Source organism: Sus scrofa, chromosome X (genome assembly GCF_000003025.6).
Source record: "Sus scrofa isolate TJ Tabasco breed Duroc chromosome X, Sscrofa11.1, whole genome shotgun sequence".
In the NCBI taxonomy this organism is placed as follows: domain Eukaryota; kingdom Metazoa; phylum Chordata; class Mammalia; order Artiodactyla; family Suidae; genus Sus; species Sus scrofa.
The window spans coordinates 82249035-82321123 of NC_010461.5; the positions used below are offsets into that span (position 1 = coordinate 82249035).

Below are 72089 nucleotides of genomic sequence, written 5' to 3' on the forward strand. Positions count from 1 at the left end.
ATTACATCTCCTAAAAGATTGATTATGCATAGTAAAGATATTGATTGATTCTTATAAATTAACTTTGTATTCTACCATTTTACTGAATTCTCATTGTTTCTCTCTCTCTCCCCCACCCCCATATTTGGACAGTTTTCAAAGTGATTCTCTTCCACTAAGAAAGAGTCTTTTTAAAACCTACAATTAATATCCCCAGAGAATTAAGAATTATTGTATCCATAGTACAAGAACAGAATTCTATGGGAAAAGAATATATTACAAGAAGATACATTTGAAATTTAAAAAGACCAAATAAAAAGTTTAATCAAAATATTAGAAGAAATAGTCAATTTGAATAGCCATATACCTATTAAAGAAGTCAATTCAATAATTAATAACTTTCCAACCAGAGAGTACTAGACCTAGAATTCACAGTTGATGTCTACCAGACATTAAAGGAAGAAATTATACTAATTTTCTGTGGTATCTCCAGAAGACAGAAGCAGAAGGAATATTTCTTAACTCATTCTATGAGAGCAGCAACATCCTAATACAAACACCAGACAAAGATATCACAAGAAAAGAAAACTACACCCCAATATCTCCCATGAACATTGATGCAAAAATCATCAACAAAATAACAGCAAATTGAATTCAATAATGTATAGAAAGGATTTTATATTATGGCCAAGTAGGATTTATCCCAGGTATGCAAGGCAGGTTCAGCATTTGAAAATCAAAATAATGTAATCCATCACATCAATAGGCTAAAAAGAGAAAATCAAATCATATCAATAGATGCCAAAAAAAAAACCATTTAACAAAATCCAACAAATATTCATGATGAAAACTCTTAGTAAACTAAGAGTAGAGGGTAACAATAAAGAACATCTACAAAAAGCCTATAGCTAATATCCTATTTAATGGTAAGAAACTAGAATCTTTTCTGCTAAGATCAGGAGCAAGACAAGGATGTTTTCTCACCACTCCTTTTCGACATTGTATTGGAAATTCTAGTTAGTGCAATAAGACAAGAAAAGGATATAAAAGGAAAACTGATAAGGAAGAAAGGAGTAAAATTGGCATCATTTTCAGATTACTTGACTATTTATGTAGAAAATCCAAAAAATTGACCCAAAACTCCTAGAATTAATAAACAATAATCAGAAGAATATAGGATACAAGCTTAATATATAATAGCAAATTGCTTTTCTGGAGTGCCTCCTGTGGCATTAAGAATCTGACTAGAGTGGCTCAAGTAGCTGCAGAGGTACACGGGTTCAATCCCCAGTCCAGTGCAGTGGGTTAGTAATCAGTGTTGCAGCAGCTGTGGTGTAGATCACAGCTGCGGCTCAAATTCAGTCCCTGGCCTGGGAATATCCACATGCTGTGGGTGAGGCCATTAAAAAAACTCAATAACTTTCCTATATACCATCAATGGACAAGTGGAATTTGAAATTAAAAACACAATACCATTTAAATTAGCAGCCAAATAATGAAATATGTAAACATAAATCTAACAAACTATGTACGAGATATATATGATGAAAACTAGAAATCTTTCTGATGATATAAATCAATCAAGGACTAAATAAGTAAATATTTTGTGTTTATGGATAGGGAGACTCAACATTGTCAAGATAACAGTTCTTCTCAGCTTGATCTGTAGATTCAATGCATTCTCAATCAAAATCCCAGGACGTTATTTAGTGGATATTGACAAACTGACTCTAAAGTTTTACAAAGGCACGAAAGACTCAGAAGGGCCAACACAATATTGAAGAAGAACAAAGCTGTACAACTGACACTATCCAACTTCAAGATTTACTATTAAGCTGCAGTAATTAAGACAGTGCAGTATTAGCAAAGTAATAGACGAATAGATCAATGGAACAAAATAGAAAGCCCATAAATAGTCTACATAAATATGATCAACTGATCTTTGACAAAAGAGCAAAGAGAATACAATGGAGCAAAGAGAGTCTCTTCAACAAATGGTGCTGGAATAACCAGACATCCACAAAATTGCAATAATTATAATAATAATGTCTAGACATAGATCTTATGCTCTTCACAAAAAGTAACTCAAAATGGATCATAGACCTAAATGTAAAATATAAAACTATAAAACTCTTAGAAGATAACACAGGAAGAAACCTGAATTACTTTTGGTATGGTGATACCTTTTTAGATACAATCCCAAAGGTATAATCCATGAAAGAAATAGTTGATAACCTCAACTTCACTAAAATGTAAAACTTCTGCTCTGCGGAAGACACTACCAAGAAATTGAGAAGACAAACTACAGACTGCGACTAAATATTTGCAAAATAAATATATGATAAACTTCTCTTATCCAAAATACACAAAGACTCTGAAAACACAAGAATAAGAAAACAAACAACAAGATTTAAAAATGGACTAAAGACCTTAACAGACTCCTTACCAAAGAAGAGTCTCCTTACCAAAGATGGGAAGTAAGCAGATGAAAAAATACTCCATATCATATGTCACCAGGGAAATGCAAATTAAAACAGCAATGAAATACCACTACACACCTATTAGAATGGCTCAAATTCAGAACCCTGACAACACCAAATGCTGACCAGGATGTGGAGCAACAGGAACTGTCATCCATTTTTGGTGGGAATGCAAGATGGCACAGTCATTTTGGAAGACAATTTGGCAGTTTCTCACAAAACCGAATATACTCTTACTGTATAGTCCAGCAACTGCACTCCTTGGTATTTATTCAAATGAGTTGAAAACAACACTAAATAGAAATGAGCCATAGAGCCATGAAGAGACATGGAGGAAACTTAAATGCATATTATTACATGAAATAAGCCAATCTGAAAATGCTACATATTACATGATTTCAACTATACAACATCCTGGAAAAAGCAAAATAGAGATAGTGAAAGATGGTTGCCAGGAGTTAGTGAGGGGGAAGAGATGAGTAGGCACAGCAGAGAAAATTTTTAGGGTAGTGAAACTAGTCTGTGTGATACTATAATAGTGGATGCATGTCACTTTACACTTGTCAGAACCATAGTATGTATAACACCAAGTATGAACCCTAATGTAAAGTATGGACTTCAGGTTATTACCATGTGTCCATGTTGGTTCATCAATTGTAACAAATGTACCTCTCTGGTGGGGGATGTTGAGAATGGGAGAGGCTATGCATATGTAAGGTCTGGGGTATATGGGTAATCTCTGTGCCTTCCATTCACTTACACTGTAAATCTATAACTGCTCTAAAAAGTAAATTTTACTTTTTAAAGCAAAACAAAAACATAAAAATATTTTAAAATGAGAGAAAAAAGATAGTAAAATTTGAGGGTCAATCTGGGGGGGGTCTAATAGCCACATAATTAGAGCTCAGAGGGAGAGAAAATGAAGGGGGTGAAATTATCTAATAGTGCAAGAAAAATTTCCAGCATTGAGGGATACAAATTCTACAGTACCTGGAGAGTACTTGCTGAGTCCACCAAGTGCCCAGCAACATGCACTAAAGGAACCTGACCATTCTGAAGTGATTTATTTACCATCAACTGGAGCTGGTTTGTAGTAAGATAATGTTATAAAAAATAATTGTTCTTTTTCAGTAGCTCTAATTTAAGACTTGTGAATCCATTACAGCCACTTTGGTAGAGTTTTCATTAGAATCAGTTGGCTGAGCCACGGTGCTAATGAGACCCCAGTCATGGGCCCAAGCCGTGGGTGAGCCATTCAATTTTTTCTGTTCCATGGCCAGCCTTTTAGCATTGAATATGAGGGAAGCAGAGTTAGAAAGTACAGATGGGTTGATTCAAAACCACCCCTGATATGAGAAGAAAATACTCCAACTACTCATCCTAGTGGAAGTTATGTATCTTTATGTAAAGGCATTCTTCATTTTGGATAACCAAAATCTACTAATTGTTTTACATAGTCAAAGACTATCCACATACTAGTCTGGATCTGAGCCTTGAAATATTCTCTGGAGGAGGAAATAGTTGGGTTCTCTGTGTGGTTTTGGTGGTTTCTTCATTTTCTTTATTCACATAAAAATTCAAGTGCGAGCCCAAAAGTAATTTTTCAGGCTAGTATTTCCAGGCACACGAATTTTATATGCCAGTCAGATTTATTGTAATAGGGATAGAATGAATTAAGTCAGCTGCTTCTAGATTATGTTTGTGATTGATTTTCCAGAGCACATTGGAGACTGCCCATTTATCTCTCACAGTTCTCAGTTTTTAAAAAAATTTAAATTAGCTCTTTGGTCAGGCACATGCTATTTTCCATCTATCCTCCTTGGCACCTACTACTACACAGCACATGTTCTTTTCACGCCAATTGCTTGACTTTACCACGTCTCTCTGAGGTATTTTTTTTTCTCCCTATGGTTGCTGCTCTTTTGTCAAATTCTCTTTAAATGATCTCTTTCTTTTCCTGTCTCTCTACTTCATGCTCACTTTCTAATGACTCTTTTGGTTATCCAAAAGGCTTATTTAAAAAGAAAAAAGATCAGGAGGAAGAAAAACAACTTCTATTACTCCAGATTTTTGTCCCATTTTAAAATGTGATATCCTATTCATCTTGGAGATTTTTTAAGTTTTCAAAAGTGAATATTAATCAAACCACAGTATGAGGCAGTGAGGAGTCCATTTACCTTTCTATGCCTCAATCTTATCCTTTGTAAAAATCAGTCAGTAAGTTGCCCAGAGCTGATGATACCCCTTGAATATAAGTAACGTTTTTTTTTTCCTATTACTGCTTTCTCATTGGTCTCTGCCTAAGCACTCTGAATAGAGTCCTCCCTGTGAAATGAAGAAACTGAGGGACAGAGACTTGTGATTTGATGAAGGTCACATGGCTTGTCTGTGGCATTCAGAAAGAGCCTGGTAAACCCAGTACACCAGACAAATCTTCCCACTCAATTGTAAATCATTTAAACTCAGATGTAAGTATAATACCTTGTCTTGGTTTCAGTGCCACAGAAGTCATTTTATTGTTTCTGGCAGAGAAGGGGGGAAAAATGAAAACTAATATAGTGGTTGAAAGTTAAATCTCTTTAACAGACTAAGCTTAAAAAGAAGCTCACTATTTTCCTTCAGTTCTTCCTTTTGCACCCCAGACTTGGTCCTTCTTAAAAAACATATGAAAAATGATTGTTTGTTTATCCCTGCTATAGTGAGAAGTGCCCTGGAAAAGGAATCAGGAGACCCAGTCAGGTCTTGATGGATCGCTAAGTAGCTGTGTTACTTTGGGCAAGTCGTTTCATGATTCTGGCCTTCGGTTTTCCTATCTGTAAACATAAAAGTTGGAGCAGAAAATTGCTAAAGTCGTTTTAGTCTCAACTTTCTTTGATGCTATAATCAATAAAAGAGGACGTTTCCCTGTGGTGCAGCAGGTTAAGGATCTGGCATTGCTGCAGCTATGGTGCTGGTTGCTACTGTGACATGGGTTTGAACCCTGGCCTGGGAACTTCCACATGCCATAGGTGTGTCTTTAAAAAAAAAAAAAGCCCAGTAATCAATAAAAGAAAACACACTGTGAGCACACAAAATAAATACAGAAAAAAAGAGATTAACTTGTTGGTCAGAACAGAAAACAAAGCACAAAGAAAAATCCAAAGAGCTATGAAGCTCAAAAGTATGAGATGCTATTAGCAACTAGAAATGGATTTAGATATTGTTTGATATAGTTCAGTCATTTTACAGAGAACCCGAAGTGTCTCTTGGGTAAATGGATCTCTTCTCTGTTACACTGGAGTAAATGAGTCAGTGTAACTAACTGAAAGAAGGTGATTCTTCCAGAGCCATCCTTCTCAAATTTAGGTATGCTTGAGAATGATCTGAGGGAATCTGTTAAAATACAGAGTCCAGGGATTGTGATTCAGTAGATCTGTAATTACACCCAACAATCTGTATCTTTAAAAAAGTATTGGTGGTGATTCTAATGAAAGTCAGAGCATACTTTGAGAAGCTCTAGGTTAGAGAGACTAGATCAGGTCACTTCCACCTGGACCTGCTCATGCATGGCCCATTAGAACTAGGTCTTCCAAGCAAAGAGTTCTCTACAGTGAGTTTTCCACCACATCAAAAAGACATAAGCAGGAGTTCCCATCATGGCTCAGTGGTTAACGAATCTGACTAGGAACCATGAGGTTGTAGGTTCGATCCCTGGCCTCGCTCAGTGGGTTAAGAATCCGGCATTGCTGTGAGCTGTGGTGTAGGTTGCAGACATGGCTCGGATCCCGTGTTGCTGGGGCTATGGTGTAAGCCGGCAGCTACAGCTCTGATTAGACCCCTAGCCTGGGAACCTCCATATGCCACAGGTGCGGCACTAGAAAAGACAAAATAATAACAATAATAATAATAATAATAAAGACATAAACAATACACAGAAAATTCAGACATAATACAAATCCAAGAATAGTATTTACTGATTGAAATAAATATAGGTTGCTGATTATTACCCCTGTCCTTAGCATCTTCACCATCACCTTTTGTTCCTGGAGCATTTCAACATGTTCTAATCTTAGACATTATTTTACTAAAGTTTTCAGCAGCATTGGAAATGTTTTATATCCCCCAAAGTAATAACCACTCCCACTTTTTTGAAACTTTTTCTTCCCTTGATATCTATGACACCAGGTTCTCAAGATTTAACTCTTAATTTTCTGGCAGTGACTACTTAGTTTTCTTTGTGACATCTTCTTCCTATCCTCATTCCTTACAGGATATTGTTCTCTGTTCCAGGCTGTCTTCTCTTTCTAAACATTCTTCTTGGGCAATGTTACCTTTTCAAGGGGCTTCAATTAACATCTCTAAGTTAACATCTATTAAATCTGAATCTCTAAACCAGATCTCTCTTCTGACCTGAATTGTCAATCATCTTCTTAACTTCTTTACCTGAGTGATGTCCAAGCACTTCTAACTTGGCATGTCCAAAACTGAATTTGTAAAACAAATAGCTCCACTGGAGGAGCTAGCCAATAAAATTAGAAAAAGAAAAGAAATAAAAGACATCAGAATTGGAAAGGAAGAATTAAAACTACCTATTTGCAGATGACATGATCTTATAATTGAAAAAAACTAAATACACTGAAAAACTATTGGAGCTAATAAACAAGTTCAATAACATTTCAGGATACAAGATCAATATACAAAAATAACTTGGTATTTCTATAAACTAGCAATGAATGATCCAAATTAAATTAAGAAAACAATTCCATTTACAATAGCATCAAAAAGAATAAAATCTTAGGATGAAATTTAACCTAAGAAGTGTAAGACTTGGAGTTCCCGTCGTGGCACAGTGGTTAACGAACCCGACTAGGAACCATGAGGTTGCGGGTTCAGTCCCTGCCCTTGCTCAGTGGGTTAACGATCCGGCGTTGCCGTGAGCTGTGGTGTAGGCTGCAGACACGGCTCGGATCCCGCGTTGCTGTGGCTCTGGCGTAGGCCAGTGGCTACAGCTCCGATTAGACCCCTAGCCTGGGAACCTCCATATGCCGCGGGAGCGGCCCAAAGAAATGGCAAAAACACAAAAAAAAAAAAAAAAAAAAAAAAAAGAGAAGTGTAAGACTTGTACAATGGAAACTAGAAAATATAATTGAAAGCCACTAAAGAAGACCTAAATAAATGAAAAGACATCATCCTATGTTCATGGATTGGAAGACTTAATTTTTTAAGAAAGCAATACTCACCACATTTGTCTATAGAGTCAAAGAAATCCTCATCAAAGTTCTAACTGCCTCTTTTGCAGAAATTGAAAGGCTGATATTAAAATTTATATGGAAATGCAAGAGACCCATAATAGCCAAAACAGTATTGAAAAACAAAAACAAAAAAGTTACACTTCCTGACTTAAAAACTTATTACAAAAACTACAGTAATCAAATCAATGGGATACTAGGATAAGGATACATATATAGACCAATGAAATAGACTTAGGGCCCAGCAATTAACCCAAACCTCTATGGTCAATTGATTTTTGCCAAGGATGCCAAGACCAATCAATGGGAAAGGACAATCTTTTCAACAAATGGTGCTGTAAAACTGAATATCCACATGTAAAAGAACGAATTGAGATCTCTATCTCATACCACATACAAAATAACTCAAAATGGATCAGAGGTCTAAATGGAGCTAAAACTACAAAACTCTCAGGAAAAAAAACATAGGGATAAATTTTCATGACCTTGTATTTGGCAATGGAGTCTTAAATATGACACCGAAAGTACAAGCAATAATATGTAAGTTGGAATTCATCAAAATTAAAATTTTTGTGCATCAAAGGACATTATCAATAAATAATAAAGCCACCAATGGAATGAAAGAAAGTATTTGCAAATCATATGCCTAACAAGGGATTTGTGTCTAGAATGTATTTTAAAATCTCATAATAACTCAAAAACAAGACAAATAACCCAATTTAAAAATGGCAAAAGTTGAGTTCCCACCATGGCTCAGTGGTAACAAATCCTACTAGTATCCATGAGGGTGAGGGTTCGATCCCTGGCCTAACTCAGTGGGTTAACAATCCAGTATTGCTACAAACTACAGCATAGGCCACAGACACCGCTCAGATGTGGCATTGCTATGGCTATGGTGCATGCTATATGCCGGTGGCTACAGCTCCGACTCGGCCCCTAGAATAGGAACTTCTGTATGCCATGGTTGTGGCCCTAAAGAGCAATAAATAAATAAGTAAATAAATAAATAAATAAATAAATAAAATGACAAAGGATTTGAATATACATTTTAAAAGATATACAAATGGCTAATAAGCACATGAAAAAATGCTCAATGTTATTAGCGATTAGGAAAATGCAAATGAAAACCACAATGAAATACCACTCCACACCCACTAGGATAGCTGTAATTTTTTAAAAAGGACAATAACAATTCTTAACAAGAATGTGGAGAAGTTGGAACCCTCAAATGTTGGTGGAATGTAGACTGGTATAGCCACTGCCAAAAACAGTTTGGTGGTTCCTCAAAGAGTTAAACATAGAGTTACCAGACGATCCAGCAATTCTATTCCTAGGTATACACTCAAGAGAATTTAAAAACATACGTTCGCACAAAAACTTGTACAAGAATATTTATAGCAATAATATTCATAATAACCAAAAAAAATGGAAACAAACCAAAAGTCCATTTACTGACAAAAAATGTAGTATGTTCATGCAATGGACTATTGTTAGGCAATGAAGAATGAAATGCTTATACATGTTACAATATAGATGAACCTTGAAAACATTATACTAAATGAAAGAAGTCAAACAAAAGGCCACATATATATAATCCCATTTAGATGAAATATCCATAATAGGTAGACTTATAGAGACAAAATATAAGTTAGTGATTGTCAGGAGCTAGAGAAGGGATGAATGGAAAATGATTGGTAATGGATACAGGGGTTTTTTTAAGGGTGATGAAGATGTTCTGGAATTGGGTAGTGATAATGGTTGCACAAATCTTGAATATACTAAAATAACTTGAATTGTATAATTTTAAATGGTGTATTTGTGTGGTACGTGAATTATATCTTTATAAAAAGATCAATTTTTTTTAAATAATGGAATTGAGCAAGAGATATTAACAAGAAATTTACAGAAGGAATGCTGGCAGGACTACAATTAAAACGAGATGTAATATTTTCAGCCTAAAACTAACAACTTCCATCCTTATGAGGAAAGGAAGATTTGGAGATACACAGATCCAGACACAAAAGGAAAAATGTCATGTGAAGACAGAAGCAGAGATTGTAGCAATACAGCTACTAGCCAAGGAAAGCAAGGATTGCCCAGAACCATGAAAAGCTAGGAAAAGGCAAGATTTGTGAGAGAATAAATTTCTGTTTTTTTAAGCCACCAAATTTGTGGTTATTTAGGGCAGCCCTAGGAAACTAAATCACCCTACCAAGAATCTATCCTACAGAAATGCTTGTAGAAGTGGGCAAACATATTTGTCATGTACTAGTGGGCTTATTGGGGCATTCTTAATACCAGAGGTAACCTAAATGCCTATCAATGGGCAATCATTAAATAAATTAAAATACATTCCATTGTATATAGAATGTTATTCAGCTATTAATAGTTCTTATATTGACAAGGAAAGATGTCAATGTTATATTTCTAAGTGGCAAAATCAAGTAGCAGACAATGTTTTTGTAAGATGATATATTATAAAAAGCTATTAATACTGTATACATACATACATACATACATGTATATGTGGGTGTGAATTTTTACTTGAAGAGTAGAGGACATGAAATAATACTTATTAAACGGTTAGTGGTCAATTCTGAGGACTTGTGCAGGTGGGAGAAAATTTTGATTTTTTTTTACATACTACCTTTGATAGATAATTTGCCTGTGAAGGTGTACTTCTTTTGTAATGAAAAAAAATTGAAACACTCATTCCACACTAAAATTCTTTCAGTTGCTTGAAGATTCCATTCTCTTTCACATTTTCAAAATTTGTCCATGATTTCCCTCTGCCTGCAACACTGTCTTTGTCGACATCTTCGCCTGGCTATTCATCTTGCAAGTTTTGATTTCTTTCTTTCTTTCTCCTGGAAGCCTGCCCTGAGTATCCTTCCCCTCCCTGTAACCTTGCAAAGCTGGGTTAGAGGCTCCTCTGTGTTCCCAAGCACTCTTTACTGATCTAAGATAGCACTTAGCACACGCCAAGCTGTTATAGTTGGTTTACCTGTATCTCCCATTACACTGTTTTGTGTATTGCAGTATTCCTAACTGATAGATATTTATTTAATTTATTAATTGATTTATGGACAGATCATTACTAAACATCAAATTTCTTTTATTCTGAAGAAAAAAATAAAGAAATATGGAAGACATTAAAGAAGGGAGCAAAAGATAGATAACTCAGATTTTTCTTTTTTTCTTTTTTTTTTTTTTTGCCTTTTTAGAGCAGTACCCAAGGCATGTGGAGGTTCCCAACTAGAGGTTGAATCAGAGCTGCAGCCGCCGGCCTACACCACAGCCACAGCCACACCAGATCTGAGCCGCGTCTGCGACCTACACCACAGCTCACAGCAATGCCAGATCCCTAACCCACTGAGCAAGGCCAGGGATTGAATCTGCGTCCTCATGGATGCTAGTCAGATTCATTTCCGCTGAGCCACGGTGGGAACTCCAAGATTTTTCTTTAATCCAGATGAAGAGCTGGGTGGAGAGGCAGAAGGAAATAACAAGGCAGCCCAAGAGAAAAAGACTGAGTAACATGAACTGTCATAATTTCATCTCTCCCCTGAAATCACCATTCCACCCAAAATGGACTACTCAGTTCTCCTATACCCCAAACATATACATCTATAACTTCTATTGCAGCCTAAAATGTTCTTCCACATTCCCCCACCTACCCCAATCCTATTCTTAACAGCCTTTTGACCTTGCAGAAGCTTTTGACAGATTTCACCGGTGTCATCTTCGTTAAACAGACCCTTCTCTTGTCTTTTGTGACACTTCAGTGTTTTCCTCCCATTTTTGGGGGGGGGGCACTCTATTTCAATCTCATTTGCCATCTCCTCTTCCTCTATCATTTGACTTCTAATGCTGGAATTTCTACAATGAAATCCATCTAGCCAAAGGATGAATGGAAGAGGCCATGATGAAAAGACCAGTATAACCCACAATGCCATAAACAATGGACAAATATCAACAAACTCCTGAGAAAACCAAAGTGTGACCCAAGAATTTTCTAGCCTATGGTTTTGCTCTTCAACAGTCTCAAGCATACAAAGTGCAAAAAATGCAACACACATGAAAGCTGCCTTAAAAAAAACAACAAATAGCTGATAAAATCTAGGTAACCAAGAGATAGATCAAAACAAAGAACTCAGGAATAAAGAAGCTATGATAAAAGGACTAGTGAACTCATTTAAACATAGAACTAAGAACAAAAATAACTTAAAGAATTCTAGATGGAGAATAAAATGTAAATGTTAAAAATCATGAGAAGGTAAAAAAATAATATAGCTTACAAAAATCGAAAGATGGAAGGGGAAGTGAATTTTATCATATTTCATAATTATAACTCATTTCTCATATTTATAATAATAGTTTATTATATACCAGACACTGTGCCAAGTATTTTATATGTATTAACTCTTTTATTCCTCACAACCCAATGAAGTAGGCACTTTTTAATCCCCATTATAAAAATGAGAAAACTGAGGCACATGGAGATTAAATAATTTGCCTGCCTTGTCGCTAGTAAGTGGCACACCTGATTTGAACCCAAGCAATTTGTCTCCAGAACCCACCTTCTTAACCAACTGGCCAGGGGATCAGTCTAACACTATCAAAAATTGAAACATGGAGATAAAAGTATCATGGCTATAACCTCTTTCCATTTTCCAAATCTTTGATCTCAAGTTTATTTTTTTTATTTTTTGTTTTTTAGGGCCACACCCACTGCATATGGAAGTTCCCAGACTAGGGGTCAAATCAGAGCTACAGCTGCCAGCCTATGCCAAAGCCGAAGCAATGCAGCATCTGAGCTGCGTTGTGACATACACCACAGCTCTCAGCAATGCCGGATCTTTAACCCACTGAGCAAGACCCTGGATCAAACCTAAATCCTCATGGATCCTAGTTGGATTTGTTACCGCTGAGCCACAATGGGAACTCCTGATCTTAAATTTATTTTTTTTTAATTTTCCCACTGTACAGCAAGGGGATCAAGTTATCCTTACATGTATATATTACAATTACATTTTTTCCCCTCCCTTTGTTCTGTTGCAACATGAGTATCTAGACGAAGTTCTCAATGCTATTCAGCAGGATCTCCTTGTAAATCTATTCTAAGTTGTGTCTGATAAGCCCAAGCTCCCGATCCCTCCCACTCCCTCCTCCTCCCCTCAGGCAGCCACAAGTCTCTTCTCCAAGTCCATGATTTTCTTTTCTGAGGAGAAGTTCATTTGTGCTGGCTATTAGATTCCAGTTATAAGTGATATCATATGGTATTTGTCTTTGTCTTTCTGGCTCATTTCACTCAGGATGAGACTCTCTAGTTCCATCCATGTTGCTGCAAATGGCATTATGTCATTCTTTTTTTATGACTGAGTAGTATTTCATTGTGTATATATACCACTTCTTCCTAATCCAATCATCTGTTGATGGACATTTGGGTTGTTTCCATGTCCTGGCTATTGTGAATAGTGCTGCAATGAACATGTGGGTGCATGTGTCTCTTTTAAGTAGAGTTTTGTCTGGATAGATGCCCAAGAGTGGGATTGTGGGGTCATATGGAAGTTCTATGTGTAGATTTCTAAGGTATCTCCAAACTGTTCTCCATAGTGGTTGTACTAGCTTACATTCCCACCAACAGTTCAGGAGGGTTCCCTTTTGTCCACAGCCCCTCCAGCATTTGTTATTTGTGGATTTATTAATGATGGCCATTCTGACTGGTGTGAGGTGGTATCTCATGGTAGTTTTGATTTGCATTTCTCTTATAACCAGTGATGTTGAGCATTTTTTCATGTGTTTGCTGGCCATCTGTATATCTTCTTTGGAGAAATGTCTATTCAGGTCTTTTGCCCATTTTTCCATTGATTGATTGGTTTTTTTGCTGTTGGGTTGTATAAGTTGTTTATATATTCTAGAGATTAAGCCCTTGTTGGTTGCATAATTTGAAACTGTTTTCTCCCATTCTGAAAGTTGTCTTTTTGTTTTCTTTTGGGTTTCCTTTGCTGTGCAAAAGCTTTTCAGTTTGATTAGGTCCCCTGGGTTTATTCTGATCTTAAATTTAAAATAGCCTTGGAGGTCCCGTTTTGGTACAGTGGGTTAAGAATCCAACTGAAGGAGTTCCCATTGTGCCTCAATGGGTTAAGAACACAACATTGTGTTCATGAGGATGAGGGTTTGATTCCTGGCCTCGCTTAATGGGTTAATGGGTTAAGGATCTGGACTTGTCACAAGCTACAGCATAGGTCACAGGTACAGGTGGGATCCAGTGTTGCCATCACTGTGGCGTAGACCTGCAGGTGCAGCTCCAATTCAACCCCTAGTCCAGGAACTTCCATGTGCCTCAGGTGTGGCCATAAAAAGAAAAAAGTGAAAGAAAAAGAATCTGACTGCAGCAGCTTGGGTTGCTTCAGAGGTTCTGGTTCAATCCCCAGCCCAGGCTCAGTGGGTTAAATGATCCAATGTTGCCACAGCTGTAGTGTAGATTCAGTACCTAGCCTGGGAACCTCTACATGCCACAGGTGCAGCCACAAAAAAAAAAAAAAGAAAGAAAGAAAGAAAGAAATTAAAATTGCCTTTTGGAGACTACTAGTTCTTGAGGGGAAAGAAATATTTACCTGAAGTTTCTCAATTTCTTTACTTTCACTTTGATTTATCTTTCTTTTGTTCATTTCAATCATTTTTTAAAGTTTTGTACTTTATAAAAAAACATGTATATTATTTCTATTGAAATTTTCTATCCATTTCTTAACCCTTTGTAATAAAAGCAATGCTCAGAATAATGTTCATTAATCTTAGTAATTAATGTTTATGAACTGTTTACTACCTGTCAGATAACAAAGTAAGCACTTTAAATGGATTGTCTCATTAACTTATCACTACAATCCTATAGTTACTATTTTTTTGTTTTGCTTCACCCACAGTATGCAGAAGTTCCAAGGCCAGGGATCAAACCTGCACCACAGCAGCAACCTCAGGCACATCAGTGACAACACCAGATCCTTAACCCACTGAGCCACTGGGGAATTCCAAATAGTTACTATTTTTATCCCCCTTTATTCAGATAAGGAAACTGAAACACAATAATGATTATTTCTAGTTAGTGCTGATTTGGAGATATCTTCCCCTCCTTTTTTGCTTCTCTAAATTGCTTGCTTACTTTATAATGAGTATTTTTTTCATAAAAATGTGGAAGCCATTCTAAAAGTATATTTTTAAATAAATAACTCTTGATGTTTCTCCAGTGGTCAGTCTTGAGCCTTCTCTTCTGGACTCTCTAGACCATGTCATCAGCTCCCATAGCTTTGAATACCATCACAGGCAAATGACTTCCAAATCTCTATTCAACTCCAGGGGCTGTCTTCTGAGCTCCAGACACTTAGGTTCAACTGCCAGGAAGACATCTCCTCTTGTATGCTTCATAAACACTGAATTCAACATGTCCAAAACCATACCCCTCATTCCCAACTGGTCCTCCATGTTTCCTAATCACAGTGAATGGCACCACTCTCCACCTGAACACACAAACCAGAAATACATGCATCATTTTTTTATTCCTCCCTTTCTCTCACCATGTGTACACAATTTGTCACCAAGTACATGCCACCTCTAAGTATATCCTAAATCTGTCTAGCTCTGTCCATCTCTGCTACCATTTCCTTAGCCCTAACCACCATCATCTCTGGCAATTACCTTCTAACTGTTCAACCTTTAAAAATTCTTGTAACCATAAGTTCCCATTGTGACTCAGTCTTAACAAACCCAAGTAAGTATCCATAAGGACATGGGTTTGATCTCTGGCCTCACTCAGTTGCGTTAAGGATCCAGCATTGCCATGAGCTGTGGTGTAGGTCGCAGAGTTGCTGTGGCTGTGGCATAGGCCAACAGCTACAGCTTCAATTCGACCCCTAGCCTGGGAACTTCCATATGCCACAAGTGGAGCCCTAAAAAGAAAAAAAGAGAAAGAAAAAGAAAAATTCTCGCCCCCTTACAATTCATCTTCTTAACAGCAGCTAATAAACATAAAAGGAATTGTGTATCTCCCCTGTTTTAAAAAACTCTTCAATGAATTCCCATTGTTCTTAGAATAAACTCAGAACCCCTTGCCCCTTGTAGCAAAAACTGCAAACTCCCTATCCAATATATTTCCCCCTTCTATAATAAAACCCAGGATTTTTTTAGGAGTAGTAATAGGCAGAGTTGAAAATAAAACTTCCTGGAGTTCCCATTGTGGCTCAGCGGTAATGAACCTGACTAGAATCCATAAGGACATGGGTTCGATCCCTGGCCTCACTCAGTGGGTTAAGGATGTGGCGATGTTGCGACTGTGGTGTAGGCCAGCAGCTGCAGCTCTGATTCAACCCCTGGCCTGGGAACTTCCATATGCCATGGGTGCGGTCCTAAAAATACAAAAAAAAAAAAAAAAGAAGGAAAGAAAGAAAATAAAACTTCCTCATACTCCATTATAGCCAGAGGTGGCCATCTAATCCAGTTCTAGCCAATACATAAATGGAAATCTTAAAGGATATGGCTTCCGGGAAAAATATTACATTCCTGATGGAAACAGACAGACTTAGCTGTCAGATGTCTTTTTGCTTTTTGCTGCCTGGAGGTAGAACAGCCATCTTGGAAGCATGAAGATGGAAGCCATGCTCAAAGGATCATGGAACGAAAAGATGGAAGTTTGAGTCCTGAAACCTATATGAATTCTGAACTGCTGACATTGAGGCTCCTTTACATCAGAAAAATAAACCCCTTATTTTGTTAAACTACCATAACTTGGTTTCTGTTACATGCAGCCAAAAACTGTACTAATAGATACAATCTTGTATGATACCTCTTCAGCATTATCTCGTGCAATTCTCTTCCTCATTCACTGTATTACCACCACAATGACTTTCCTTTTACTCTTCAAACACAACAATTTTTCTACTTCAGGGCATTTGCATGTGCTGGTCCCCCTCTTCACAGGCTAAATTTTACTCATTATTTAGGTCTGAGCTTAAGGGATATTTCTTTATTATGGACTCTCCTGACCACCCTCTCAATCCAACTTGAACTTTTCCTTCGTAGCATGTTTCATAACACCTTGAATTTTCTTTCTTATCATGTTTCATAATTTTTATATTTTATTTACTTACAGGATTTTTTTTCCTTTTAGTTAACTGCTATCTCCCCAACTAACCTCTAAGCTCTATAATGTCAGGGACTGTGTTTGTCTTGTTCACTACTGAATATATATCTAGCACCCATAACAGTGCTTGCCACATAAAGTGCTAATAAATGAAAAATCTACTGAAATTTGAGGTGCTTTGTGCCATTTTCCCTGCTCTCCTGAATCAGACTTAATCACTCCTCTCTCTATGCTTCCATGAACTATTGCTTTGACTTCTATTTTAATTCAATCTTTTTAACAAATGAGGCATGTTTTAAAGGATCTCAAAGTCTTCTCAGAAGAAAAACACATAAAATGAATTATAATACTGTGTAACAAATGCATCATTTGAAGTCTGAGCAAAATACAAAAGCAGAGCAAGGGAAATGGTAATGGACTCAACAAAGTGGTAGAGATGAGACCAGGGAAGTCTTCAGAAACTGGTAACATATAGGCAGCATTTTGAAGGCTAAATGGGAATTTTCAGGTAGACAAGGGGGGAAAGGGAAAGCCAAGAAAAGTATGTAGTATGTGAAAATGCCCTGTAGCATGAAAAAGCAGAGGGTGCTCAGAATCAATAAAGCCTGAAGTGTAAGGAATGTATAGGACGAATGCTGTGGGGTAACATTGTTTAAGGGGAACCATCTAACACAGTAAACATGGGTTTCTCCACAAGACTGCTCTCTTGGCATTCTTTTTTTAAACTTGGCTAAATAATTTAGAACAAATAGAACCATGACTCATATTTCATAACTCCCATAATCAACTTCATGCATGATCATGTCTGTGACAATTATAAAATTATCTTCCTTCAAAACATTATGATATGGATGAAGTCATACATCCATGTTCCATGGACCTGCCCAACTGAGACACCCAATCAACTCCGTCTCTATGGAAAAAATTGTCCAAAGTCAAAGCTGGATAGATTAGGCAGAGTCCAGACCATGAAGTGCCCATGTTGTCATCATAAGTAACTTTGATTTTATGGACAATGAATAAAAGGATTTCAATCAGGAGAGAAATTATCCTCATATTTGAGTCTTAGAAAAAATCATCATAGTGGAAACAGATTGGAGGCAAAGAAACCAGTTAGGATTCTACTGCAACAATAAAAGTAACTATGAGAAACTCAACTATGATGGTGGAATTTGAAGACAGAGAGAATAAAATTGGGGAGATAATTCAGAGGCAAAATTGACTGGATTTAATAATTGATTAGGTGTAGAGGCTGAGTTAGGCAAGAGAGAAAGAAATCAAGGATCATTTGGAGATTTCTACTCTAGAAACTGATCATCATGCCATTTAATGAGAGAGAGAATGTAGAAAGAAGAGTATATTTGGAACAGGAAATAATTAATTTGGTTTGAGACATGTGGGATATCCAAGTGGGGATGTCTAGTAGGTTAAATGGACACATGGGTCTAGAGGCCTAGGAGCAGCCTGGATTAGAGGCACGGATTTGAGACTCATCAGAGATTATAACCTAAACTAAGGCTTAAAAGGCAATATAGGGAGACAAGAATGGCTTTGAAAGATGTCAGAAATACCTGGTTACGGATTGAATAAAGAAACGTGACAGAGTTCCTGTTGTTCCTCAGCAGGTTAAGAATCTGACTAGTATCCATAAGGATTTGGGTTCGATCTCTGGCCTCGCTCAGTGGGTTAAGGATCTGGCATTGCTGTGAGCTGTGGTGTAGGTCACAGACATGGCTCAGATATGGTGTTGCTGTGGCTGTGGTATAGGCCAGTGCTGCAGCTCCACTTCGACCTATATCCTGGAAACTTCCATATGTCACAGGTACAGACCTAAAGAGAAAAAATAAATTTAAAAGAATGTGACAACGAAAGGAGGATCTAGGTGAAACCATGGGTTTCTGATTTTAGAACCTGATTGAGTAATGTTTCCACTGTTACAGACTGAGTTGTGCCCCTCACCCAAATTCATATGTTAAAGCCCTAATATACATTATTTTTTAATGTGACTATATTAGGAGATAGGGCCTTTAAAGAGGTAATTAAGGAGAAATAAGGTCATATGGGTGGGCCTTAATCCAATATGACTGGTGTCCTTTTAAGAAGAGATTAGGACATACACATACATAGAAGGGGAATACCATGTGAACATAAAATCCATCTACAAGGCAAGGAGTGAGGTCTCAGAAAAAATTACCTTTGCTGAGAACTTGATCTTGGACTTCTAGCCCCCAGGGCTGTGAGAATATAAAATTCCATTACCTAGAGTTCCCTTTGTGGCTCAGCGGTTAACGAACCCAACTAGGATCCATGAGGATTCAGGTTCAATCCCTGGCCTTGCTCAGTGGGTTAAGGATCCGGCATTGCTGTGAGCTGTGGTGTAGACCGCAGACGTGGCTCAGCTCCTGAGTTTCTGTGGCTGTGGTGTAGGCCGGCAGCTGTAGTTCTGATTCAACCCCTAGCCTGGGAACCTCCATATGCCGCAGGTGTGGCCCTAAAAAGCAAAATAAATAAATAAATAAAATTCTGCTACCTAATTGTCACCACGGGGCGTTAGGAAGAGGGTATCTAAAGCAGAAGGGTTTGATGTGGGACGTGTTGAATTTTGAGATTCCAGAGGTACATCAAGGTAGAGATATTCAAATGGCTCTGATATTCGGAAGACAGAATGGGGCTATAGATATATAGATATGGATTTGTAAACCATTGATCTATAAAGGATATTTTAAACTGTAAGAGTAGATGAGATCATTTAAGAAGTGTATATATAGAATGAGAAGGATAGAACCATAAGGAATACCAACATTAAGGAACAGACTGAGGAAAAGAGCCTAGGAAAGGAAAATAATCAGAGAGCTAGGATGACAAGAGTGAGAAAGAAAGTTTAAATCTTGTAAATCTTGTTTTTAATCATAATTAGTTGACTGCATATTGATCTCAAAAAGCTATAAGGTAGTGGAGAAGGCACTAGCTTATTCATTTCTGAATCTCCTACACCAAGCATGGTGCCTGACATTTAATATCCCTGCAATAAGTATTTGTTTGATCAAATGGAATTGAAATCGAGTCTTCATTCCTTTTTTGTTTTGTTTGCTTATTGCTGCAGTGTGCAGCGTGTATTGCCACTGATATTTTAAGTTCATAGTGAAAAATCATTTCAATGTGTCCGAGGCTTGGTCCCCTTCCAAAGCAACCCCCAGGACAATAGTTTTCATTATAACCTTCTGTCTTTGCCATTCTGGATGGAATTCTGTGCACAGAAGTTATATACATATATGGGTATATCTATGTAACAAATCACAGCACAGGAGCCCCCTGGGCTCCCTCAGGCTCTGGTATGACATATTTGAGCCATATAAATTCAGCCTCTCCTCTGGCATCTGTTAGCCGACTCACTTGAAACTCCACCTCAGCAGTGGTCTCTCAGTCCTCTCAAAGCAGAGAAAGAGTACTGTGTGCTGAGAGACCATGGCAAAGAATCCTCCAGAGAACTGTGAGGACTGTCACATTTTAAATGTAAGTTGATTCATATTTTTTTCCCTTTTGAGCAGAAGCATTGGCTTCACAGATTTATCATATTGCAATATGAACATTAAAAAGTGAAATCAAAAGTGACTTTGAATTATGGCTTGCTATTTTAAGAGCTATTGTGTATTGTTTCATTCTCTCTGTTCTTTGCTTAGGCAGAAGCTTTTAAATCCAAGAAGATATGTAAATCACTTAAGATTTGTGGATTGGTATTTGGTATACTCGCCCTAACGCTAATTGTCCTATTTTGGGGGGGCAAGCACTTCTGGCCTGAGACACCCAAAAAAGTAAGTAAATGCACATTTTTATTGAATGTTTCTGTTTTGAGTCTGATTGAATTTAATTAGTGATGGGCAGGTATATGACTCTAAAAATGAAAATCATTAAGTTCCTTTTGTGTTTATTTTCTGGTGGTATGAAAACTTAAGATTTCACTCTTTTTTTTGCCTATTTTGGAAGGGGAAAAATGAGTCTTCTGCATGCTGGTTAGTAATGATAAGATTAAAAATTACCCATTCTTTTATAATGCTTGGCTTTATGGAGTAAAATAGAAGCAAAATTTTTACTGTAAGAAAAAAATTTTTTCCATCTTTCTTTTAATTATCTGGGCAAAAACTGATGGAAAATTAATTATACTACCACATAAGAAGAAACCACCAGAAATGGCAGCAAAGGATTTTCAAGGATTATGTTTCTGGCTTAATACATTTGCTGTGAGGACAGGCAGCAATTCTCATACCTGAGTTCACATTTATTTGCAACTCAAAAAAAAAAAAAAATAGAGGTTTTCAGCTTCTCACCAGCCACAATCGTTGCTGTCCTACTGAGATAGTAATGCCACAAGGTAGAATCAAACAACATCAAGTCATTAATAACAGATATCTCAGAATACTTCTGATATTAGCATTATTTGGTAGAGCTTGGCTGACCATCCTAGTTGACATTAGTATACCTTACTGTTATTGCTACTCTCGGGGCAATAGGCAAGTTTAGATGTGACCCAAAGAAAATCGTAGTCCCTTCATGCCGACAATTTCCATTTGAAAGAGAATTAATGAATGTACAAACTATAAGGTGTGAAGCTGCTATTTTGACTTCGCCACATTTTTCCGCCTGTGGGATGTTACTGTTGTTACTGTTGTTATTAATTTGTTGTCGCAGGATGCTCATTTCTATTTGATAACATATGTAGGAAGGGAAGGGCACAAACCCAGGAGGGAGGATGAAATTCAATAAGATTATGGGTTGGCATGAACTATTAGGAGCCAAACTATTGATAGGAGCAGAGAGGAAAGAATGTGGATCATTTGGAAAGGAGAGGTGGTGGGGGGTGTAGAAAATAGAAAATCAACAGGACAAGTGTCCAAAAGAAGAGAGAAGTAAGGGATAGCCCCCTTTGGATTCTTCACCTCTGTGGCTATACCTACTTTCATTTAGTCCCAGAAGATACCTTATCAAGTTTAAGCTGGAGGGAAAATGAATAACAAACTTTGTTTGCTTGCTTTTTTATTTATACTTTGTTCCAGAAAAGATTTCAAGCATCATCCATTGCCTATATTTAGCCCTTTCTCTTATCTTGCTTCTGAACTACTTACGGTTCACATGTCTTTGAGAAGCCACCTATATTCAGGGTAGCAAGACGGGCAAAGCGATTGAGATCAGGAAAGAAACAGCAAATGAGTAAGAGTGCCAAAATGTATTCTGATCCAATGCTGCTATTACTTAGCTAATTCCCAAGGTGACATGCTGCCCCACAAATTCAATCTTGGATCCTCTTAACAATTACAGATGAGTTAGAGGACAACAAACACTTTGTGCTCCCTGGCCATGATGTACTTAACCACCCATACATGTTTGCCTAAAGGTGGGACCCAGATGGCCTTTCTTGTTTTATTATAGCCATTTGTATTGCAAAGTGTATTCTGAAAGAGTTTATATGTTTTTTTTTCTAAACTTATAATGCTATTTGTCTCAGTGAAAATAAAAATGACCAGGTGGGGAACCTTGCTTTTATCTTGCAAGATGCCAAGCTCGTGAACAGGGCCCATGGTCTCCTCTGCTTCTATATTACATAACCTTTACTTCTCACTTGAGTTCTCTTTTTAATGGATTATAAAGAGCAATCCTGTGATTCCTCAAACCAAATATAAAATGTAGTCAGTGAACGCACAGAAGAGGTGGGGTATGCTACCAGATGAAGTTTACCAATAACCAGAGTTCCTATCGTGGCGCAGCAGAAACGAATCCGGCTAGGAACCATAAAGTTGTGGGTTCGATCCCTGGCCTCGCTCAGTGTTTTAAGGATCCCGCATTGCTGTGAGCTGTGGTGTAGACTGCAGAAGTGGCTCAGATCTGGCGTTGCTGTGGCTATGGTGTAGGCCAGCAGCTGTACCTCTGATTCGACCCCTAGCCTGGGAGTCTTCATATGCCATGGGTGCAGCCCTAAAAGCAAAAAAAAAAAAAAAAAAAGGTTAATCAAGAACCAAATCTCTCAAGAAGTAATCCATCTTGCAATGTAATTTTTTAGCAAAGAGATTCTCAAAAATGCACAAAATTATTGCAAAGTAATCTGGTTAAAGACAGTAAGTAGATGTATCCTGGGGCAAGTTTCCCCACCATGAACAAAGGTTGTTTGTTCTTTATTCTAGTGGGGAGTTGCAATTTATTATCTTTGATATTTAAGTCCTGGCCTTCACCACAAGGCCAGGACTTAAATATCAGGCTAGGTCCACTGCAAACTGGGAAATCAGCAGAAAATGTGACTGCTCCACTCAGTTGACTACCTTCAATTCCCAAAAAGCCCAAGGGAACATCTATGTTTCTATGGCTAAAGCAACCAATAAGCCTGCCTTGGAGCTGACTTATGAATGCTGGGAAGTGAGGAGCAGTCAGATTAGTCTTTGGAAGAAGATTTGCAGAGGAAAAGGATCCAGGCATCTTGCACAAATTAAAGAGTCTCCCCTTAAGAGTATGGCCTGGCAAGAAAAAGCAGTTAGCAGATTAAAACCCAGGCTCTTCTGGACTTTCCTCTACAAGCCTGTTGGACCTGTGGGGGCTGTGGGGCCCTTGGTGGAGAGAAGCAGCACTGCTGCTGTGTTTATGGGTGACAGTGATATGTTTTAAGTCCTAGGACTTCCTCCAAGTCCTTAGTGTTTGCTCCTCTAGCCTCCGTCACGTCTTCTTTTTATTTTGTATTTTGACATCTGTGTATAATAAAGTGTTTATTTAACATTCCACATCTGGTGTTGACATTTCCATGCCAGTAAGTCACCCCCTCCTCCTCCTTCCATTACCTCCCACCTTGATGTGGATAAAAGATCCAGATTCTTGATCTTAAAGGGGAAGTAAGCTATGCTGGACTCCCCCCCCCCCATACATCTCCAGCATGAACACAAGCATACACGGGAGAGAGGTGGAGGCATGGGGAGAAAGGGATCAAAATAAAGTGTAATGGAGTTCCCTTCTTGACTCAGCGATTAACGAACCCAACTAGCATCCATGAAGACGTGGGTTCGATCCTTGGCCTTGCTCAGTGGGTTAAGGATCCGGCATTGCAGTGAGCTGTGGAGTAGGTTGCAGACACAGCTTGGAGCCCATGTTTCTGTGGCTGTGGTGTAGGCCAGCAACTACAGCTCCGATTTGACCCCTACCCTGGGAACCTCCATATGCTGTGGGTGTGGCCCTAAAAAGACAAAAAAAAAATTTTTTTTAACTAAAAAATAAAATAAAGTGTAACAAGGGAGACTAACTAAATCTGGACTCCCTTATAGGCTACAGACCCCCAATCCACAGCCACACATAGGAGCCACTTGAGCCAAATGAAAGTTAGTCCATCAAGCTCTGTATTCAGCTTTCCTAACCAAGCAGAGGGGACCTATTCAGTCCCAGAGATTTTAAGAGAGCATCACAAAGAGTCTCCACTTCCAGGCAGTAACCACCTAGGCCTCTTTGAGACATATTCCCTAGAGAAACATTTTTGCTTAAAGCTCCCCATATTACACATTGAACTTGAAACCATCAGAAGCCAACTCCCTAGGTAATTAATCCAACATGGAGAAAACAAGTCAAAAAATTCCAGCCCTTAAACCAACAGTTGATAGATGTAACCCAGACCTTGTAGCCTATCCCTTCCAATTCTTTGTAGAATGAAGCAGAAGAATAATACATTCAATAAATGAAATGATGCACTTCCTGCCATATATAGGAATTGCCTGGTGACTCAGGGCTATTTGGAAAGCCTAAGTCTTAAGGCCCACCCAGTAATCCAAAGATTCTTGGGGATGTCCCCTCAAGTTCTGCATATTACCAGGATAAAACAAGAAGGGAGGAGAATAAGGGGTTATCCTTCTGCCCTCTCCCCCATCTCAACTGCAGATGACCATTAAAAAAGTTTCACTGGGGGGAGTTCCTATCATGGCTCACAGGGTTACAAATCTGACAAGAATCCTTGAGGATGCAGGTTTGATCCTTGGCCTTGCTCAGTGGGTTAAGGATCCCGAGTTGCCGTAAGCTGTGGTATAGGTCACAGACAAGGCTCGGATCTTGTGTTGCTGTGGCTGAGGCTTAAGCCGGCAGCTGCAGCTCCAATTCGACCCCTAGCCTGGGAACTTCCATTTGCCATGGGTGCAGCCCTAAAAGGACAGAAGAGAAAAAAAAAAGTTTCACTGGGGACTGCAAGCCTAAATAGCATTCTAGGCTGGAAATCCTTTGCTCAGAAAAAGAACTTCCCTTCTAAGTCTGGATCTGGCTTTACGGTGCCTATTTCTCTAAGGCTAAGAGACCAACTTTCTTCGCTCCTCTTCTAGGCACATGAGGGATACAGCTTTCCCCCCTGTGTTCCCTGGGCATTCCTACACAGCAATTTGGTGGGTGAAGTGTTGATCTGGAGAAGCATTTCATCCGCTCCAGGAAAGAGATGGAGTTGTAGATGGAGTTGTAGTTGTAGCTGGAGTTTTGTGTCTTCAGCAGGGACTGAGCTTCACCAAATGATGAAGCCTTTTTTTTTTTTTTTTTTTTTTTTGCTTTTTGTGGGCCACACTGGCGGCATATGGAGGTTCCCAGGCTAGGGGTCTAATTGGAGCTGTAGCAGCTGGCCTACACCACAGTCATAGCAACGCCAGATCCAAGCCTTGTCTGTGACCTACACCACAGCTCACAGCAACTCGGATCCTTAACTCACTGATCGAGTCCAGGGATCGAACCTGCAACCTCATGGTTCCTAGTTGGATTCATTTCCGCTGCGCCATGACGGGAACTCCTATGATGAAGCATTTTTAAAAGGCCTTCTTTTCACTTTATTTTCCTCCCAATCCATTGCAAGGGCAAAGTCCACCTTTGTACAGCAACCCTCCCAGGACAGCTCTTGCTCTGCACTACTGAGGGGCAGCATCGATTACATAGAGCAGGACTCTGGCTGCTAGGGGCACATTCATATTAGGTCTCTTCATTCTCCTAAGGCAGCGTTTGTTGAGCAACTTCTGTGGCACCAGCCAGAAAAACCTAGGTCTTCGAAGGGAGTTGTCCCTTAGTGGCCAAGAGGGGTGTTGGAGCTACTGTAGGGAAAGTAGCCCAGGTAATCAACAGATAGCAAGTCCAATGATTCAACCTGATAGGTGTCAACCCAAATCCAAGCAGAACTGATTTTGTCAAACTACTATAAATAAAACAGATAAACAACAAGGACCTACTGTACAGCACAAGGAACTATATTCAATATCTTGTAATAGCCTATCATGGAAAAGAATCTGAAAAAGAATAGATATATATATATATGTGTGTGTATAACAGAATCACTGTGCTGTACACCTGCAACTAACACAACATTGTAAATCACTATACTCCAATTAGAAAAAATAAAGAATCGATTCTGTCAACTATTCATCACTGTATCTGGCAAGGGGGGTGGAGATGGGAACCAAGCATCCAGAGACATTTGGTAAGTGGCAGAGTTGAGGCTAGACCTAGAACCTAGTCTAAGAATTGTTTCAACTGTCCTTCAGCTGCATTTAAGAATAAGGAGTGGTAAGGATAGTGGGTAGAGAAAAACTTCCCAGCCAGTTTGAGTCTGTAGATGAAAAAAATGCATTTTTTTTTTCCTTTTTGAAAAAGAGGAATGCCTGTGCTGCCTATGCCAATTTTTTTCAGGGCTGAGAACTGATGATTGAAGATGCAGAAGTCCAACTTTGCATAAGAAACAATCTGTCTGCTCTGTTTTGGTTAAAGAAATACCCAGAGGCCCTTTAATTCCCACAGGCTAGATCGGTAATAATATGGTACAATGCATTACCTTCCCTTCCTTTCAGCCCTACACCTGCTAGCCAGCTATTCTGAGCATGTATTTCACCTTTGGAGAGTGTACCTCATAAACAGACAGTAAAGAATGAAGGTGGAGAGAAGAACAGCTAAATTAATCATAGGCTTCAAAAAACAAATCTCAGCCAAATGTTCTCAAATCCTTTTCGGGACAGGCTAAAGCTACTTGCCCCAAACAGATCCATCAGACTAAGGTCTGAGGCAGCTTTACTCTTTATCAAAAGCTTTCTTTTCTGATCCCAGAGAATGTCACGAATTGATGCCAGAAAACACAGCAGACTGTGAGAGGAGGATTTTGGGGCTCATTTGCTGCCTGAGTAGAGAGTTTAACTGGACTGAGGAAAGAATTCCTGGGCAGGAAAGAGAAATGGGTTTGTGTTCTCTCCATGTTTTGTCCGTGTGGTCTTCTTACATTCCTCAGTGCTTGGCCTTCACCATGTATCTATCTCACTTCACTTCTGAGTTATTCTCCACTCCATTGCCTTCCCTGTCCCACTCCACTGTTCTGGTCCTTAATAGTTAAGACCAGCCTTATGTATGGATAGAGTCAGAACCCATTTGAGTGGAGCTGGAAAGAGGCCCTTTCTCTTAAAATATCTCCTATTCCTGATGCTGCTTAAAATCCACCATTAGTAATTCACTCCTTCAAGTTAAGTATTGCACTCAATTTTTTAAACAGGCAAATAGCCATCACTAATGAAATCATTGGTCAGAGTGATTTCTTCTTCGATATAATGTACCTGGAACACCATGAGATTCATAAATGCCTAAACAGATGACAGAGGAATTGAGGGAAGTGGGAAGAGGAGAGAGGGCTAGGAAGGTACAAAGGGAACAAGATATGAAAAGAACAGGAAAGGCTGGAGTTCCCATCATGGCTCAGTGGTTAACAAATCCGACTAGTAACCATGAGGTTGCAGGTTCAATCCCTGGCCTCACTGAGTGGGTTAAGTATCCGGCGTTGCCATGAGCTGTGAAGTATACGTTCACAGATGCAGCTCGGATCTGGCATTGCTGTGGCGCTGGCATAGGCAGTCGGCTACAGCTCCAGTTAGACCCCTAGCCTGGGAAACTACATATGCCACTGGTGCAGTCCTAGAAAAGGCAAAAAGACAAAAAAAAAAAAAAAAGGAAAAGAAAAGAACAGGAAAGGGAAACTAGACACATCGAAGATTAACTTGCTCTCTTTGCCAATTTGGTGGAAGTGTACTTTTCATCAGACTCTGTCCCTGTTCTGTCCTTCCTGGAATAAAGCTGATTTGGGGGCAGACTGAGATGAGCTACTGGGAACACACTCACCCCTCTCTCAGACCGATCATCCTGTCTCTGCCTTAGTTTGCACTTGAGTGGACATTTATTCCTTCATCTCCAGAAAGACCCTCAGCCCCTGCACCAGTGAGCTTAGTAGAGAAAAAAGTCATTCTGAAGCCAAAGTCATGAGCTCAGTCTTGATATGGGCCAGTGAAGCTTGCAGAGCCATTACCCAGGCAATGTGCTCCACAGGGACCCGGATGAAACAGTATGTCTGGATTTGCTCAAACCCATCCCTAAGCAGTCCAAATTGGGCCACCAGCCTCATCTTTCTAGACAAAGGACAGTCTGTTCCAGAAGGACACCTTTGATGGTGGAATTCCATTGGTGTGAATATACAGCTCCCCACCCCCACCCAGAATTCACATGTAAATGAAGTCATTCTGATCCTACTACCATTGCTAACAAAAAAGCTAACTGGCTGGCTAATAAATACAATCACAATGAATTCCTCCTCCCCCACCGAAAAAAAAAAAAAAAAAAAAAACTTTTCTAAGGAATGCTGAAAATAATGGAGATCTGCTGAGCTAGGCAGTTTCCAATAGTTTTCATCTAGCAAGGTGTCCAAGTGAAGTGCATTGCCAACAGGGCAGGAAAACTCATTCGACAGAAGTACACTGAAATCCTAAATGTCACCAGTATGGTTCCATAATCTTCTACCAATGATTGAAAATACAGCCTGTATTTTCTCTTTTGCCCAGGTAGGCAGTGTTCCAGCATCCCCTAGTCTCTAACCTCATTTTTCCGTGCAGTGATCCATCAGTTGTGCTGCTGAGGAAACAAACACCCCACCCCACCCCCAATGACTAGTGGTGTTGACATTTGTCTCAACAATGGATAGTATTTCTAAAGAAATTCCCCCCTGTTGGGAGAGCTGACAAGACTGGATCTGAAGTAGATGCCGCTCTCCTCTACTTAGTTCAGGCCAACTGAGAGTTCAATTTGTTGCCATAGGTAGAAGTTTCTCAAGCTGGCTGCAGAGCTGGACCTGAGAACAAATTTATAGCTAGAAGCAAATATCGAGTCTAAAGGAATTTGCTACCTGTCACAAACCAGGCTAGACTTCCTGTGTTAACTCTGCAATTGCTGGAAGGTTTTAAATACTGTTTTCCTTCCCCTTTTTAAAACATGGTCTCTTAAAAGACCTTGCCAATGCTCAAAATCTCTCTTTAGGAAGATGAGAGTTTGCTCTTGGTGAGAAAAAACATATTCAACAAATACTTCAGCTCTGACCATGTCCAAGGCACTTTAGGGCAGCAAAGAGGTAAATGATATTGTCTCAGTTTCGTATTCAGAGACTATATAAACTTTTCATACTTGAGGTGATATTGCTTCTACAAACCCTTCCAACTTGTTTTTCTACTTGAGTTGGGGAAAATTTGGCCAGGTTAAACTAACATCCAGTCAAAGACACCAGCAGATGTTAAAAAACAACCCGACCCAGTGCAAGCTCTGAAAGACTGCTGCTGGGAACAGTATCATTAGAAAGCAACGTTGGCTCTGTGGACGACTGGCTTTTTCAGGCTTTTAGTTCACTAAATTTTTTTCATAGGGAAAAAAGTGTATAAAGAAACTTGATAGCCAAAGGCCTCCTAACGACAGGGATAAAATAAACTTTCTTATGGCACCAGCAGGTCTGGCCAGGTAGCAAATTCCTTTAGGCTGCTTATTTACTTCTAGCTATAAATGTGTCCTCAGAAATAAGTAATGGGCTGGCTTGGAAACTGGGACACTCTATGGGACTGGTCCTCTTGGTCCTTAGAAAGTGAATTGTCTCTTTTAGAGGGTAGGAAGGAGTTTTGTTTCAGCCACTCGAGAGCAACCTGATAGGCAGCTTTACCAAAGTGCTCCTCTTGGGATGCTCCATATTACATAGTGAACATTACAGTTCAGAGATGTTGAATTCTATATACTGGAGAATCGGGAGAATTGTAGCCCAGGATGTGATCACTCTTAGAGAATGTTCCATATGCACTTGAGAAGAATGTGCATTCTGTTGCTTTTGGATGGAATGTCCTATAAATATCTATTAAGTCCATCTGGTCTAATGCATCATTCAGGGCCTGTGTTTCCTTATTGATCTTCTGTCTGCATGATCTGTCCATTGCTATAAGTAGGGTGTTAAAGTCCCCCACTATGATTGTGTTATTGTTGATTTCTCCTTTTAAGGTCATTAGCTGTTGCCTTATATATTGTGGTGAACCTACGTTGGATGCATAGACATTTAAAATTGTTATATCTCCTTCTTGGATTGATCCTTTGCTCATTAGCTAGTGACCTTCCTTGTCCCTTAAAGTATTCTTCATGTTAAAGTCTATTTTGTCTGATATGAGTATTGCTATTCCAGCTTTCTTTTGATTCCCGTTTGCATGGAATATTTTCTTCCATCCTCTCACTTTCCATTTGTATGTGTCCCCAGAAGTGAAGTGGGTCTCTTGAAGACAGCATATATATGGGTCTTGTTTTTGTATCCATTCAGCCAGTCTATGTCTTCTGGTTGGGGCGTTTAGTCCATTAACATTTAAGGTAATTATTGATATGGATGTTCTTATTGCCATTTTATTCATTGCTTTGGATTTGTTTTTGTTGCTCTTTTTTCTTCCCTTCTTCTCTTGTTCGCTCCTCTTGTGGTTTGATGACTATCTTTAGTGTTGTACTTGCGTTGATTTTTCTTATTTGTTTGTGTATCAATTGTAGATTTTTGGTTTGCAGGTATTCTGAAGTTTTGATATAAGAGTCTATGTATACACGAGATTGTTTTAGGTTGTTGGTCTCTTAATTGCAAGTGCATCTCCAGTGTCCTGCATTTGTACCCTCCTCTTCTCACGATTTCTGGTTTTGGTGGTATAATTGTGCCTGGATGATTTTGTATCTTTACTGTAGATATACCTTTACTGGTGAGCCTTGTCATTTGTGGAATTTTTGTTTCCGGTTGTGGCCTTTTCTTTTCTGCCTAGAGAAGTTCCTTTAGTATTTGTCATAAAGCTGTTTAGTGTTGCTGAATTCTCTTAGCTTTTGCTTGTCTGTGAAGCTTTTGATTTCTCCTTAAAATCTGAATGAGAGCTTTGCTGGGTAGAGGAATCTTGGTCAGAGGTTTTGTCCTTTCATCACGGTAAGTATATCATGCCACGCCCTTCTGGCCTGCAGAGTTTCTGCTGAAAAATCTGCCAATAACCTTATTGGGGTTCCCTTGTATGTTACTTGTTTCTTTTCCCTAGCTGCTTTCAAGATTTTCTCCTTGTCTTTAATTTTGGTCAGTTGGATTAATATGTGTCTTGGGGTGTTCCTCTTGGGTTTATTTTATATTGTGCTTGTTGTGCTTCCTGGATTTGAGCGAGTGGCTTTTTTCTGATGTTAGGGAAGTTTTCAGCTATTTTCTCTTGGAGTATTTTTTCTGTCACTTTCTCTCTCTCTTTTCCATCTGGCGCCCCTATAATATGGATGTTGATGCATTTAACGTTGTCCCAGAGTTCTCTGAGACTCTCTTCATTTGCTTTCAATCTTTCTTCTCTTTCCTGTTCCACATCCGTGATTTCCACTAATCTGTCCTCCACCTCGCTTATTCATTCTTCTGCCTCCTGTATTCTGCTGTTGGCTGCTTCTAGTGAATTTTTTATTTGTTATTATATTTTGCATCTCTTCTTGTTTAAGTTTTATATCTTGTATCTCTTTGGTCAGTGTTTCCTGTAAGTTATCCATCTTTGCCTCCAGTTTATTTCCAATGTCTTGCATCATCTTCAGCATCAACAGTCTAACGTCTTTTTCCTGGAGGCTCTTGATGTGGCCTCCTCTTTGTCTTCTGTGGTAGGATATCTTTTTGAAAGTTTCCAGCCCATTTGGTTGAAGATTGTTCAGCATTTGGTTGTAAATTTTGTTGTTTTTAGGGGAGAAGTTGAGCTCCAGTCCTTCTATTCCGCCATTTTAATCCCTCCCAGAATCTGGAGAATTGGAAGTCAGCTGAATCGGTTTGGAAAAGAAAAATCAGGAGTAAACAGAATGATTTGGTTAGCCCAGAGTGTGAAAAGTTTATATAGTCGCTGAATAGAGTTTAAAGGGCAAAGGGAAGCAATTGAGGGGTTCCTATTTTGGGTCAGTGAGTTAAGAGACTGACATAGTGTCCCATAGTGTGAATGAGAATGAAGGTTAGATCCCTGGCCTTGCTTAGTGGGTTAAGGATCCAGCATTGCTATGAGCTGTGATGTAGTTCTCTGATGCTGCTCAGATCCTTCGTTGGTGTGGCTGTGATGTAGGCCTGCAGCTGTAGCTCCGATTCAACCCCTCACCTGGGAATCTCCATATGCCATAGGTGTGGCTATAAAATAAAAAGGAAAGAAAAAATTAAGGAAGCAATTGAGGTCACAGTAAGACTGTTCTCTAATATTGGCCAAAGAGGATTGTCTGCAGATTCTAAAAAGGAGACCCAAGACTATTGAGACAATATTAAACCCCTGGATGAATAAGGAGATAAAAAACAATAGCTAAGTATTCCAAATGTGTTCAAATCTCTTTCCTAGCCTTTCATGGGGAGTAAGGGCTGACCACTGAGTACCTGGAAAGGGAAGTGGTAGCTTAAAGCAGTGTAGATTTTAGGCAATTCCTCCACTTTCCACAAGGGGGAAACACCTTACAGGCTGGTTTGTAAAATATCATTTGCAATTTAGTCAAGCCTGCCAAGAAAACTGTTGGAATTCTTAGTAATTAGTTCAGCAACTTGGCTTGAATACAAAATACTGGCTCTGAAGGGATCCCCATATCAGCTCCAGTGCCAAAAAACACCTCACTTCAATCTCAACTCTCAGAGAACTCCCAACAGCAAGCTGCTGAGATGGCACCTCTCTACAAAGGCTCTGGAAAAAGAAGATGCCCCTGATATTACCCAATTAATGTCTCTCATGAACGGACATACTGAGTATCTTAGATGTTGTTCTCCTCTGTTCTTTCAGACATACGACATGGAACACACTTTCTACAGCAATGGAGAGAAGAAGAAGATTTACATGGAAATTGATCCTGTGACCAGAACCGAAATATTCAGAAGTGGAAATGGCACTGATGAAACATTGGAAGTACATGACTTTAAAAATGTAAGTTGGATATTTTCCCCCTAAGACTTCCTACTTAAAATATTAGAACATTTGAATCAAGTTAAAAATAAACTGCAGCCTCCCTTTAATTATAAGACAAAGTTTCCTTTTGAATTCAAATTTTGCCAGCCTGAGGCCCTGACAGATCTTGAAACACATTAAATTGTGACTATTTCAGGAAGTTGTTTTGTTTTGTTTTTTTGTCTGTTTTATAGGGATACACTGGCATTTACTTTGTAGGTCTTCAAAAATGCTTCATCAAAACTCAGATTAAAGTGATTCCTGAATTTTCTGAACCAGAGGAAGAAATAGATGAGGTATGTAAGAATAATAATAGTCATAGCAAAAGCCATAATTTATTGGGGGCTAACTGTGTGTCATACACTGTACTAAATGCTTTACTCTCATCTGATTCTCACAATGACCCAGAGATACTTACTATCATTATCCCCATTTTCAGATGCAGACCAAAAAGTGACTTGCCCAAGGTTACACAGGCTAGTGGAGAGCAGATTGGGATCTTGAACTCAAGCCTTTCAAAACGCTAAAGCTGGAGTTTCCTTGTGGTGCAATGGGTTAACGATCCCATGTGTCACTACAGCAGCTTGGGTCACTGCTATGGTGTAGGTTTTATCCCTGGCCCAGGAATTCCCACATGCTGTGGGCCCGGCCTAAATATATAAATAAATAAATAAATAAATAAATAAATAAATAAATAAATAAATAAATAAAAAGTTCATGCTTTCAGGTCCAACAGAGTACTTTTATACTGGGTAGCAATTAACAAAGATTCCAAACCAAAGATTTCTAGTAAGAGGGATGAGCCAGAGGAACAAAATCAACCTGCCTAAGATAAAGTCCTTTAAAAAAGCCCTAGGACCACCTGGGATCCTTGTCATTTTTGTCACGCTGTGACATTCAACCTATTTAAAGATTTAAATTCCTTCACTTTACCATTTTATGCTGGGCTGCTGATGGAATAATCCACCTTTAATATCACTAGGAAAGGCGAAAGCAAAGAAGGTAAGAACTACAGTGTAATATGAATTCTTTAAAAACACACTGCTAGGCCAATGTAAGAATACCTAGGGTACCAATTTGCTGAATGGCCCCTGAAGGCCTAGTAGGAGATGGAGAATTATTGCCTAAAATGCAAACATCAAAAAGGCCCATGATGAGTTCCCTGGTGGTGCAGCAAGTTAAGGATCCAGTGTTGTTACTGCAGGAGCTCAGGTCACTGCTGTGGTCCAGGTCCAATCCCTGGCCCAGGGACTTCCGCATGCCATAGGAGCAGCCAAAAAAATGACCATGAGACTTAATTTCTCCTGATATTCTGACCATAGTTATGTATGTTGCTCTCAATGGAGGAAGAAGGGAAACCTTAGCTGAGGCATACACCATTGCAGCCAGAGGAACGAACGTTGGGTTGGGTTGATTCATTTCAGTGTTTAACTGAAAATCTAAAATGAGATTATGACAATGGCACAGTGGCCACTCTACATACTGTAAATATGCTTTCTTTTTTCTTCTCTCTCTCCCTTTTTCTTTTTTACTCTTCTCCCACCCAACTGTCTCCATCTTAATTCTCGTCTACCCTTTTTTTTACTTTTCTTATTTTGTGGGGTGAGGAGTTGTGGGGATCATGCTTTTCTTTCCATTACCCAAGTCTCAGGGTTGTCCCTGGCTCCCACAAACATGCTATTAGTTTCCTCATGGCCAGAGAACTTACAGACCCTGGCTTCTAGAGTTTCTAAGAAAGGAGGATTTCCCCCAGAGATGATGCTCTGCTCCCAAGGTCTGTGGCAAGAGAAAAATTTTGGAGTTTTTTTTTTTTTTTAATGAGTCTAAATTGGATACATCTGGGAGTTTCCACTGTGCCTCAGGGGGTTAAGAACCCAACATAGTCTCTGTGAGGATGCAGGTTTGATCTCTGGCCTTGCTAAGTGGGTTAAGGATCTGCAACCTGTGGCAGAGGTCACTGATGTACCTTAGATCCAGTGTTGCTGTGGCTGTGGCATAGGCTGCAACTGTGACTCCGATTCAGCTCTGGCCCAGGAACTTCCATAAACTGCAGGTACAGCCATAAAATTATAAACAAATAATAAATAAATAAATAGGATTCATCTGAGGAACAGAACAACTTCCAGGATCTCAGAGATTGCTAGAGGAGGCAAGAATAAAATGAAAGGAGAATAGGATAAAAAGCTATTATATCCAATATCATATGCTCCTTGTTTATAGAAGATAATATAAGCATTTGAGTAGGGCAAGCATGCAAAGACCTCCCGAACTGACACAACAGGATTTATTTTTCTGAAAAAATTAAAGGCAAAGGTTCATAATGTCTCATTTTGGCCCTAATTTATTCTTCAGTTAATTTTGTCAGATTGTCTAAATAAAGGAAGTATTCATCTCATGATTGTGAGATTGCTTTATCTTCAAGAAAATCCTATTGTTTATATTCGAGCTACGGATTTTTTAACGAGATGAATTTGTGGTCCCAAATGAGAAGAATCCTCTTATTCTGTACTTGCCTCACTAATATAGCCATGGTTTGTGCATGTTAAACATGCAGAGCAGGTATATAAATAGACCTGATTTTGCTAACAAAGCTAGTCAGGGTACCAACCTCGTTTTATACAGTCCCTTTTTTTTTTTGTCTTTTCTAGGGCCACACCCACGGCATATGGAGGTTTCCAGGCTAGGGGTCTAATCAGAGCTACATCTGCCAGGCTGCACCACAGCCACAGCAACGTGGGATCTGAGCCACATCTGTGACCTACACCACAGCTCATGGCAATGCCGGATCCTTAACTCACTGAGAAAGGCCAGGGATCACACCCACAACCTCATGGTTCCTAGTCGGATTCGTTAACCACTGAGCCACGACGGGAACTCCTACAGTTCCTTTCAATGCAGCTCAAGGTCTTTACAGAACCAAGAGCAAAGGAGCTAAGACTTGAGAGTATTAAATGACTAGGAGGAAAATTATACAAAGCCATATTTCAAAGTATAAATAAAAACACTGAAATCATAAAGCTAGAAAGAAACAAAAGAGAAAAGAAATGGCCTTATTAAGAGTGGGGAGGGGGGGAGTTCCCTTTGTGGCGCAGTGGAAACGAATCCAACTAGGAACCATGAGGATGAGGGTTCGATCCCTGGCCTTGCTCAGTCAGTGAGTTAAGGACCTGGTACGTTGCCATGGGCTGTGGTGTAGGCCACAGATTGGCTTGGATCTAGAGTTGCTGTGGCTGTGGTATAGGCCAGCAGCTACAGCTCTGATTCAACTCCTATCCTGGGAACTTCCATATGCCATAGATGTGATGTAAAAAAAAATAGGGGGAAGGAGTTCCCATCGTGGCACAGTGGTTAACGAATCTGACTAGGAACCATGAGGTTGCGGGTTTGATCCCTGGCCTTTCTCAGTGGGTTAAGGATCCAGTGTTGCCATGAGCTGTGGTGTAGGTCACAGACATGGCTTGGATCCCGCATTGCTGTGGCTCTGGCGTAGGCCGGCAGCTAGAGCTCCAATTTGACCCCTAGCCTGGGAACCTCCATATGCCGCGGGAGGTGCCCAAGAAATGGCAAAAAAGACAAAAAAAAGGGGGGGGGAGGAATGTCCAAGTCCAAGAGGTAAATGAATGGGAGATAAGTACACAAAACACTTCCAGCACTATAAACAGTAGAGAAGGCAGCGTTCTTGACAATATAAGAAGGGATACCTAAACAAAACACACTCTGGGAGACAAACTCTAAGCATCTAGAATGAAAGAAGTAAAATAGTAGTAAAGCCAGTGAAGTCACAAATTAGAGACTTTTTTTTTCCCATTTTACAGCAAGGGGATCAAGTTATCCTTACATGTATACATTACATTTTTTTCCCCACCCCAAATTAGAGACTTGACTTTGAAACAAGGACATCTTTTGTACTACAGCCATACTATCATCAGGCAATCTTTTTTTTTTGCCTTTTGTCCATTTAGGGCCACACCCGCAACATATGGAGGTTCCCAGGCTAGGGGTCGAATTTTGAGCTGTAGCCGCCAGCCTACACCAGAGCCACAGCAACACGGGATCCGAGCCGCGTCTGCGACCTACACCACAGCCCACAGCAACGCCAGATCCTTAACCCACTGAGTGAGGCCAGAGATCAAACCTGCAACCTCATGGTTTCTAGTCAGATTTGTTTCCACTGTGCCACAACAGGAACTCCCAACAGGCAATCTTGTAAAAAGAAAAATATTAGGTTCTCTTGCTATTTAACCGATTTCACCAATTTGGATTATAGAAATGTTTGGGTTTTTATGAGAGGTTAATTTTTTTTTATTGACATGGAATGAAATTTATCTTCATGCAACAGAATCTTTTTTTTGACAATGTTCCTCGATTTAATCTGTAAAGTAGTCCCAGTTTAATATTTTTCTGAGGTGCCCCAGGCACCCTGTGAAACACCTCAATTTAGGTAGAGGTCAGAAGAACTTTAACTAGAATTTGACACTTTAGAAGTTCATTGAAAACAGCAAAAACTTTTAAAATGCTTGGTCAAATAAAATCATAGATCATTGTGAAATAAAACTTAAACTCTCAACCAAAATCACTTAAAGGCAATGAAATTTATGCAATCTGTTACCAAAGTCAGCATTCTAAGAAAACCTTATTTTCTTAACATAGAGACCAAATCCAAGTCTTGCCCCAGCCCACTCCCAACAAAATACACGCACCCAACCAAACTTTCCCCCCCCACTCCCTGCTGCTTTTTTTTTTTTTCGGCTTTTCAGGGCCACATCTGTGGCATATGGAGGTTCCCAGTCTAGGGGTCGAATCAGAGCTACAGCTGCTGGCCTACACCACAGCCACAGCAACATCAGATCCAAGCCGTGTCTATGACCTACACTGCAGCTCATGGCAACATCAGATCCTTAACCCACTGAGAGAGGCCAAGGATCGAATCCACAACCTTATGGTTCCTAGTCGGATTCATTTCAGCTGCCCCACAATGGGAACTCCCAAACTTCCCTTTTCCACATAATTTTTACAACTTTTTATATTCATCTTAGTCTGTTCCTTATTTTTCCATCCAGAACAACCAGGTCTAAGACAGACTCACTTTCTTTTTCTCTAGTTAAATGCAATGCCATTTCTCATACTTTTTTTTTTAGTTTTATTCAAGTTTTTTTATTAATCCCTTTTCAGTTTTTTTTCATTTTTAAAGTTTTATTGAAGTATATTTGATTTAAAATCTTGTGATCAGGAGTTCCCATCATGGCATAGTGGTTAACGAATCCGACTAGGAACCATGAGGTTGCGGGTTCCGTTCCTGCCCTTGCTCAGTGGGTTAACGATGATCTGGCATTGCCGTGAGCTGTGGTGTAGGTTGCAGACACGGCTCGGATCCCGCGTTGCTGTGGCTCTGGCGTAGGCCGGTGGCTACAGCTCCGATTAGACCCCTAGCCTGGGAACCTCCATATGCCGTGGGAGTGGCCCAAAGAAATAGCAAAAAGACAAAAAAAAAAAATCTTGTGATCATTTCTGCTCTACAACAAAGTGATTGGGTTATACATATACGCACATCCATTCTCTTTTAGATTCTTTTCCCACATTGTCTTTTCAGTTTTAGATATTGCAAATATTTTCTTCCACTCTGGCAACTTGTTTTTAACTTCATCCGTGATGTTCCTTTTGGAAAAGAAATCCTTAAATTTTTTTCCTTTTTTTTTTTTCAGACACACCTGCAGCATGTGGAAGTCCCTGAGCTAGGGGTCCAATTGGAGCTAAAGCTGCTGGCCACAACCACAGTAATGCAGGATCTGAGCCGCATCTGCAACCTACACCATAGCTCACTGCAATGCCGGATCCCAGACCTAGAAATGTTTTTCAACTTGAGATCAAATTCAGCTTGCAACCCTGGTTGTCAGCCTAAAACAAGGCAGGTGCTCACAACATCCATTTAAAAGAAAGAGAATAACAAAGACAAATACCATATGATATCACTTATAACTGGAATCTAATATCCAGCACAAATGAACATCTCCTCAAAAGAGAAAATCATGGACTTGGAGAAGAGACTTGTGGTTGCCTGATGGGAGGGGGAGGGAGTGGGAGGGATCGGGAGCTTGGGCTTATCAGACACAACCTAGAATAGATTTACAAGGAGATCCCGCTGAATAGCATTGAGAACTATGTCTAGATACTCATGTTGCAACAGAAGAAATGGTGGGGGAAAAACTGTAATTGGAATGTATACATGTAAGGATAACCTGACCCCCTTGCTGTACAGTGGGAAAATAAAATTAAAAAAAAAAAAGGAAATAAGGAACAAAAAAAAAAAATAAAAGAAAGAGAATAGATATAAATCACTCATGGCTCCCGAAGCTCAAATTAAAACATACATGGCCCAGTGGGAGTAGAAAATGTTGGAGCACCTTACTGACTTTAAGTGAAATGGTAGCAAAGAAGACTCCTGTTTCAGTGAGCAGCCTTACTGTTAGACCTGAGAGGGAGGAACCAATTGTTAACTCTCTCAAGTGCACTTACTATATGCAAGGCACAGAGCTAGTTCACTGGTAGCTCTCGGACTGGAATTATTGTTCAGACTCAAAATATGGTGTTTTCAAATATCCCATAATGCCTCACTCATTTTGTTAATTTCTCTGCCTATCCCCACCCTGAACTACGTTCTTCTCTCAGAATGAAGAAATTACCACAACTTTCTTTGAACAGTCAGTGATTTGGGTCCCAGCAGAAAAGCCTATTGAAAACCGAGACTTTCTTAAAAATTCCAAAATTCTGGAGATTTGTGATAATGTGACCATGTATTGGATCAATCCCACTCTAATAGCAGGTATGGCTTCCTCCTCCTCCTTCTCCTCCTCCTCTTTCTCCTCCACTTTCCAAAGTCAGTAACTGGCTAACGTTCCCAGCATTCAGAAAGTACATTTCTAGGAAAACAAGTGATCAGCTTATATCTTCTTAGATGAAACTGTATATGCTGACTGCCAGTGAGGAGGGAAATTTTTCACAGCCAAGTTATAAATCAGATAAATTAATGCTGACAGGCTTTTAAATAGCCCAGCGAAGTAATGCCACCCTAATGTGAGTAGTGATAGTCAAAAGCTAATCTGTCTCTCTTTGCGCATCTATATTTATTGTAGTTAGGCTACCAGACTATGGCTCAAACCACTGTGTGCCCAACCCAAGAACAGAGGAGAAAAGAGCCCAAACAAAGCTCTGTTGTCTCAAGAAGGATTCTCTATGTGAAATGGTGGCATTCTCCCCAGAAGATAGGATGGTGATTTCAATATAAAATTTCTTTGTGGCTGTTTTAGGAATCACTCTAAAAGTAATTGAGAGCTAAAGGTCCAGAGTAGAAGTGTCCAGCTCTCAACTTCCAGTCCGCCCATAGAGAGGGCAAAGGTCCCTTGACATCTTATTCTGCCCAGCTAACATAGAATTTGGCCTCCCTCATTCTGGATAGCATAGATTACTATATCACCCAAGAGAGAACACTCTAGTCAATGCAGGCATCTATTGGTACTCTTTAGCCTTAACAAAAAAAGGCAACTAAATGTAATGTGGTATCCTGGATTGGACACTACAACTTCCGCTCCAACATTCTTCTCCCAAGAACTTAAGTGGAAATGATGAAATTTGAATAAAGTCTGTTGTTTGATTAATCATATTGTACTAATGCTATTTTCTTAGTTTTGATCATTGTCCCATGGTTTTGTTAAGATGCTAACGTTAGGGGAAACTGGGTGAAAGGTATACAGAAACTCTGTACTATTTTTGCAATGCTTCTATAAATCTAAGATTATTTCTAAATATAAAGGTAAATTTTTTTAAGAAAGGAAAGAGAAGGGATAGAGGCACTGAATCAAATCAGGCAACCAAAAAATGTTTCCTGAGAATCTACCATGGGTAAAATCACCATGGTCCCCTGTCCTCAGTTTTTAATTTAGTATGCCAATAAGGCAAAGTAGCAAGTGTTTGATGCCAAGTGAACAAAGAATTCTATGCACATGGAAATGATCAGATTTGTTTGGGATGATTTCCTTTAAATATCAGCTGCAGGAACTTGGTTCATGCATGCCTAAATGATGGCAGTGAGAAGACACTGGAAAAATTTCTGTCCCCAAATGCTAGTCCCCCAGGCAAAGCAGATGCATCACAACCTTGTATTTATTACCTTAGTTTCAGAGTTACAAGACTTTGAGGAGGATGGTGAAGACCTTCACTTTCCTACCAATGAAAAAAAGGGCATTGAACAAAACGAGCAGTGGGTGGTCCCTCAAGTGAAGGTGGAGAAGACCCGTCATGCCAGACAAGCAAGTGAGGAAGAACTCCCAATCAATGACTATGTGAGTTCTGTTTACGTTATTCTTGTTAGAGAAAAAACAGAGAGCCCTCGCAAAACTCACTGCTCCTTAGGTCACAGTCACTGAAAGGAGAATGGTCATTGTTTTAACAAAAAAAAGTATTTAAAAATCTTGGAATCCCTAGAAGACTTGTTCAAAATCAGTCTTGTGAGATGTTCCAGTCATAGAGCAGTGGAAAAGAATCCAATTAGGAACCACGAGGTTGCAGGCTCAATCCCTGGCCCCGATCAGTGGGTTAAGGATCCGGTGTTGCCATGAGCTGTGGTGTAGGTCGCAAACATGGCTCTGATCTGATGTTCCTGTGGCTGTGGCGTATGTCGGCAGCTGTAGCTCTGATTGGACTCCTAGCCTGGGAACGTCCATATGCCACGGGTGCGGCCCTAAAAAGCAAAAAAAAAAAAAAAAAAAAAAATCAATCTGGTGAATATGGAAAGGAATATGAAAAAGAATATATATGTGTATTTTCTGTACAGCAGAAATTAACAAAATATTGTAAATCAACTATACTTCAATAAAATAATTTTTTAGATTTTTTGTAGTTTTTTATTTTTTATTAAAGTATAGTTGATTTGCAATGTTGTGTCCATTTCTGCTGTACAGCAAAGTGACCCAGTCATACATATATTTTCCATCATGTTCTATCCCAAGAGATTGGACACGGTTCCCTGTGCTATCCCCAGGTCCTTATTGCTTGCTTATCCATTCTAAATGTAATAGTTTGCATCTACTAACCCCAAATCCCCATCTATCCCACTCCCTCCTACCTCCCTCTTGGCAACCACAAGCCTGTTTTCTCTGTCTGTGAGTTCGTTTCTCTTCTGTAGGTAGGTTCGTCTGTGCCATATTTTAGATTCCACATGTAAGTAATATCATATGGTATTTGTCTTTCTCTTCCTGACTTACTTAGTATGAGAATCTCTAGCTGCATCCATGTTGCTGAAGATGGCATTCTTTTACTTCAGTATAGTTTATTTACAGGGTTATGCCAATTTCTGCTATACAGCATAGTGACCCAGTCATACATATATATACATTCTTTACCTCATATTATCTTCCATCATATTCTAACCCAAGAAATGGGATATAGTTCCTTGTGCTATACAGTAGGGTCTCATTACTTATCCATTCTAAATGTAATAGTTTATATCTAACCCCAAACTCTCAGTTCATCCCATTCCCTCCCCCCACCCCTTGGCAACCAACACAAGTCTGGTTAAAAATAATTTTTAAAAAGTTAAAAACTAAAAAATTAAAGATCAATCTTGATCTAGTCCATTGATGTATCTCCATGATAAGGCTCAGGAAATTAATTGCTCACCAGTCCCAACTCGTATGGCTTTATAGTCCTCCCCAGCTTTGCGGATCTCTTGCTAGTGAACCTTCCCCTCAACATTGTCTTCTTTTTTCAGACTGAAAATGGAATAGAATTCGACCCCATGTTGGATGAGAGAGGCTATTGTTGTATCTACTGCCGTCGAGGCAACCGCTACTGCCGCCGTGTCTGTGAACCTTTACTAGGTTACTACCCTTATCCATACTGCTACCAAGGAGGGCGGGTTATCTGTCGTGTCATCATGCCTTGCAACTGGTGGGTGGCCCGCATGCTGGGGAGGGTTTAAATAGCAAGTTTGAGCTTGAGTAAACTTCTGGAAGCCAATATATAATAAATGCATGCTATTCAATGAATTTCTGCCGAGGAGGCATTTGGCTCCTGGTAGCCAGTACTCCGGAATTACTTGTAGGTAATTCTTCTCTTCATCTTCTAATAAACTTCTACATCATCATCAATGGCCTGATTGCTGCTGAACACACAGGGTAAGTGTTTGCTAAGAATATTTCCTGCAACTGAATGGAGCAGATCTGTCTCATGTGGAGGACAACGCTACAAACTTGGCGTTTTTCATCAGGTTTTGGGAGTAGAAAAGGGCAAAGCATAAGAATTCTCAAATAGCATATTTGACTAGGCTGTACTAAGAAAATGGAAATAGGGACTGATGATAAAGTGTTGTCATAACTGATACATAAAAACTTGTTCTTTCGTGCATAGCCCTAGTGTTTAATTATCTGAGAGACATATTGTGGAGTTGCTTAAGCATCGCTTAAGCCACTGGACAGGCAGTGAGTCACAGCAGGCTAACACTAAAATATTCCAAGTGCTCCGACTCAGCAAAGGAGAAAGCTAACCTAGCAAAAAGGGTCCTAGGCTCTCCTCCTGTGAACCAGAACTCAACTTTGGACAAATTCAATACTTCATAACCTTCAGGTATGACTTCTCTTTAGATCACTGTCTGGTTACATAACTTTCCAAGGCAATAGCCTGGAAAATGGGGACCCATAAATATCATTCACAGAAACAAGCTTTATAGGACATTACTCAGGTGAGGAGTCAAATGGGATTTTTTTTTCCCCTCCAAAACCACAAGAAAAGAGAAGTATGGCAGTTTCTTAAAGGAAGGGGAAGGCCTAGTTTCCAACCATCTGATACTTTGCTTGACAGGGGGAAAGGGGGGCAAAGGGAAGAGGAGAGGACGTAGTTAGAGTGTAATGTTAGCCTTGGTGTCCCAGCCAGTTCTGGTTTCAAAATTCCTGTTCCACACGTCAGTCATTCCTTGTAGTTTCATTTGAAGGTAGCCCCTTCATTGCTCAACCTTCAGAGTTATTGTGTCACAAAAATATCTGTCTGACACTTTCCATTTTCAAAGAGTAAAATCTTCATCAAGATGCCTGTGAGCCAGGAGTTATTTTCCCTCATTTAACAGTTGAGGAGGCAAATAGAAGCAGATTTGCCCAAGGCCGAGTTAAGATTAGCCAGTCGTTAATTGATAATTAGTATACATGCCATACTTGGACTACCAATGTTCACAGAATGAGAGCACAATAAAACATATCTAACAATGCAACATCACCAAAAATATTTTCCTTTTTATTAAAGATTTAGAAGACATCTGAAAATTTTGTAGTACTTCAATTATCATAATAGACATTCATTTAGAGCTGAAATAGAAAAAAAATGTAAAAGATATGAGATTAATTTGAGGTTGCATGGACTTTTTTATGATGTTCTCTATCATTTTTAAATAAATTATTCATTTTTAACATGGGCTTTTAAGATCAGCCAATTATTTTTAATTCCTGAAATGCTCAATTTGATGCAGTCTACATTGTACAATATATACTGCGCTCTGTGGGGGATACAAATGAAGTAAAAGGCATACTCCTTATTGCCAAAAAAACCTAAAACACCCAAAATACAAAGTCCCATATACAGAAGCTTATACACAACTAACTACAGTGTGTATATGGCATACACATGCACAGACACAGACATACAGACACACACACACATACACACACACACAAGAGGTATAGGAGTTTTCATATACATGTGAGGGCTAAGAGTTCCTACTCACTTTATTTTACCCTTTTTTTTTTTTTTGATGGTGGGGGGCAGTGCCTGAGGCATGCAGAAGTTCCCAGGTCAGGAATAGAACTCAAACCACATCAGTGACAATGCTGGATCCTTTAACTGCTAGGCCACCAGGGAACTCCATCACATTATTTTAATTCAGGAAGCATTTTCTTGTTCAAATGCAATACCTCGACCTCCACATAATATCACCCTGGGAAAACGTGGCTACCCTTAATGAAGCAGACCATGAGTTTCAAAAGAAAATACAACATGCTTAAAGAAGCATTCAGGTCATCTCACGCTTAAGAAAAACAAACCAAAACAGCAAATGAACCCTGACACATGAGTCTGTCATTTCATATAGGCCTAGGCCATGGACAAGAAGAAAGTGTGAGGGGAAAAAAAAGGAGTTCCCGTTGTGGCTCAGTGGGTTAAGGGCCCGAGATTGTCTCTGTGAGGGTGCTGCTTCGATCCCTGGCCTTGCTCAGTTAAGGATCTGGTGTTGTTGTAGCTATGGCGTAGGCCGGCAGCTGCAGCTCTGATTCAGCCCTTGGCCAGGGAACTTCCATATGCTGCAGGTACAGACCTAAAAAGAAAAAAGAAAAGGAAAGTATGGTATCACTCTCCTGTCGTAGATTTTTGCCCCTCCCTGGAGCTCTGTACAGACAGATTCCTGACATCATGCCTTATACTTCCCTCAGACCAACCCCACTGAAGCTGAAAGCTGCCTCTGTTCCTTCCACCACCCTTTCCTAAGTCCAGCCTCCCATCATGAGACGTGAAGCCAGAGTAACTCTGACCTTCCAAGCCAGAGACACTGGGGTAGCATCAATGTGTCCCTGTCCTCCACTCCAGTCTCTCACCAAATACTGCTAGCTTGTCCTTCTAAACCACCTCTGGGTTATGCTCTGGGCCAAGCCACAGGTGCTTTCTTTGCACAGCTGTTACAACCTCCTCCCCGCTGAAGTTCTCAGGCTACAGACTGAAGCAACAAAGTTGATTTTTCACTTACAGATTTCATGAATGCCATTTCCTCTCCTGAAAGTCTATAATAGCCACTTACTACATTAAAGATCGGGCCTGACTTGCTTTCAGCCCTTTCTCCAACCACCCTTAACCACCAGCTCACATCCCTTTTATTCTCCCACTACCCTACCCACCCCCCTTGTTCATCTCAAGTACATTAGCTTCATGCTGTATTTGTGCAGTCATCCCACCTCCTTTACCGAGTTTTCCCTCACTAATTGAAAAAGATTACAAAATCCCATTTTCCTTTCACCTAAACATGAAACCTCAATCTTCTCTACTTTATTCTATGCTGCATAAGTTCATATATCAGTCAGTGCACATACCATTTATATACGAGTTTAACCTGCAAGTTCTCAAAAAAGGCCCATATTCTCTCCCATTTTGCTCTGTCCAGAACCCAGCACAGAATCAAAAGCTTATAAATGGATTTTAATTTTTTAATTGAAAGTAACAAAAGAGAAAGAGGAGAGGGAAGGAGGTAGAGGAAAAGGAGGAGGCTGTAAAAGAGCACAGTTACAAAGCTCTTCAGAATGTTATTCTAAAAACTTGGCCTTGAGTTCTGTCAAAATTTAGGATGCAGGTTCTTATCTTACTTAAATCCATTTTTGTACTTCTTATCTTTTGACACAGTCTGTTTCTACAAGTATGAAGAATTCCTCTAATCCCAGACTGATCAAAAGCCTCGCTGACTGCCCACAGTTCAATGATCCATTTCCATTATACAAACACAGGCTTTTTGCATTTCCCTCTCAATTTTCAATGGTTCCATGTATAAAAAAGAAGAAAAAAAAAGGCAAAAGTACATCTGCCATGAAATCACAAGAACTATTCTATCACCTTTCAGATTCTTTGGGAATCTAAATTCCATTCAAGAAAGTCAGGTGAGGTCAAGTTCTCCATTGCTCCCAGTCAGCAGAAGGGCACTGTGCATTAGCATGCTCAGGGCCTTCCTGCACACCTAAAATGGTTCTTTGGCAGGACTAGGGGCAAAAGAAATCTATTTTGAGTATTTATATATAAGGCTCACTGTCTGGCTGAGTCCAAAACTGTTACTTTGGCTCCTGAAGTCTAACACTGAAAGCTTACTGAGATAAATATGGACCTTCTCATTCAGGCTGTCAGGAAATGCATGGAGCTATTTTATTTATACCCTTAAAAATGATTTCATTTTTGGCTTTCCTTTTTTGAAGAAGTTTCGTTCCAGGGCTTCATTTTGCTGACAACATGCCATTCCCTAACAAGAAAGAAAAGTGGCTCCATATTAAAATCCAGGTATGAATGCACACACACAAAAATATTGTCTGTGACTCATTCCAAAATCCTGCTTCTAAGTCTTTTCTGGTATCTTTAATTGATTTGCATGAAATCTACTTACTTACCAAAGGACTGCAATTCTGATCAATACTCGACTCTGGCATTTGTAGCCTAATGAGTGAAGAGTCACTTGTATACTTACCACTTTGATATTTGGGTTCCATTTGCCTATTTTTTCTTCCTTCCATTTATTTGACACTTGGGCCTAATGTCCTTGCTAAAAAGGTTAAGAAAGAGAGAGGCACATTGAATCAAGGGAAATGGACCAAGCCACAATAAATGCCTCAACCAAAACAAACAAAACCCAGCAAGTCCATACTGCTAAGATGAACTTTGTCTAAAAGTAGTGTGAATATATTGTTTATATTTATCCTTCCTTGCTGACGCTATCATTTGCCATTCTGAACTTTCCACTGACAGCAGTATTTCTGCTGGTCTTACAAAGATGTTGGCTACTCAAACATAATTCAGGCTCATACCCATATCGATCCTCAGTGAGCCAAGAACATGACACTTGCCAAAGGTAGGGGATTTAGTATCCAGGCTCTAGCTACAATTGAGTTTCTGTAAAAAGCAGCAATGTGACTAGTCATAGTCACAGGGACTTGAGCTTGTTTATTTTGCAGAGGGACCCATGAAGTATGCTGACCCACAAATTCACCGTGTCCACAGAAATCCAGCCCTTGGGCTGGGGGTTGCCTCTTCACAGCAATGTTGCTGTAGGCCTGTGCACCACTGTGATATCAATCTTCCATGTTCCCAATAATAGCTTTTGATGTTTTGGTTATACTAAATCATATCCTGTTCAAATCAGAATGGTTTGTGGTTGACCTTTTACATTTCCTGTTCCTCCAATCTACTTCTCTGTTTGAGAGTGTCTTTCTATTAGGGCATGTCAATCTAGGCTAACTGTTACACTAAAATGATTAGCAAGAGGAGTTCCTGTCATGGCTCAGTGGAAACGAATCTGACTAGTTATCCATAAGGATGCATGTTCGATCCCTGGCCTCACTCAGTGGGTTAGGGATCCAGCATTGCCATGAGCTGTGGTGTAGGTCACAGATGCAGCTTGGATCCTGCGTTGCTGTGGCTCTGGTGTAGGCCGGCAGATGTAGCTCTGATTCAACCCCTAGACCCCTAGCCTGGGAACCTCCATATGCTGTGGGTGTGGCCCTAAAAAGCAAAAAAAAAAAAAATGATTAGCAAGATATGAAGAATCTGACCTCTTACTCTACTAAATACTGTGGCATGGCAGATGGGTTATCTTCTTCGTTGTCTAGTCTTTCACAGTATATTTTGCAAGATAAGATCTGCGCCTTCTAAATAGTTAAGAAAGTATGACAGATTTGGAGCAGGAAGAATTCAGGAGAGCAAAAATCCTCCATATGCTCCCAGAGATGGAAGCCAACATCTGGCTTTCAAAAGCCAACAGTGATGGTTTTCTCAGAATTAACTAACTGATTTTGCTGACTGATACCACAAAGCCCTGATTTCCAAAAGATATTTGTCTTATGTCTCCTTATAATCAAGTTCAGCCAGGAAGTTACCATGTGGCTCATTGGGTTAAGGACCCAGCATTGCCACTGCTATGGCTCAGATTACATGGTCCATGCAGGTTCGATCCCTGGCCTGGGAACTTTCACATGCTGCAGGCACAGCCAAAAAAAAAAAAAAAGTCAGCTTATCAAGTTCAGCCACATAACAGAAAGTCCCCAAATGATATAACTTAAACAAGGTAGAAGTAGTTATTCCAGGTAGTCCAGTCAATAAGCCCATGTATCTATTTTTCTCTTTCACCATCCTCAGTATGTGGTTTCCATGCTCAAGGACAACTCATGATCAGAGCTAACTCCAGTTCTAGTCATCATGTTTACATTCTGAATTGGCATCCCAAAGAAATAGGTCAGGACAAAAGGCCTCCCTCTATCTTTTAGGGAGTCTTCCATTTACATGTTATTAGCCTGACCTTAGCCACATGGCCAAATGTAGCTTCAAAGGAGACTGGTAATAGCCTTTGTTCTGGGCATATTATCACACCAAATGAAATCATGATTCTGTCATGGAGAAAGAAAGTGGGAAGTCATGCTGGGAGAGGCGGTTGCAAATATTGGCCACACAGCAATTTGTTACAGGATCTAGAATCCCTATTATTAAAGTCATCCCTTTTGTATTAAGTTGCTGTCTCTCAAAATCTCTGTTAAGTGCAAATATGACTTGAAAAGTGGTAAAACATTAGCAAAAGAAGACCCATTCCCATATGATCACAAACAAGTCTATGAGATAGGCTTTTTCTCTGAAGAATGTGACCATAAAATAAGTAAAGGGAACCAAAAACATTAATGGGGAAACAAATAAAAATATGTTAAGGAAAAGCATCCACAAGGCACAGTGGGATTAAGGCACTACATGTTGAAAGGCTGAGGGTAGAGAGAAAACCAAAACCAATCTTGTTTATTTCACAATTTTGCTGAGGACTAGCCCCACACATCTAAGTTGGTATAATGTGACACAATTGCTCCGGTCTGTAAACTATACACAACTATATCATGTCACAGAGCAAATAATTCTATTTACTATTATTTTCGTAAGGTTTTTATTTGTTTTTTGTTTTTATCAAAGAGGGAGGGGGAAGTGGTACTAGGAGACTTAGAATTGGTTGGAAAGGGGAGAACAGAAAAATACTTTTAAACAACTGTAACTCTTATTTTGGAATCAAAATAGAGTACCATTTTGAAGATAAGTATGGATACAAGTTTTTCTTTTCAAAAATCCTCACTCACCAGTTTTTGGAGTAAGACCTTTAATAAAATGAATATTTTTAATCAAAGAGGGTTTGTTTTGACACACAAATTGACTAGAGAAAGTTCATCTTCTACATTGTGGGGAATCAAAATGTGTCTAGTAGAGCAAAGTAAATTTCATGACCCATCACACACAGAGCAGATGTGAGAATCTAAAGACAGAAAAAACAAGTTCTCTTTTACTGTCACCCAGGGAAATTTTCCTTCTCTTACAAGTAGCCGATAATCCACATTTATTTTTCTGAATCTTCATTTCTTGCACCATCAATGGATCCCATCCATCATCTCGATGAATTTGGCTTTGGAGATATAAAAGACTGTAACCAATTTATAGACCAATCCCAGGAGCATAAGCCTTTATATTCAGAGAAAGTACGATGACTAAGGCCACCAGAGAAAAAGTAAAGAAAAAAAATTATTAGTTTGAAACTTATTCACAGTCTTCAGGCCAACCAACACAAACTGATTCCCTACAGCACATTCATTGTGGGCATTCAATAAATATTAACCAACATTCCCCGGTGTTTTGACCCAGTGTTATATTCAGCCATCTCAAGAACGAAGCCTACTTCAAGTACAGAGAAATTTCTTCACAGAAATTCTACTTGTCCTGATTTTCGGTCCAATTTTTTTTCCTAAAACTTGTTTTCCTAGTGTCTGCATTTTATTAATGAACTAATCCTTCCCTTTGAGTTAATGAGAAGTTGTACAGAAACCAGTAAGAAAGGTTTTCATTTGAGGGTTTTGCTCTCACAGTCTCAGATATTTTGATTTTGGGAGGAGAGAGAAAGCTGATCTGCATTTCAGCTTTTCTCCAAAGCCTGCAAACCCTTGTCCTCACAGTTTCTTTTTAGATGATAATTAAATGGTCTGTAGGAGCTGAGAAAAAACACCTCGAACCACAGAAAATTGAAATTTATCTTTCATCAAGCATTCAAGTATTTCCCCCAGGTGTCTAATTCCACATGCCAATGCACTTTTTGTTTGTTTGTTTGTTTGTTTGTTTTCAAAAATAAAAGAATTCATAATTTTTCTTACACATTTCTCTATATTTCACACCCTATTCTAAAGTGTTCAATTGGAATGCACATTATTTATGAAAGAAGGGCTCTATTTCATTTTATAGAGTGGCATGCCCAGGAGACTATATTTTTCAGCTATAAAAGTTTGAGTTGTAAATGTTTCAGTCTGCGTCATCTTTGAAAAATGAACAATCCCACCCAGAGGGTCACAGTCCTACCCCACACAGAAATGGCCCTTGTCTCTTTTTATCCAACCTCGAGAAAAGATATCCACACTAAAAGATCATCTCAGACTTCTTTGTTATACCAAGCCTAAGATCAATAGACTGATTCTGCTCCCTGCTGGTAAAATGGAGAGCCACAGCCAGTAGTCAAAAATTTATTTGACTAAAGCCTTATAGAACTAGGAATTAAAAATTGGTTTACCATGCCTGGAAACAGGATCTCTTGCCATCTGAGTACAAAAATGACATAAAAGATTATTCATTAGGCTGAGAGCAGAAGCAAGTGAAGCCAGAGCAGCTTCTGGGTTAAGCTCAATATGGATTCAAATATTATTACCGCTGGACATTATTGTCAGCGTTACTAGCAGCTTACTGTGTTCTGACTGAACCGTAACTAAATATAGCCTGATCCAGTTGTTCTCAAACTTTAGCCTGCATCAGAAGTTTCTGGAGCACCTGTTTAAAATGGATAATCTTGGTTCCGAGGCTGAGAAATTCCGATTCTACAGGTATGGCATGAAGCCCTGGAATTTTCATTTTATAAGTTCTTCCCTCCCCTAGTAATTCTGATGCAAGTAGTTCAAGGGATATATTTTGAATAACGTTGACATATTCTTCACAAAACACCCTGATGGTATAAATAATTATTGATGTGTATGTCAGCAACACCATCATCAGAACCATGATCTCCCTCGTGGGATTGGAGGAAAGCCTCTGGTTTCGTTGCTCTCACACACAGCAGCTCTCCACCTCTACTTGCCTCACTGGCTCCTGCTGGATGCCTGAGCATAACAGACAGTTTTAATAATAATAACAATAATAGCTAATATGTACTGAGTGTTTTCTATCTGCCCAGTAGTAAGTACTTTTCTTATATTAAGTAATTTAATCTTCATATGAGGCCTGTGGATGAGTTAGGAACTATTATTATCTTTATTTTACAAATGAATAAACTGAGACATTGCCCAAGATCACAGACTCTGTAAGGCAGAGAGCCAGGATATGAAGGCAGGCAATCTGGCTCCAAAGGCCACGTACTTAACCACTATGTTATACTAACTGTCTACATTTTAAAGGGAAAGTACTAGCTTTTTTTTCGTGGTGATTATATGATTCTTATTTTACTCACTAAGCACAATGGTACAAAATTATTGTGAGAGGGAAAAAAAGATTTAAAGCATAGCCCTTTATTAGAGGCTTGATTGATAAAGGTCAATTTCCCAGAATACTGTGTGATCATGGTATATATAATGCTTCCATATTCTCTGTTAATTTATTGCCTCCCTTAAGAGATTTGAAAACTAAGACATCAAGCAAAATGTCCAAGGTCACCACAGAGGTAATGGTGGCAGCATAGTGAGGCCTGTTCTTTTCCCTTCAACTCCTAATTCTTGCATGTTCCCTGCTCAGTTCCTCTGCATGCTGTCCTGATTTGAGTAGCACCGTATCCATAGTCTGGGAAAGGCCACGTATGGAGGATGTAAAAGAATAAGCTGTGTATTAAGCAAACTTGGCATGGCTTTTGGAAACCATGCTAGCACCCCAAAGACAACAAACGTAATTGAAGACATCAGCCTAGACAAGGGAGTTGTTTCCTTTACAGTTGTCATAATAAATCTCTCTCTGAACTTTACCTGGCATTTAGGTATATCAAGCTTTCAATTGTAGACCTTTGATTTTTTTTTCCCTGTTTTCCTGTGGTATATGGATGTTCCCAGGCCAGAGATGGAATCTGAGCCACAGCAACAACCTATACAGCCACAGCTGCAACAATACCAGATCCTTAACCCACTACGCAGGGTCAGAAATTGGACCCATACCTCAGCAGCAACTGAAGCCACTGCAGAGATAATACGGGATCCTTAACCCTGTGCACCACAGCAGGAACTCCCTCCCTGTCTTTTTAACCTCACTTGAAACATCCCTGTTTCCTTCTCTTATACAATACTTTTAAAGCAGCCTGGACATAACAGTGTTCTTTTCATACACTCTACAAAAAAAAATCGTGAGCCCAAAGGATGTCCAATTCTTTCTAGTTCTAACTGTGAAAGAAAAAGATCACCAGTATCTAGCTAAAATATTCATGAGCAGCTGTAGGTTCTAGTCAGAGCTTACCAGCACCTCAGAGCAATTTACAGGAGAGAGCTGCATTCGCCATCCTGAGTCATTTTGCCAGATTCCAGCGTGTGGGTCTTCGGTTTTTCCAATAATCACAGTAAGTCCTAATAGTGTGAAGTTCTCCAAATCCACGAAATAATGGCAATAGCAGGTTTTGATTGATGGCTTTATCCCCAGACAGCTTTTACAAACCACTGGAAAAACCACCTTGGTAATAAGGTATATTTTGTGATGCTCCCACATCCACTGCTTTTTCCTCTCCTCTTGTTTATTACAACAAAGCCTCAATCCAAAAGACCTTTCAAACTGTATGTGTGAAGTAAGCAGATAGTCGGTCTTATACTAAGCTCTTTAATCACATTTACTGCATTAAAACCAATTTAAAAATAAATAAGTGAATTAATGAAATGAGGCACCATTTTCTGAACTATTGAATTAGCAAAAATTAAGAATCTCAGTGTTGGCAAGTATATGTGAAAAAGGCACTTTGATATAGTAGTAGAGAGAGTGTAATTAGTGTAGCTATTTTGAGGGCAATTTGGCAATATCAATCAAAATTAGAACTGCACATGCTCATTGACTAGCTATTCCTCAGTTTGGAATTTAATCTAAAGAGATATACTTGCAATATATAAAAAAGATAGTTCAAAAGGGTATTTGTTTCATTGATTGTACTGGGGGAAAAAACAAAGTGGTCCAGTGATAGGGCCTGGTTAAGTAAATATGTCTCATCCCTACTCTGGAACAGTACAGAATATCTGGATGACTTGATATATATATATATATATATATATATATATATATATATATATTTATATATATTTATAAATCAAAAGCATCATTAAGTAGGGGGGAATAGTAAGCTAAGGAGCAACTTGAATAGTAAAGTAATAGCTAACCATGTGCAGTTTCTGAAATGGCAGAGTGAAGGCTTCTATAAATCCACTCTTACATAAAAACAATAAAAATACTGTCAAAATTATAAAATTAATTTTTTCAGAAATCTGGAAATTAACCAAAGGCCTGAAGCAATCTGAGGAGCATTTAATCAACAAAAGCTATTTGACCTCTACAAGAATATTTTTTGGCATTTTTAACTTGACCTGGTCCCATATGTCCCTCTCCCCAGTTTCACGGCAGCCTTCAAAAGAGCAAACTCGCAACCATAGTTTCTGCAGAGAGAACAACAGCCTTACAACCACCAGAGGGAGCAAATTGGGTTTGAAGCTACTCAAAAAGTCCCATCCCCAGAACACTGTCACCATTTAACCTATCTCATACTTCCCTGGAAAGCTCCATTCATAGAATGTTGTCATTATTTGACCTGACTCAGAGCTTGCTCCACAGGACAAGCCCTATATGAAGAGCATTTGTTGGATGTAATCAGCAGAAATTGGTTAATATCACAGCTCCTTGAGGCAACAGAAATAATTTGGGCAAGCAAGAGCCTAGTCAAAAACTTAAAAAAAAAGAAAAGAAAGAGAGGAGTTCCCTTTGTGGTACAGCAGAAATGAATCTGACTAGGAACCATGACATTGCTGGTTCAATCCCTGGCCTCGCTCAGTGGGTTAAGGATCTGACATTGCCCTGAGCTGTGGTGTATGTCACAGTTGTTGCTTGGATCCTGTATTGGTGTGGCTGTGGTGTAGGCTGGCAGCTACAGCTCCAATTGGACCCCTGGCCTGGGAACCTCCACATGCCTCAGGTCCGCCCCCCCCCAAAAAAAAAGACCTAGGGAAGGATATGTCCATATTGGCCTTCAAAGAGCTCTGATATAATCCTGGGGATCTAGAAGACTGTGTATATGCACAGGGCTGTGTATATCCCTATGAAAGACCTGAGAGGACACCAATCTCTCATCTCTGACTGACCTTAAGGCTCTCTGCAAGCCAGAAGTACAGGCTAAGGCAGAGTTATAAATGCCTGCCTGAATGTTGAAGGTAGGTCCCAGCCAATACAGATCACCACCCCCATCCTTCCCTGCTAGGAAAAGGATGGAAGAATTGTTGATTCAAGACCACCCCAATCCTGCTCCACTAGGAAAATGATGGAAGAATTATTGATTCAAGAAGCTTAAGGGAATAGCTAATGAATCACCATCTAATCACTAAATTGAGTAGAGATTTGCATGGCCACACACCAGAGAAAACACAATAGAAATAGTCCAGAAAAGTTAGTAGAGAACAACAAAAGCAAACTGACTAACAAAACAGCAATAACCAAAAACATCCTGGGGAGGGAGAGAATGCGATCTAGAGTTGCCAAATTATATTATCTAAAATGCCCTTTTTTTAACAAAAAAATACAAGACTCATAAGTAAAGGAAAACATGGCCCATATACAGGGAAGAAAATCAGTCAATGGAAACTCTCCCTAGGAAGCTCAGCCATTGAACTTCCTAGACAAAGACTTCAAATAGGCTTTTATAAATATGTTCAAAGAGCTAAGGGAAACCATATGTAAAGAATCAAAGTACAACCAATGATGCCTCACCAAATAAAGAATATCAGTGAAGAGAGATTATTTTTAAAAATACAAATAAAAATCCTAAAGTTGAAAATTATACTGAAATTAAAAATTCACAGAGTGCCTGTTGTGGCTCAGTGGAAATGAATCTGACTAGTATCCATGAGGACATAGGTTCAATCCCTGGACTTGCTGAGTGGGTTAAGGATCTGGTGATGCTGTGAGCTATGGTGTAAGTCACAAATGCAGCTCAGATCTGGGTTTGCTGTGCCTGTGGCATAGGTCAGTGGCTACAGTTCCAATTCGACCCCCAGCCTGGGAACTTCCATATGCCATGGGTGTGGCCCTAAAAAGACAAAAAAAAAATTCACTAAAAGTATTCATCAGCAGATATGAGCTGACAGGAGAAAAATATCAGAGAATCCAAAGATGGGCCAATTAAGACTATACAGTCTGAGTAACAGAAAATAAAAAGAATGAAGAAAAATCAACAGAGCCTCACAGACCTGTGAGACACCATCAAGCATCCAACATACACATGATAGGAGTTCCAGAAGGAGGAGAGGGGTCAGAGAAGGAGGTAGAAAGAGTTATTAAAGAAACAATGGCCAAAAACTCCCCAAATTTCAAGAAAATCTTTAATCTACACATCCAGCAATCTCAACAAACTCTAAGATAAACCCAAGAAGATATGCACTGAGACACATCAGAGTCAAACTGTTAAAAGACAAAGAGAAAGAGAGATTTTTGAAAGCAGCAAGAGGGAAGTGACTCATCATGTCCAAGGGATCTCCAATAAGATTAATGATGGACTTCTCATCAGGAGCCATGGAAGCTAGAATGCAGAGGGAAGACCTATTCTAAGTATTGAAAGGAAAATATTGTCAATCAAAACCTCTATATTCACAAAACTGCTCTTCAAAAATGAAGGAGAAATTAAGATATGTCCAGAAGAAAAAACATTGAAAGAATTTTTTACCAGCAGACATGACATACAGGAAATAATAAATGGAATCCTTCAGTCTGAAATGAAAGGATTAGGCAGTGACTCAAATCTACATAAATAAATGAAGACCATCAAAAAGGCTAACTATCAGGTAAATACAAAATATAATATAAATGTATTGTTGGTAACTTTTGTCCTCTCCTACCTTATTCAAAATACAATTACATAGGGAGTTCCCATCGTGGTGCAGTGGAAACAAATCCAACTAGGAACCATGAGGTTGCAGGTTCAATCTCTGGTCTCACTCAGCGGGTTAAGGATCAAGTGTTGCCATGAGCTGGGATATAGGTCACAGATGTGGCTTGATTCAATGTTGCTGTGGCTGTGGTGTAGCCTGGCAGCTGTAGCTCTGATTCGACCCCTAGCATGGGAGCCTCCATATGCCATGGGTGCAGCCCTAAAAAGCAAAACTAAACTAAACTAAAATAAAATAAAGTAAAATTGCATAATGAAGTAATTACAAAACTGTGTTGTAGACTAAAAACGTGTAAAGAAGTGATTTCTTTAACAGTAAAAGCTCAAAGGAATGCAGCTAGAATGGAGCTATACTGGACAAAGTTTCTATACAGTATTGAAATTTGGTTATTATTAATCTGAAGTAGATTGTTTTAAGATGTTAATTGTAATCCTCAGAGTTATCATTAAGAAAATAACTTGAAAGATATATAGTAAAAGAAACAACAAAGCAATTTAAATGGTACACTAGAAAATACCCATTTATTACAAAAAAGGAAGTAATGGAAGAGCAGAGGTACAAAAAGATATGACATACAGAAAAAACAAAAATAGCAAGCACTATCAACCAATTCAACCTAACAGAAATCTATAGAGCACTGTACTTAACAACAGTAGAATACATATTTTTTGAAGTGCACATGGTACATGATAAACTTATGCTAGGCCACAAAACAGGTATTAACAAACTCAGGAGTGAAATCATACAAAGTCTGCTCTGTAACCAAAATAGAATTAAATTAGAAATCAACAGAAGAAAGAAATTAGGGAAATCGAAAAGTATTGGGAAATTACACATATTTCTAAAAACCACATGGGTCAAAGAAGAAATTCCAAGAGGACTAGAAATTACTTTTACCTAAATTAAAATAAAAACAGGAGTTCCTGTCTTGGCGCAGTGGTTAACAAATCCGACTAGGAACCATGAGGTTGCGGGTTCGATCCCTGCCCTTGCTCAGTGGGTTAACGATCCGGCGTTGCCGTGAGCTGTGGTGTAGGCTGCAGACACGGCTCGGATCCCACGTTGCTGTGGCTCTGGCGTAGGCCAGTGGCTACAGCTCCGATTCAACCCCTAGCCTGGGAACCTCCATATGCCGCGGGAGCGGCCCAAGAAATAGCAACTATAACAACAACAACAACAACAACAACAACAACAAATTAAAAAAATAATAAATAAAAAAAATAAAAACACAAGTATCAAAATTTAAGATATGCAGCTAAAGTAGTGTTTAAAGGGAAATTTATACTTTTAAATGCCTATAATTTAAAAAGAATAAAGATCTCAAATTAATAGACTAAACTTCCACTTTAACAAGCTAGAAAACGAAGATCAAACTAAACCCAAAGTAAGCCAAAGAACGATATAATAAAGATTAATGTAGAATTAATTGACCTAAAGAACAGAAAAACAATAAAGAAAAGCAATAAAACCAAAGCTGGGTCTTTGAAAAGATCAACAAATTAACAAACCTTTAGATAGATTGACCAAGATAAAAAGAGAGGATTCAATTACTAAAATCAGGAATGAAAGAGCACACATACTAGCAACTTTAGAGAAATAAAAGTATTATAAATAAGAAAATACCATAAACAATTGCATGACATCAAATTAGGTAACATACATGAAATAGACAAATTCCTGGAAAGACACAAACTACCAAAGCTGACTCCAAAAGAAATTTTTAAAATCTAAATAGATTTATAAAAAATAAAGAGATTGAGTTAGTAATCAGTAATCTTTCCACAAAGAAAAACCCAAGTTCAGTTGGCTTCACTGGGTAATCCTATCAAACATTTGAAGTAGCATTAATTCCAATGTTTTACAAACTCATAGGAGGAAATGCCTCACAACTAATTCTATGAGACCAATATTACCCAAATCAGACAAAGACATCACAGGAAAACTACAGACCAATATCCCTGATGAATATAAGCACAAAAATTCTCAACAAAATACCAGCAAACTGAATCCAACAATATGTAGAAATGTTTATACACTGCAACCAAATGGGATTTATCCTAGGAATGTAATATTGGTTCAACGTATGAAAATCAATGTAAGATATCATCTCATTTTTTTATTTTTTATTAAAGTATAGTTGATTTACAAAGTTGTGTCAACTTCTGCTGTACAGCACATTGACCCAGACATTCATATATATATATATATATATATATATATATATATATATATATACGCACACATACATTCCTTTTCTTACATCATCTCAATTTGTTAAAAAAGACAAAAATGACATGATCATCTCAACAGACAAAGAAAAGGCATTTAACAGAATATGATACCCTTTAATGATAAAAAACATTCAACATCGTATTTAATTTTAAAAGCCTGAAAGTTTTCCTTAAAATCAGAAAAGAGACAAGAATATCTGTTCCTCATCAATTTTGTTCAATATTGTACTGGAAGTTCTAGGAAATTAGGCAAGAAAAAAAAGATATCCAGACTGGAAAGGTGGAAGTATAACTACCTCTTTTTTGCATATGACATAATCTTCAATATAGAACATCCTAAGGAATAACACAAAACAAAACAGAGGTACAACAAGGCCACAGAATACAAGAGCAATACAGAAAAGTAACTCCATTTCTACGCAAAAGCAGCAAACAATCAGAAATCAAATTAAGAATGCAGTTTTATTTACACCCGCTTCAAATGAATAAAATTCTTAGAAATAACTTTACCAAACGATGCTCAAGACTTGTGTGTTAATAACTAAAAAACGTTATTGAGGGAAGTTAAATAAGCTATAAATAGGTGGACAGCCATTCCATGTTCTTAGATTGAAAGATTCATTATTGATAAGACAGTGATTCTCCCCAAATTGATTTATATATTCAATATAGTCCCTAAAAAATTACAGCAGTATTTTGCAGAAAATGACATGGAGAGCTCAAAATTCATATTAAAGCAGGATTTTGTGGAAATTGACAAGGAGAGCTCAAAGTTCAAGGAATCCGGAATATCTAAAAAAATCTTGGGAAAAAAATGCTGGAGAACCCTCATTTTCCAATTTCAAAATTTACTAAAGCTGTAATTATCAAGATAGTGGGGTACTGGCAAAAAGATAGACAGTATGATCCATGGAGCAGAATTAAGAGTTCAGAAACAAATCCTAATATTTAAAGTAAACTGATTTTTGACAGAGGTACCAAGGCAATTCACTGGGGGAAAGAATGGTACACAAATGGTTCCGAGATGACTGGAAAAGTACATGTACATGGAAGATCTTAGGTGCTTACCTCACACCATATACAAAAATTTTACTGTAAACTTTTCAAACTTAATTAAGAGCTAAAATACATGACAATTTTAGAAGAAAATATAAAAGGATCTATGGGAACTTAGGCTAAGCAAAGATTTCTTAGACATGACACAAAAACTATGGTGCATAAAAGAAAAAAATATGATAAACTGGACCTCATCAACATTAAAATTTTTTTTATACTTCAAAAGACACAATTAAGGAGTTCCTGTCACGGCACAGTGGTTAACAAATCCAACTAGGAACCATGAGGTTTCGGGTTCGATCCCTGGCCTTGCTCAGTGGGTTAAGGATCCAGCATTGCCATGAGCTGTGGTGTAGGTTGCAGATGTGGCTCGGATCCTGCGTTGCTGTGGCTCTGGCATAGGCCGGTGGCTACAGCTCTGATTAGACCCCTAGCCTGGGAACCTCCGTATGCCGCGGGAGTGGCCCGAGAAATGGCAAAAAGACAAAAAGAAAAAAAAAGACACAACAAAATGAAAGGGCTATATGTATGTGTGACTGGGTCACTTTGCTGTACAGTAAAAAATTGACAGAATACTGTAAACCAGCTATAATGGACAAAGTAAAAATCGTTTTAAAACAAAGAAAAGAAAATGAAAAGGCAAACAAACCTAGGAGAAAATATTTATGAAGCACATATAGGATAAAGGACTTAAATCTAGAATATACAAAGGAATCTTGCAAGGTAATAAGACAAATAACCTAGTTTTTTAAATGGACAAAAGAAATTAGCAGGCTTTTCACAAAAGAAGATTTATGAACAGCTAATAAGCACATGAACGATTCTTAACATCATCAGTCATTAGGAAAATGCAAATAAAAACCACAGTGAGATGCCACTTTGTGCTCACTAGAATGAGTGTAAGACAGACAATACCAAATGTTTGTGAAATTATGGAGAAGTAGGAACCTTTGCTGGATGTTGATGGGAATGTAAAAACAGGAAAGCCACTTTGGAAACAGTTCAGCAGTTTGTCAAAATGTTAGACATGAAACCACTATAAAACCCCACAATTCTGCTGCTAGGTATCTATTCAAGAGACATGGAAACATATGTCCACACAAAGACTTGCTTGGAAATGTTCCCAGGAGCATTATTCATAATAGCCCCAAATTTGAAACAATCTAAATGTTCACCAACTGGCAAGTGGATAGAAAAATACAGTATATCCACACAATGGAATACTATTCAACAATTAAAAGGAATAGACTATATCCAATCCATGTCACATCAAGGATGAACCTCCAAAACACTTTGTGAAATTGTAGAAGCCAGACACAAGAAACCATATATTGTGTGAATCCATTTCTTTTTTTTTTCTTTCTTTCTTTCTTTTTTTTTTTTTTTTTTTAGGGCCGCACCCTCAACATATGGAGGTTCCTGGGCTAAGGGTGGAATTGGAGCTGTAGCTGATGGCCTACACCACAGCTACAGCAATGCCAGATACAAGCCACATCTGTGAACTACACCACAGCTCATGGCAACACCATATCCTTAACCCACTGAGAGAGGCCAGGAATTGAACCTGCATCCTCATGGATACTTGTCAAATTTGTTTCCTCTGAGCCACAACAGGAATTCCCTGTGATTCCATTTCTATGAAATATCTAGAAAAGGCAAATCTATGGAGACAGAAAATAGATTCATGGTTGCCTAGGGTTAGGGGTGGGAACAGGGATAAACTATGAATGAACATGAGGGATCTCACTGTGGGGATAAAAATGCTCTATAACTGATTAAATCACTGGATTGTACACTTGAAATGGGTGAATTTTATGATACACTAAATATATCTCAATGAATTGTTTTCAAATCATAGCTAACATTTATGTTATGTACCATACACCATGTTGAGTGCTTGACATGTAGCACTTATAACTGCTCCCTGTAGTAGGTAATATCTATCCCCCTTTCATAAATTAGGAAACTGAGGCCCAGACAGGTTAGGTGGCTTGCCAAAGAACACGCAGCTAGTAATTAGTAGAGATGGGGATCTAAACCGTTCAGTCTGGCTCCACAATCTATGGTTTTAACCATGGCTTCCATTTGTGGGAAAGAAAAACAAAAGAATATACAGGTATATTTGTATATGGCCGGCAATATGTGGAAGGAATCACAAGGAACTTTTATCAGTAATTCCCTCTGGGAGGTGGGAATAGGACAGGACAGGTAAGGGAGACAAATTTATTACTTTATAATACCACTTTGAACTCTGAATTTTTTATACATTTTATAATTCATAATTCATTTTGTAGATAAAAAACACCTATTTTTTATCTTAGCCTTTCTTTTATTTTTTCTTTTTATTACTCAATGAATTTATTACATTTATAGTTGTACAAGATCATCACAATCCAGTTTTATAGCATTTCCATCCCACATCCCCAGTAGATCCCCCCACCCCCACAAACTCTCTCATTGGAAACCATAAATTTTTCAAAGTCTGTGAGTCAGTATCTGTTCTGCAAAGAAGTTCAGTCTGTCCTTTTTTCAGATTCCACTTGTCAGTGATAGCATTTGATGTTGGTATCTCATTGTCTGACTGACTTCACTTAGCATGATAATTTCTAGGTCCATCCATGTTGCTACAAATGCAATTATTTCATTCCTTTTAATGGCTGAGTCATATTCCCTTGTGTATATGTACCACATCTTCCTTAGCCACTCCTCTGTCGATGGACATTTAGGTTGTTTCCATGTCTTGTCTATTGAAAATAGTGCTGCAATGAACATCGGAGTACATGTGTCTTTTCGAGTCATGGTTTTTGCTGGATAAGATGCCCAGGAGTGGGATTGCTGGATCAAATGGGAGTTCTATGTTTAGTTTTCTGAGGACTCTCCATACTGTTTTCCACAGTGATTGCACCAATTTACAATCCCACCAACAGTGTCCTAGGGTTCCTTTTTCTCCACACCCTCTCCAGCACTTACTGTTTGTAGACTTTTTTGATGATGGCCATTCTGGCTGGTGTAAGGTGATACCTCAGAGTGGTTTTGATTTGCATTTCTCTAATAATGAGTGAAAAAAACTGGATTGTGAACATCTTTTCATGTGTTTTTTGGCCATCTGTATGTCTTCTTTGGAGAATTGTCTGTTTAGATCTTCTGCCCGTTTTTTGATGGGGTTGTTTGTTTTTTTGGTATTAAGTGGTAAGAGGTGTTTATAAATTTTGGAGATTAATCCCTTGTCAGTTGATTCATTCGCAAAGATTTTCTCCCATTCTGTGGGTTGTCTTTTCATATTGTTTATGGTGTCCTTTGCTGTGCAGAAACTTTTAAGTCTGATTATGTCCCATTTGTATCTTTTTGCTTTTACTGTCAATACTCTAAGAGGTGGATCTGAGAAGATGTTGCTATCGTTTATGTGTTTATGTTGGAGGGTGTTTGGCCTATGTTTTCCTCTAAGAGTTGTGTAGTATCTGTTCTTATATTTAGGTTTTTCATCCATTTTTAGTTTATTTTTGTGTATGGTGTTAGGGAGTGTTGTAATTTCATTCTTTTCCATGTGGCTGTCCAGTTTTCCCAGCAGCACTTATTGAACAAGCTGTCCTTACTCCATTGTATATTCTTGCCTCCTTTGTCATAGATTAGCTGACTGTAGGTGTGTGGGTTTAATTCTGGGCTTTTTATTCTGTTCCACTGATCTATACATCTGTCTTTGTGCCAGTACCATATGGTTTTGATGACTGTTGGGTTGTAGTATAATCTGAAGTCCGGGAGCCTGATTCCTCCAGCTCCATTTTTCTTTTTCAGGATGTCTTTGGCTATTCTGGGTCTTTTGTGCTTCCAAACAAACTTTAAAATATTTTGTTACGAGTTCCATGAAAAATGTCCTTGGTACTTTGAGAGCGATTGCATTGAATCTGTAGATTTCCTTGGGTAGTACTGTCATTTTGTTAATATTAACTTTTCCAATCCAAGAGCAAGGTGTGTCTTTCCATCTGTTTGTGCAATCTTTGATTTCCTTCATCAGTGTCTTATAGTTTTCAGAGTACAGGTCTTTTGTCTCTTTAGGTAGATTTACTCCTGGGTATTTTATCCTTTTGGATGCTATGGTAGACAGGATTGCTTCCTTAATTTCTCTTTCTGATCTTTCATTGTTAGTGTATAGAAATGCCATCAATTTCTGTGTATTAATTTTGTATCCTGTGACTTGGCCAAATTCATGGATGAGCTCTATCAGTTTTCTGGTAGAGTCTTTAGGATTCTCTAGGTATAGTATCATGTCATCAGGGAATAGTGATAGTTTTACTTCTTCCTTTCCAATTTGGATTCCTTTGATCTCTTTCACTTCTCTGACTGCTGTGTCTAGGACCCAAAACTGTGTTGAAGAGTAGTGCGAGAGCAGATGCGGGAATTCTTTCAGATTTTCATCATTGAGAATGATATTAGCTCTGGGTTTGTCATATATGGCCTTTATGATGTTGAGGTAGGTTCCCTCTATGCCCACTTTCTGAAGGGTTTTTATTAGAAATGGGTGTTGGATTTTGTCAAAGGCTTTTTCTGCATCTATTGAGAGGATCATATGGTTTTTATGTGGTCTATCACACTGTTTGATTTGTTAATGTGGTCTATCACACTGTTTGATTTGCAGATATTGAAGAATCCTTGCATCCCTGGGATAAATCCCACTTGATCATGATGTACAATCCTTTTAATGTATTGTTGGATGCGGTTTGCTAGTATTTTGTTGAGGATTTTTGCATCATTGTTCATCAGTGCAATTGGCCTGTAGTTTTCTTTTTGTGTGGTATCTTTGTCTGGTTTTGGTATCAGGGTGATGGTGGCCTCATAGAATGAGTTTGGGAGTGTCCCCTCCTCTGCGATTTTTTGGAATAGTTTCAGAAGGAGAGGTGTTAGGTCTTCTCTAAATGTGTGATAGAATTCACCTGTGAAGCCATCTGGTCCTGGACTTTTGCTTTTTGGAAGTTTTTTAATCACAGCTTCAATTTCAGTTCTTGTGATTGGTCTCTTCATCTTTTCTATTTCATCTTGGTTTAGTCTTGGAAGATGGTACTTTTCTAAGAATTTGTCCATTTCTTCTAGGTTTTCCATTTTATTGGCACATAATTGCATATAGTAGTCTCTTATGATCCTTTGTATTTCTGTGATGTCCATTGTTATTTCTCCTTTTTCATTTCTAATTTTATTGATTTGAGTCCTCTCTCTTTTTTGCTTGATAATTCTGGCTAAGGGTTTATTAATTTTGTTGATCTCTTCAAAGAACCAGCTTTTTGTTTCATTGATCTCTTCTATGGTTTTGTTGTTGTTGTTGTTGTTTCTATTTCATTGATTTCTGCTCTGATCTTTATGATTTCTTTCCTTCTGCTAACTGTAGGTCTTGTCTGTTCTCTCTCTAGCTGCCTTAGATGTAAAGTTAGCTTATTTATTTGAGCTTTCTCTTGTTTCTTGAGGTGGGCTTGTATTGCTGTAAACTTTCCTCTTAGAATGGCTTTTGCTGCATCCCATAGGATTTGGAGTGTCATAACTTCGTTGTCATTTGCTTCTAGGTATTTTTTAATTTCCTCTTTGATTTCTTCAGTGATCCATTGGTTGTTTAGTAGCATGTTGTTTAGTCTCCACGTTTTTGTGTTTTTTGCAGTGTTTCTTGTTGATTTCAAGTCATATAGCATTGTGGTCAGAAAAGATGGTGAAATGATTTCAATTTCCTTAGAGTTACTGAAATTGGATTTGTAGCCCAGGATGTGATCAATCTTAGAGAATGTTCCATATGCACTTGAGAAGAATGTGCATTCTGTTGCTTTTGGATGGAATGTCCTATAAATATCTATTAAGTCCATCTGGTTTAATGCATCATTCAGGGCCTGTGTTTCCTTATTGATTTTCTGTCTGGATGATCTGTCCATGGCTGTAAGTAGGGTGTTAAAGTCCCCCACTATGATTGTGTTATTGTTGATTTCTCCTTTGAAGGTTGTTAGTAGTTGCCCTATATATTGTGATGAACCTATGCTGGGTGTGTGGATACTTAAAATTGCTATATCTCCTTCTTTTTTTGTCTTTTCTAAGGCTGCTTCTGCAGCACATAGAGGTTCCCAGGCTAGGGGTCTAATCAGATCTGTAGCCACTGGCCTACGCCAGAGCCACAGCAATGTCAGATCCGAGCCGTGTCTGCAAACTACACCACAGCTGATGGCAACGCCAGATCCTCAACCCACTAAGCAAGGCCAGGGATCGAACCTGCAACCTTGTGGTTCCTAGTTGGATTTGTTAACCACTGAGCCACAACAGGAATTCTTATATCTCCTTCTTGGATTGATTCTTTGCTCATTAGCTAGTGACCTTCCTTGTCCCTTAAAGTATTCTTCATGTTAAAGTCTATTTTGTCTGATATGAGTATTGCTATTCCAGCTTTCTTTTGATTCCCGTTTGCATGGAATATTTTCTTCCATCCTCTCACTTTCCGTTTGTATGTGTCCCCAGAAGTGAAGTGGGTCTCTTGAAGACAGCATATATATGGGTCTTGTTTTTGTATCCATTCAGCCAGTCTATGTCTTCTGGTTGGGGCGTTTAGTCCATTAACATTTAAGGTAATTATTGATATGGATGTTCTTATTGCCATTTTATTCATTGCTTTGGATTTGTTTTTGTTGCTCTTTTTTCTTCCCTTCTTCTCTTGTTCGTTCCTCTTGTGGTTTGATGACTATCTTTAGTGTTGTACTTGCGTTGATTTTTCTTATTTGTTTGTGTATCAATTGTAGATTTTTGGTTTGCAGGTATTCTGAAGTTTTGATATAAGAGTCTATGTATACACGAGATTGTTTTAGGTTGTTGGTCTCTTAATTGCAAGTGCATCTCCAGTGTCCTGCATTTGTACCCTCCTCTTCTCACGATTTCTGGTTTTGGTGGTATAATTGTGCCTGGACGATTTTGTATCTTTACTGTATATATACCTTTACTGGTGAGCCTTGTCATTTGTGGAATTTTTGTTTCCGGTTGTGGCCTTTTCTTTTCTGCCTAGAGAAGTTCCTTTAGTATTTGTCATAAAGCTGGTTTAGTGTTGCTGAATTCTCTTAGCTTTTGCTTGTCTGTGAAGCTTTTGATTTCTCCTTAAAATCTGAATGAGAGCTTTGCTGGGTAGAGGAATCTTGGTCAGAGGTTTTGTCCTTTCATCACGGTAAGTATATCATGCCACGCCCTTCTGGCCTGCAGAGTTTCTGCTGAAAAATCTGCCAATAACCTTATTGGGGTTCCCTTGTATGTTACTTGTTTCTTTTCCCTAGCTGCTTTCAAGATTTTCTCCTTGTCTTTAATTTTGGTCAGTTGGATTAATATGTGTCTTGGGGTGTTCCTCTTGGGTTTATTTTATATTGTGCTTGTTGTGCTTCCTGGATTTGAGCGAGTGGCTTTTTTCTGATGTTAGGGAAGTTTTCAGCTATTTTCTCTTGGAGTATTTTTTCTGTCGCTTTCTCTCTCTCTTTTCCATCTGGCGCCCCTATAATATGGATGTTGATGCATTTAACGTTGTTCCAGAATTCTCTGAGACTCTCTTCATTTGCTTTCAATTTTTCTTCTCTTTTCTGTTCTGCATCCATAATTTCTACTAATCTGTCCTCCACCTCGTGTATTCGTTCTTCTGCCTCCTGTATTCTGCTGTTAGCTGCTTCTTGTGAATTTTTTATTTCAGTTATTGTATTTTGCATCTCCTCTTGTTTAGGTTTTATATCTTGTATGTCTTTGCTCAGTGTTTCCTGTAAATTATCCAACTTTGCCTCCAGTTTATTTTCAATGTCTTGCAACATCTTCAGCATCAATAGTCTAAAGTCTTTTTTCTGGAGGTTGAGAATCTCCTGATCACTTAGCTGTTTTTCTGGGGTTTCTTTTTTTCTTTCTCCCTTATCTGAGTTATAGTTCTCTGTCTTTTCATTTTTATAGGTTTTTGGTATGGTGACCTTTTTACAGATAATAGAGTTGTAGCCTCTCTTTACTTCTGGTGTCTGCCCCCCTTGTGGCTGAAGTTGTTATGGGGGCTTGCTGTAGTCTTCCTGATGGGAGGGACTGATGCCTGCCCACTGGTAGGTGGAGCTGATTCCTATCCCTCTGGGGCTTTGTCTCTGGGTGAGATTAGAGGTGGCTGTGTGCCTGGAGGGGCTTTTGGCAGCCTGTTTACTGATGGGAGAGGCTGTGATCCCACCTGGATTGTTGTTGGCCTGGGGATCTCAGTGCTGATGGGTGGTGCCAGATTTTCCCAAATGGCCACCTCCAGAGAAACACACACTGCTGAATATTCCGAGAGCTTTGCCTCCAATGTCCTTCCCCCACAACAAGCCACATTCACCCCTATTTTCCAGGAGGTCCTCCAAGAACTGCAGTCAGGTCTGACCCAGATTCCTATGGAGACTTTGCTTTGCCCTGGGACCCTGTGCACGTGAAGGCCTTTGTGCACCTTTTAAGAATGAGGTCTCTGTTTCCCCCAGTCCCATGGAGCTCCTGTGCACAAGCCCCAGTGGCCTTCAATGCCAGATTCTCTGGGGGCTCTTTCTCCCAGTACCAGATCCCTACATGTGGGGGTTTGATGTAGGGCTAAGAACTCTCACGCCTGTAGGTGAGTCTCTATGATGCAGTTACTTTCAGGTCTGTGGGGCTTCCCACCTGGGAGGTATGGGGTTGCTTATATCACATAATCACCCCTCCTACCTCTTGATGTGGCCTCCTCTTTGTCTTCTGGAGTAGGATATCTTTTTGAAAGTTTCCAGTCCATTTGGATGAAGATTGCTCAGCATTTGGTTGCAATTTTTGTTGTTTTTAGGAGAGAAGTTGAGCTCCAGTCCTACCATTCCATCCAGAAACATCTATTTTTAAATCAAAATATTAGTTATCTTTGATTTGTAAGATTTTTACATTTTTAATTTTCCCTAAATTTGTGGATATTTTCTGATTTCTTCTGGGTATGTCTTTGGGCCAAATTATTCAATAATTACCATGATGTGTTTTCTGTTATGTTTTATTCTGCCAATGCCAGAGGCCCAGGATGGGGTCAAGGCCAAGAGGGGTTGCCGTGGGTGTTGAGGAAGACTTGGTGAAAGAAGGGCCTGTGTTGCTTGCTCCCCTGTTTGGGCCAGAGTGTGACTGGGCTGGCTTCAAGGCTGCAGTGATCTGTGGTATGCAGCTCTGAACTCCCTTAGATGCACCCTGGAGGCTGGAAGTCTTGGAAATTGCCACTATCCTGTAAGGGGATAGATCATCTGCATGCATGTGTACCAACCTTTTTAACAAAAACATGCCTCTGGATTTGTGGCTAGGATTCGGAGTGATTCTGCCTCCAGCATGTGTGTGTGTGTGTGTGTGTGTGTGTGTGTGTGTGTGTAAGAGGGATTTGGGTTTTGGAGGGATGATTTTTTCATTTAATATTTAAAGATATTCACAATAGAATATGCTATGAAAGCAGCAGAGTGTTGTGGAGTATCTTTGCCAACGTAAGAAATACTCATTTATGAACTTTAAGAAGGCTTTGGTTGTATGACAAGATGCTTAAAAGAAAATGGGAGGGGTTAATGTTTAGACTATGATTAACTCTTTGTAGTCATTCCTTTGGTTCAATAACATAGTGGAGGCAGGGAATAACACCAGGATGTGTTTGTTTTCAATATGTACTTAGTATATGCTAACACCTTACAAGAGCATATTGTGAAAAAACAGGATACTCTTTTTCATGATAGTTTCATTTTTTGAAGCATTCATTTCAATAAAGACCAATTGAAAGCTATATGGAGAATTTTTTCTCTTACTCCTGTTCTCTAGTCATGGACTAGCAGCACATAATCCCCAGAGCCTTTTATTATTATTATTAAAATGCAGTGAAATCCTGAGTTCGGTTGTGGCTCAGTGGTTAAGGAAACTGACCAGTATCCATGAAAACACAGGTTCAATCCCTGGCCTTGCTCAGTGAGTTAAGGATCTGGTATTTCCATGAACTGTGGTGTAGATCGCAGGTGCGGCTCAGATCTGGTGCTGCTGTGGCTGTGGCATGGGCTGGCAGCTACAGCTCTGATTCCACCCCTAGCCTGAGAACCTCCATATGGCCAGAGTGTGGCCCAAAAAGAAAAAAAAAAGATGCAGAGAAATCCAATGAAAGAAGAAGGGGTTTCAGAGTCAGACAGATTTATGTTCAAGTCCTGGATCTGCCACTTACTAGCTGTGTGACCTTGGACGGATTATTTAAACTAATCTTCAGCTTTTTTTGCTGTTGTTTTACTGAAAAAATGGGGATTACTCTATCCCCCTTCCCACACACACACACACACACACACAGGGTAGTTGATTGAAGCACCTTACATGATATGGGGCAATTAGTAAGTACTCAGTAAACATTAGATTCACTTACCTTCCCTGGGGTGGGGGGAGAAGAAAGTGAGTGGGAAAAAAAATTATTTGTACAGTTTCTACTACTTTAACTTAGATGCCATTTTCCTGCTAAAGAAGGTAATGACATGCACTCAAGAGTGACAATGTATGGACGCTGTCCCTCATGTCACAAGACCTCATACTGTAGCCCAGGTGTGTTGCTCTGTCTATAATGCAACTAATCTACCTTTCCAGCAATGATTCTGAGTAGCTGTGTCACCTACTTAGATGCCATGTACATCCATTTGTGAATGGATTGTCTGTATCCAGGCAAGCACCATGCTAGTTTGATGTGTTTCGAGGATATTGCTAGTAGGATTGTCTTTTCTCAGCAAAAGTGAAGAGAAACTTGTTGGAAGAAAGGTCTTTATAAGCCAGTACTTCTATTTTTTGAATTTTTAAAAATTTTATTGGAGTGTAGTTGATTTACAATGTTGTATTAGTTTCTGCTGCACAGCAAAGTGATTCTTTTTCATATTTTTTATATCCATAATTTTTTTCATTTTTTATTTTTTAAGTGAGAATTACAACTTTCTTATTTTTATTTTTTTTTATTTATTTATTTATTGTTTTTTAGGGCTGCACCCGTGGCATAGGGTGCACCCCCAGGCTAGGGGTCAAATCAGAGCTACAGTTGCTGGCCTACACCACAACCAGAGCAACACAGGATCCGAGCTGCGTCTGCAACCTACACCATAGCTCGTGGCAATGCCAGATCCTTAATCCACTGGGGGAGGCCAGGGATCAAACCCACAACCTCATAGTTCCTGGTTGGATTCATTTCCACTGCACCATGATGGAAAATCCTTTTTTCATATTCTTTTCCATTAGGATTTATCACAGAATATTGCATATAGGTCCCTGTGCTATCCAGTATTACCTCAGTGTTTATTCAATTTTTTTTTAAGTAAAACCTTTGAGGATATGGTAACAACAAGACCAAATATGACAACCTCACCCAAAGAACTCATGTTCACCTATAATGAGGAGAACCAATGATTAACTCTCAGAGCAACTAGCCTATTTTTCCCAGTTCCCATAAACTGTGTTATTCTTGGCAATGGAATCAGTTCAGTCAATATCAAATGCATCCACTATCCAAAATGTTTAAGTGTTCAGAATGCTAAAATTTTGGGTGTTGGACGGGGGAAGGAAATACAAGAAATTCACAGTCATCAACACGGAACTGAAGTGTCCAAGCAGAGAGCAGACAGGCCAGATGATTATCTACTATCAGTTCATCCAAGGTCAGCATCATCTAAGAGCACAAAGCCAAATGCAAGCCTTTAGGGGCAGCCATACTTGAAAAGTAGGAGGAAATTAAAACAGCAAAGTAAACCCAAAAAAGCAGTGAGAGGGAAGAAAAGCAGGATATTACAAGGTCAA

The 72089-nt window shown here is 39.0% G+C and overlaps 1 protein-coding gene across 1 annotated transcript; it reads left to right on the top strand.

The window, feature by feature from the left end:
• TNMD (tenomodulin) lies at positions 20289-43049 on the top strand. The gene is given in 7 exon segments (NM_001099934.1): positions 20289-20336; positions 20504-20635; positions 32915-33055; positions 33271-33372; positions 39743-39896; positions 41246-41412; positions 42840-43049. Coding segments are annotated over 7 exon segments (954 nt in total).